Here is a 71,827-nt window from a genome sequence, read left to right on the forward strand (position 1 = left end):
TTGTCAGTACGCATGTCAGCCATAGTGACTCCAACTGAACATAATGCAAAAAGGACAATTGTAAATAGAAACATACGTCGAATACAGATATTTGGACAGTGGAATTAGCAGGTTGAAAGTTACTGGTTTGTTTAGAAATATGTGAAGTGGCACTTCATTAGCTTCACTCCACTGGCCACTACTGAGGGCCACCACCTCTTACCTGTTCAAAAGTTAGACTTTTCACCGAGCTCGATAGCTGCAGTCGCTTAAGTGCGGCCAGTGTCCAGTATTTGGGAGATAGTAGGTTCGAACCCCACTGTCGGCAACCCTGAAAATGGTTTTCTGTGGTTTCCCATTTTCACACCAGGCAAATGCTGGGGCTGTACCTTAATTAAGGCCACAGCTGCTTCCTTCCCACTCCTAGCCCTTTCCAGTCCCATAGTCGCCATAAGAACTATCTGTGTCAGTGTGACGTAAAGCAACTAGCAAAAAAAAAAAAGTTAGACTTTTCGATCTTTGATTTTGAACAAGATGGATAATAAGCTCACCAGATCAGCGCTCGAGAAATCATTACAAGCATCATTTAATACCGTGTAAGTCCACCTCTGGATTTGGTTAGGAAGGGAGTGCACAAGGTTTTGCACCCAGGTTGAGCCACTCACTGAGGATTTGATTGTGCAATTGCGGGGACGCTGATGTTGGCATTTTACCCGCTGTTCCAACAGGTCCCACAGATTTTCAATGGGGTTCAAGTCAGGTGATTTTGCAGGCCAATCAAGATGTAATGGGGTGAGGGAGTGTTCATAAAGCCAGTTACATTTGTGTCCACCCTGATGAACCTTGCTGCTGTCATCTTGAAAAAAAAGGGGGTATGAATGACATACTCATCGTCCAGATGTTGACTGATCATCCAGAATGCAGATTCATGTTGGTGGTCACCTCACCTTGCACACATCCAGGATGAAATGCTTCATTTGGCCTTTAGTGCGCTCAGTGACATGTGTGATTCATTTACAGTCAACTACTATTGTCTCGCGAGGTGACTGACTCCAAATGTTCATTGGGATACACCTTGATTCACTGACTGTCGGGTTTGGAAGCGACGTCGACTCACATATCCGGTCCCTCTCAGTCAGAGTCTTTTTCCGACCAAAATTCTGACGCTGTGTTTCATGGCCGTCTACTGCTCGTAGACATGTTGAACAGTCTGCTGCAAAACACCAACAAATCCAGCAACTTCATGCCCCTTTCTGTCATACCCATGTTGACGTACACTGTCCGCTACTGCCTTGTGCGCTTGAGCACGGCACTCATTTGATGCTCCATCTGTGCATGCGAATGTCCGGTGAGCTTATCATATGGAAGAAGAAATAATCAGATAAGTCTTATGGCGACGATAGGATAGGAAAGGGCTAGGAGTGGGAAGGAATTGGCCCAGGCCTTAAATTACAGCCCAACATTTACCGGTGTAAAAATGGGAAACCACAGAAAACCATCTTCAGGGCTGCCGTCAGTGGGGTTCGAACCCACTATCTCCCGGATGTAAACTCACAGCTTTGCGCCCCCAACCGCACAGCCAACTCACTCGGTACATACCCGATCTAAATTAATCGCTGAGTCAGACAATGGTGAAAATTATGAGAAAGAGATACAGTTCAAACAGGATAGCAGGAAGTGGTGGTGGTGATTATTGTTTTAAGAGGAAGTACAACTTGGCAACCATCCTCTACATAACACTAATCAGAGGGAAAAATGGAAGGCATCCGACACTTCGAAAAATGAAGATATCGGTCAAAGAAAGACAAGGGCCATGAAGGGCGTGAAAATGAAAGACTCCCTAGCCCTCGCAAACCTAATAGCGTCGGGGTCGGAAAAGAACAAGAGTTGACCAAGGTAGGTCGGATAGGATAGATGAAAGTGAGGAGACTGGCACAAGTAAGTGGAAGCAATGCCAGGACTCAGCTAAGGGCCCCGTGGTCGCCAACCCATGCTCCAAAGTTTAGAGCCCCTGGGGCCCCTTTTAGTCACCTCTTACGACAGGCAGGGGATACCGTGGGTGTTATTCTACTGCCCCCACCCACAGGGGGTGGATAGCAGGAGTTATATCCTTCCATAGCAAGCTCAAGTAAAATCCCACAGGAAGCCATGGAGACAGCCACCTAATTTCTGATACAAAAAGTATATTCTTTTCAAGATAGTGGCTGTTTGAAATTTCAAAACTTGGAATACTAGTGCCCTCTTTATATATATTACAATTTATTTGACTTTTAACCCTAAAAATTTTAATGAAATTACCACTGGTCAAAAAAGACATATCATGCTGGTCCTTCTAGTGTTACAGAAGTATGGTATTAAAATAATCAGTAATGTCATACCACCGGTAGGAAATGACAACAGATTAAGCACTGGCAACAGAGCTGATTGTGAAATGACTGCTGGAGGCCCGGCTCCTCCCCTAGTAGTTCACAGACTATGAAACAGTCACATCTACAATCTTTATATGAGAAGTTCATGTCATAACAATAAAATAATACCAGAATCAATCTTATACTACCTGAGAGATTCCTGCTATTACAGAGAAATGGAACACTCAAACCTCGCCATTACTTTCGGACTCTATTATTAATTTGTTGTTTGCTGTGCATGAAAAAGAGGTACGAGATTTAGACCAAGGAAGAGATGATATCTTTCTGCAAAAGAGAACACTATTAGGTAATTCAAGATCATCGAGACCAAGGAAGGGTCAATGAGTTGACAGTGACTGAGCAGTCACCCCAAGACAGATAGAGAAACAGTCAGAACATAACTCAGGACCTAACTTAACCTAACTTGAGCATGAACAAATGTAATCACTGCCCATACACCAGAGGTCAGCACAGTGCAAACAACATCAACAGCCATCCTTGGCCACTAAAACAACAGACCTGTTAGTAGAAGTGTGCTAGGACCCACCTCTCAACAGCATACTAAAAGAGTAATGTTAACAACAATATAGTGGTATCCATTTCTTCATGGCTGGATGGACCATGGGCAGACCTACGGAGAGCATCAGGAATGTGGGTTCGGTCACCCTATAGGGAGAGCCACTTCTCCCAGAAGAAACAAAGCAGAAATGTTCAATACCCCTCCCCAAACAACGATCGGTGCCACCTGTGTGGAGTGGACACATGCGCGGGTTTATGGGTACGCGGTCTTTAAAGGTGCTTTTTCTCTAGACTTACAGCTATGACTTACATTCATCCAGGACTGGAACCCGCTCGTCCCTCGTTGGCACAGGCTACCAATAACGTCACTGCTATTGCTACCCCTCCACCAATCAGTGACGCCATCTTCGCCTGCACTTGTTGCTAGAATAAAACAACAGAGCACAGTACAGCACACACCCAACAGAGAACAGGCTACTTGGAAAACATTGCATTTAGAATTTAGTGATAATGTTATTGGCGTGACATCCCATTAAAGCATTTAGTGAAGCGTGTGCTGTGCTTCAAAACAAAATATGACAAAACCCACTACAGCATGCTTAACACAGAGCTTGTAGGGACTGGTAGTAAACATCTTTACCAGCACCCACAAACAGTGCCCAGTAACACAAGTCCTCCTGCAAACTAGTCTAGCATATAACAGTTTCTGAATTGAACTGTTACTCTTTACAACATAGCTCCTGAGAATACTGTTACATCCTATCTGACAGTTCCTGAGGGGAACCATTACATTTCATCAGACAGTTCCTGAGGGGAATTGTCACACCCTGTAAGACAGCTCTTGAGGAGAAATGTTACACTCTATCTGACAGTTCCTAAGGGGAACTGTTACATCTCATCTGATTGTTCTTGAGAGGAATTGTCACACCCTGTGAGACAGCTCGTGAGGTGAACTGTTACATCTCATCAGTTCCTGAGGGGAATTGTCACACCCTGTGAGACAGCTCTGGAGAGGAACTGTTACATCTCATCTGACAGTTCCTGAGGAGAACTGTTATATCTCATGAGACAGTTCCTGAGATGAACTGTTACATCAGATCTGACAGTTCCTGAAGGTTCCTGAGGTGAACTGTTACATCTCATCTGATAGTTCCTGAGGTGAACTGTTACACTCTATCTGACAGTTCCTGAGGTGAACTGTTACATCTCATCTAACAGTTCCTGAGGTGAACTGTTACATCTCATCTTACAGTTTCTGAGATGAACTATCACATCTCATCAGATAGTTCCTGATGTGAACTGTTACATCTCATCTGACAGTTCCTGAGGTGAACTGTTACATCTCATCTGACAGTTTCTGAGATGAACAGTCCCACCTCATCAGACAGTTCCTAAGGTGAACTGTCACATCTGATCTTACAGTTCCTGAGGTGAACTGTTACATCTGATCAGACAGTTCCTAATGCAAACTGTTACACCTCATCTCTGTTACATCTCATCTGACAGTTCCTGAGGTGAGCTGTTAAATCTCATCTTACAGTTCCTAAGGTGAACTGTCACATCTGATCTTACAGTTCCTGAGGTGAACTGTTACATCTCATCTGACAGTTCCTGAGGGAAATCATTACACCCTGTGAGACAGCTCTTGAGGGGAACTGCTACATCTTATCTGACAGCTCCTGAGGTGAACTGCTACATCTCATCTTACAGTTCCTGAGGTGAACTGTTACATCCCATCTGATAGTTCCTGAGGTGAACTGTTACATCCCAGCTGACAGTTCCTGAGATGAACTGTTACATCAGATCTGACAGTTCCTGAAGGTTCCTGAGGTGAACTGTTACATCTCATCTGACAGTTCCTGAGGGGAATTGTCACACTCTGTGAGACAGCTCTTAAAGGGAAACATTACACCCTATCTGACAGTTCCTGAGGGGGACTGTTACATCTCATCTGACAGTTCCTGAGGTGAACTGTTACATATCATCTGACAGTTCCTGAGGTGAATTGTTACACTCTATCTGACATTTGCCAAGGGGAACTGTTACATCCTATCTGACAGTTCCTGAGGGGGATTGTCATACCCTGTGATACAGCTATTGAGGGGAACTCTTGCATCTCATATGACAGTTCTTGAGGGGAACTGTTACATCTCATCTGACAGTTCCTGAGGGTGATTGTGACATGCTATGAGACAGCTCTTGAGAGGAACTGTTACATCTTATCTGACAGTTCCTGAGGGGGACTGTTATATCTCATTTGACAGTTCCTGAGGGAACTGTTACATCTCATCTGACATTTCCTGATGGGGAATGTCACACCCCGTGAGATAGCTCTTGAGGGGAACTGTTACATCTCATCTGACAGTTCCTGAGGTGAACTGTTACATCTCATCTGACAGTTCCTGAGGGGGATTGTGACATGCTATGAGACAGCTCTTGAGAGGAACTGTTATATCTCATCTGACAGTTCATGAAGAGAACCATTCTGGAGGACAAGTGCAATACGATAACGTTCACTCACTACTTGAGGTCCACCGACGAGAAGTAATGTGAAGAATCTTCTCTCTTGATGTTAGTGTAGGGTGTAAACAAAGTAGTTCTCTAGACAGCCTTGCTTCGTTGGCACCGTTAGGATCCACTCGGTTGTCAGAACTACAGTGTTTACTTGTGTGTGTCCGTATGTGTATAACTGTCCTAACATTAGCACTAGCCCTAAATATTACTGCCTGAGAGGGAAGACTCTGCAGTCTCCGCACATCTTACATGAATTCTATCACCCTGATGTCTATCTGTACAGCTATCTGTTTACTCTGCCATCCTAACAGCTCTAACTAGGCCGTGACACTACCAGGAGAGATGTACATATTACTTCCCTAGCATTCTTACCATTAAACCTAACAGCTATATAAACTATGTCCTGCTCTATCGGAAGGATGAAGTTCTCTTGATGCAGAAGCAAATGTACAGCCTGAGGCGCTGGGTTTCTGACCCCAACTTGGCAGGTTCAAAGGTGCTTAAATATGTCAGCCTCATATTGGTAGATTTACTGGCATGTAAAAGAACTCCTGCGAGACTAAATTCCAGCGCCTCGGTATCTTAAAAAACTGTAAAAGTAGTTAGTGGGACATAAAGCCAACAGGTATCCTAGCAATAGTACCATTAACCTTAATAGCTACTGTAAAAAAACTAGGTTCTGACTCTATCAGGACAATTACAGCTATTTGGATTGGGCCCTAGCACTTTCGCATGAATGACTATCTCTCATGCAGGTACTCTACAAATCTCGCTACTTTCTATTAAACTTATCCTTCCTTGCTAGGTCCTACAAAGTTAAAATGAGGGGACACATCTTGAAGTGGACAACTGCTAACTGTTCCTAACATCTAGGGGAGGACATTGAAGGCTTCATGCGGGTTCTTCGTGTGCTCTTCACAGTAACACACAAGCTGCAAAGAGAAAAATTACACATCAGATTACCTTCAACAAATAATGCTCATTGGTCTGCAATCACTCAGATAATTAAATTAAATGTGGAATATTAGAAATTAAGGGAAGAGATGCACAGCAGTATCCAATCAGGAGTGAATAATATTGTCATTGGTTTTACAGTACATCCCACTGACTGCTTCTATGGTTTTCGAAAAAAAAAAAAAGGAGCTGGGATTTTGTACCAATACAAGGCTGATGTAGGCTACTTGAATATCACCAGACTGAGCCACAATGGAACACTCCATACTCTTGTGCTCAGTCAGGTTTTATCAGTATTTACTTTTGTATTTTATCCTGATGAAATTAAAGAATTTCATAAGAGATGATGCTTGTTGTTTAAAGGGCCTAACATCTAGGTAATCTGCCCCTAATGGTACAAAATGTAATGATAATTTAAAATTCCAAAATTCATCCACTATAATAACAGCGTGTGGCCTCCAGAGAGGTCTGATGCAGGTGTTTTGATTTGACGCCCATAGGCGATCTACACGTCTGGATGATGATGAAGATGGCACAGGAATTAACCAACCCCTGTCAACAATGGCCATGAAACCAGGCAATTTATCAACTGACAAGAATTCATAACATGGTGATGAATATGAATGTAAAATAATCAACAGATCCAAATTGCAATATTAAAAAAAATAAAGTAATTCCAAAATCAGTTCACTGACTAGAATTCAAAAAGACAATGACAAACAATGACATATACTGAGCAAGGGGCTGCTTCCAGAGCACAATCCTGAATTGATGATGTTTGTCTAAAGGGGTCCAAAATCCACGTCAATGGTACTTATCTCTAATAAAGTAGACTCACGGTGTACCAGACATTATGGTGCTACTCACAGGCAATGTAGACCCATGGTGTTGGTCATACAGTGGTACTAATCAGAGGCAATGCCCAGACCTGGTGTGCTCCTCAAAATGCAGACCCAAGATGCCACAACCAGATGCTGGAACACCCCAGCGAGTGTAGCCTCTTTTCTTTTTTCTCCTTGGGATGTTCCACCTGAACATGGACAGATAGTGGGAGATATTATACACAAGTCTTGTAAACCCACAGACCCACGGTATTCCTCACATAGGGGTACTAATTGCAAGAAAAGTTGACTTATGGTGTTTCTCATAATCACAGGTAATCTCAAGGTTCAAACCTCAATGTCCCTTTTAGTCACAGCTTATAACAGGCAGGGGGTGTAATTAGGAGAATGGGTCTCAGCAAGCCACCGGGTGCACCAAGTTAGAGAGGGTCTATCATTCCTCTAAAAGTACCTACACCTCCAAGTACCTCTCCAAGAACGTAAAACTCATTAGTAAGACTCTCTGTACTCTACGCCTCTGAGTGCCTCTTGACGAATCGAAAGAGCCCACTCAAGAGGATACTAGGACCCATAAGAGCAAGGATGGCACTTCCAGGACAAGGCACAACAAAGAGCTGTACGAACAACAGGAAGACATAGTCACAAATATGAGAAAAAGGCGACTGACCTCCTGCAGGCTCACGGTGACAAGTAGGTTTTTTTTGCTTTACGTTGCACCGACATAGATAGGTCTAATGGTGACGATGGGACAGGAAAGGGATAGGAGTGAGAAGGAAGCGGCCATGGCCTTAATTAAGGTACAGCCCCAGCATTTGCCTGGTGTGAAAATGGGAAACCACGGAAAACCATCTTCAGGGCTGCCGACAGTGGAGTTCAAACCCATTATCTCCCGAATACTGGATAGTGGCCGCACTTAAGTGACTGCAGCTGTCAAGCTTGGTGACAAGTAGGTGAAAGGCTAAATCAGAACTAGAGGAACTGCAGACCACAGAGAACCGATCTCAGTACCGACAGTCTTCCCACTGTCCCTCACAAGCAAAAAGAGTACAGTGACCACCAGACCTTAGTGGACGGACGGAAGGAAGCAGGCAAACCCCCAGAAAATGAAAGCGTACTGAGCCAAGAAAAAACAGAAAACCACAGCTAAGAGTTAAGACGAGTCCCGTGGTCCATAGTAGATAATAATAATAATAATAATAATAATAATAATAATAATAATAATAATAATAATAATAATAATAATAATAACAACAACAACAACAACAACAATAATAACTGAATCCATCATGCTAGCAAGTTGAAAATAATGGGGAAATCAATATGTGTCAATCTCACTGTTTCAGCTAAGGCAGTCAGCCTTAGACATTGCCTCAAGACTCTCCAGCTGTGCCTGTTTTTGGTCCTTGAGAGATATTTTTTTTCCCTCAAACCCTTCGGAGAAGTCTGGCAAATGTCCGCATCAGCCACCTGGAATGCAATTGATAGGCAAGAGGCAAAAACAAGTTTACATACCTAGGAGAAGTCATTTAACCGCATGAGTTAAACTGTGAGGCAAATAAAGAGATAGACTGTAAATTACACAAAACCTACAAATCATCTGGAATAGATAGCATTATATGTGTTGGAAGGCTTAATCATGGATGATAGATCATTCAATCAATCAATCAATCAATCAATCAATCAATCAATCAATCAATCAATCAATACTGATCTGCATTTAGGACAGTCACCCAGGTGGCAGATTCTCTATCTATTGCTTTCCTAGCCTTTTCCTAAATGATTTCAAAGAAATTGGAAATTTATTGAACATCTCCCTTGGTAAGTTATTCCAATCCCTAACTCCCCTTCCTATAAATGAATATTTGCCCCAGTTTGTCCTCTGGAATTCCAACTTTATCTTCATATTGTGATCTTTCCTACTTTTATAAACGCCATTCAAACTTATTCGTCTACTAATGTCATTCCACGCCACCTTTCCGCTGACAGCTCGGAACATACCACTTAGTCGAGCAGCTCTTCTTCTTTCTCTCAATTCTTCCCAGCCCAAACATTGCAACATTTTTGTAACGCTACTCTTTTGTCGGAAATCACCCAGAACAAATCGAGCTGCTTTTCTTTGGATTTTTCCCAGTTCTTGAATCAGGTAATCCTGGTGAGGGTCCCATACACTGGAACCATACTCTAGTTGGGGTCTTACCAGAGACTTATATGCACTCTCCTTTACATCCTTACTACAACCCCTAAACACCCTCATAACCATGTGCATTGACCAAAGACATAGAAAAGCAAGAACGGAAAATCTTCGATCCAGTTTACAGAGATCGAATCTTGATGTATAGAAACTTTTAGGAAATATACTGTAATTACATGTAACCAATCTCATGATTAGACCCGTATTGAATTTGCTATACTATGCTTACAATATTGGGATTTTTTATATCCCACCTTTTCAATACAATTGGTTTTATGTTGTTAGATCGTAATGCTACAACACTGTTTTATAGGGACATGTTTCGCTTGAATTTCAAGCATCCTCAGCCTATATAATCATCTCAAGGTTAAGACTTTTATTTGATTAGTTTTGACAAATTTGTGCGTAATTATAATTCTAACAATAAAGTAATAAAATATATAAACATAGGAATTTATGAACACATTAATAGTTTAAATATGAATGACTATACTAAAATTGGAATAACCGTTAATTCTAAAGATATTGACATCCAAAACACAGTGTCTTCACGAATGTTGAAAATTTGGCTAAAATTGTTTTCTCAAAGTTCTAGTTTATTAAAAACAATTGTAATTTGACTTCTATTTTAAAACTTGAGTCATAATTATAGTTAAAACTTATTGGTGTCTTAACATTAAAATCTTAGATCCATTTGGAATTCAGCTTCTTGTTTTAATTTTGGGGCTTGCTACTGTAATTTGATAGTTCTGGACAGTAAAATGTTGAATTAGTTAGTTTCATCGAACTAGTCTTGTTTTTACGATCAGATTTTCCGTTGGTAGTAGTTTGTATTTATGAGGTATTTAGTGAAAAGGGACTCGGAGTAGAACCACAACAGATAACAGTCACTGTAATGTAACAAAATCCATAAGGTTTCGTAGTAGAAGTCAAAGGGACGCACCATCATTCAAATATTATGAAAGTAACAAATCAACTCTTCAAGATTTTGGATTGAAGAAGAAGAAAGCTAAAACATTGGCTAAATGAGTTTAACCACACTCCTTAGTCAGACATAACAGTGTAAAGAGAATAATAGAACACATTTTAAATGGATGTTGTTCTTGTTTAATAAATGTACCAGTATCTGATTATAATAATTAGTACAAGTGCCTCATGCAGGGAGGGGGGTATATATCCTACAACTTACACCACTGCTGTCATGGACAATGTGTTCTACTATCAACACAAATAATCTATCTACTGAGTCCACTTTCTAGTTTTATGCCACACATTATTTTTTTTCCAGTCTTCTGCATTCACCAAAACCGGTGCTGGTATTAACCGCACTCTAAGCGACAATTTTGTTTTCTAAAGCAAAATTATCTATTACTTCCTTCACCAGTCAAGTCAGATGTTTCATCAGGTAGCAATAGGAAGTAAATACTTTTGTCTTGAATATTACAATCAGGCACAAAGTAAGGAAAATTTCTTAGAAATACCTTAGCCAATCCTCTCGCAGCCCCTTTAAAGACGAACAATGTTTTTATTCTGCTGGTTTCAGACCAGTTTGGAGAGAGGAAGATAGTACGAGTGTGATATGTGCATTTACTTTGAACTGTGACCTTGCATCCGGGAAATAGTGGGTTCGAGTCCTACAGTCGGTAGCCCTGAAGATGGTTTTCCGTGGTTTCCCATTTTCACACCAGGCATATTCTGAGGCTGTACCTTAATTAAGGCCACAGCCGCTTCCTTCCCACTCCTAGCCCTTTCCTGTCCCATCATCGCCGTAAGACCCATCTGTGTCGGTGCGACGTAAAACAACTAGCAAAAAAAAAAAAAAGTTCTCTTAACTCTTGTAACCCACCTAGGGCCATTTACGAAGCTTCTGCTGGCTGGAGCTGCCTTATGGCCACCAATCTTCCCTGATTTTACCCTTAGGAAAATAATAATCAGAACAATGAGTGGCTTGTTAGTGACAGAGGTTCAGAGAACCATTGAACCTAATACTTTCTAGTGTTCATGCAAGTATTTTTAATTTTATTCAGTGGTGTAGCTTGAGATGGGATCTAACGAAAACTAGATTTTTTTTTTTCAATCTGCTTTACGTTGCACCGACACAGATAGGTCTTACGGCGACAATGGGATAGGAAAGGGTTAGGAGTGGGAAGGAAGGAGTCGTGCCCTTAATTAAGGTACAGCTGCAGCATTTGCCCGAAGTGAAAATGGGAAACCATGACAAACCATTTTGAGGGCTGCCGACAGTGGGATTCGAACCGACTATCTCCAGAATTCAAGCTGATAGCTACACAGCCACTTGCTAACTGCAGGGAAAGCAGTTGACGTCATCTCAACATCCGATAATCTTTGCATTGAATAAAACAAGTATGTTTACCCACCGATTCAACAAAATCTTAAAAATTAGGACTTGTCCTTGTCAAATTGTCAACATAACAAATGCCTACAATGAGAGGACCATCTAATTTAATAATTTGTTATGTTAACAATTTGACAAGGACAAGTCCTAATTTTTAAGATTGTACTGTATTGAATAGACGGGTAAACAATAAAAAAAGATACTAGTTTTATTTAATACAAGTACTTTCAATACGGATCCAAGAATGATTTTTATCACGTGATAACTTAAGCATGACACTAAAATTGGGACATGTTTTGCCCTTGTTGTGGGCATCGTCAGTCTCAAAATCAATTGTCATCGGGATCTCGATACACTCATATTAAACTATCATATAACTAAAATAGTAGTATGAGTTAAAAATACAATATGACAGTCCTTTACTGACAGGTAAACAAGATTTAGTGGAGTTCTTGAAAGAGTCTTTGAAATAATTGGTAAGATATCTGATGTTGGCACCTATTATATATATATATATATATTACTGTTTTACTATTTGTTTTACGTTGCACTGACACAGATAGGTCTTATGGCGACGATGGGATAGAAAAGGCCTAGGGGTGATTAGGAAGCAGCCGTGGCCTTAATTAAGGTACAGCCCCGGCATTTGCCTGGTGTGAAAATGTGAAACCACATAAAACCATCTTCAGGGCTACCGACAGTAGGACTCGAACCCACTATTTCCCGGATGCTAGGTCACAGCTACATGCCCCTAACCATATGGCCAACTCGCCCGGTGTTCAATGTTTTAAATTTTACTGACTGTTGCTACATTTCATCAGTACCTGCAACAGCCCCGAAGGGCCATGGCCTACCGAGTGACCGCTGCAGACTACAAGGTGTCATGTGATCCGCACGACAAATCCTCTCAGCCGTTATAGGGGCCACTCACTGTCAGACAGCGCCTCTAAGTGTAATCACATAGGCTTTAACCAGCCCTCAGATCCCAGAACCACCCAGGATTCAAACCCAGCGCCTATGGGTGAGGGGCAGGCACTGCAGGGCCGGCCCACATTTTATTAATTTATCATAAACGCTAATATAAATGCTTGTTGAGCAGGGGTTTGCAACGGTACTGTAGTGGAAGCTCCGGTAGCGGCCAAGTTCTTCTGGGAACATAGTCCCATGGGGTATAACATGGGCCCCATGCACAGGGATACGTGTGAAGACCTTAATGACAGTAAAGGAGTAATACAGGTGAACTGGCGGAGGAGGCAACCCATCCATCCGGAGATAGTACAGAAGGAACCCACTGCCCTAGGCTTAGCAGGTCAGCACCAGAATGAGCTCCATGGCTAACATGCTGCCTTTGATCGAAGTGAACCTCAGTCTGCCTGTGCCATCTTCAACATCCTGACTATGAAGGGCCATATTCTCACATAGGCATCAACTTGAAACACCTGCACCAGGCCTCTTAAAACCTAAGTTAAGTTGATTTTAATCAAATTATGACAGCAAATAATAATAATAATAATAATAATAATAATAATAATAATAATAATAATAATAATAATAATAATAATAGTTTGCTAGAAAAGAAGTCATATCAAATTTCAGATACTTAAATTATTTCACTGAACATTAAACTATCGATATAAAATTTTCCCATGTGCCTACGTACCGGTACGTAGCCTACAAAATATAAATTTGCCTCGATTTTTTTTTTAGTCCAACGTATCCGGACTATGCCATCACGCTACGCTATTGATTTTATCTGTTGTCTAAAAATTACGAACAGAGACAGAGAAAGAACGCACAAAAAAGCTGTGGAGTGTACCATGTTTAGGTACGGTACGTATAGCACAATTTCCAACAGCGAGGTGTTCAAATATCATGTAAAAGGCGTTAGCAACTTACAGCAACTAAAGTGCTGGGTTCCGCGGTGGATACAAGTTTAATACGTCAGATAACGGGACAAGATATTACAGTTGCTGCAGTCTATTGCTCATAACAACACACCAGAGACAGTTGATGCGTTACTACTGCTACATGGGCAGATTGTGTAAGACATGAAGAACGATAATTCAACTAGGATACCTGTAGGAACTTTGTTGTCCGGCGGCTTTGATTTAAAGCACGTAAGTACAGTAGGTGGGGTTTACAACTGTGCCGTAGTATAAGTATTCTTTTGAATGTCTAAACCGTAACCCATCTCCCGTCTTAATTTAACCGGGAAGGTCGCATCTCCGAGTTCTCAGAGAACAACACCACACCGACAGTTTAACATGCCGCCCATTTTAAAAGCCTCGTTTCAGGGAGATCACTGTACCATCGATACTGCGATGTAATATCGATAGCATGAAGTCATCCAAGACTGACTACTCGTTTATTTTCTGTCTATAGAACCTTTACACTTGTCACGACAACGTAAAGGGATACTAGAACATAATATTGTTTAGGCGTCTTAATTTCGATAGCCTCACGGATTTCCCTTTCGAGATTGCAATGGATGGCTGTTGGGATCTTCCAAATTATATTTCACGTATTGTTTCGTAGGAATGCTTGGCTACAGTTCGAATATCTGTGTCTAGGTTCCTGTTCAGCCGGATATATTCTTTAAGACGGGTAGAGATCAGACGTTTAGTTTCATCAACGTAAGACGTTCCGCAGCTACATTCAATGTGGTACTTAATTGGTAATATTCTAATTTGTTTAAAAGTAAGAACACTCGCTCTAATTTACAGTTCTTTTTTAGAATACAGTCACTTGTTAATTAAGTGGTGTTTATGACTTTCGGAACTTTTTACCACTCAGATTTTTTATATCCTTAGGCAGTTTGTTATAGAGCAGCATACATTCCACATAATATTATGGTCCATCTATGTACGGTGGAAACTCCTATTTCTTGTGTTATATTTGCTAATCTCACTGTTGCAGTCAATGTTTCGTTGTGTTCAATTAAGAGAGTAGACTATACAGGATGTATCCGCGATGATGGTACAAATGTTCAGGGATGATGGAGGACTGAGATAAGGGAACGTTCGAGTCAAAAGTTATTAACGTCCGTCCGTTCCGCGGTGTCGGAATTTCGTCCCACAGTAGTTCTTTTAACGTGCCGGAAGCCATCGACATGGGGTTGTCACATGTAAACACCCTTAAAAGCTACCGACCTCCATTAACTTAGGCTTAGTAGACCAACGCCGTATCCACTACAACACTGCGGCCGGCAGTCAAAAGCTGAAGCAAAAACCGGTCTGATACATCCGACTGTACTGAACACTACATGTGAAAAGCCTTGTTTATGAGACACCCGTCGAGATGAAGAGGATCTCGCTGCCTGCAACGCTGTTCAAACGACACCGAGGATATTCGAACGAGTACGATGATGCCATGCATGCATTGGCCCAGGGGGGCGCCATTTGGAACATTTGTTGAAAATGGAGCAACTTGTGCAGGCAATAGACTTAAATGAGTTGAATTTTGCTTAACGTTTGATTCCATCGTTTCCGGAACATGGTTCTTTATCTCAAACTGATCCATCATCGCTGAAAGTTTGAAACATCATCGCGGATACGCCCCGTGTATGGAGGAACGTGTCACAATATTATGATTACAAGTAATAAACTTCATTCCGGTTCCGTATTGACTTCGAAGGTATCTAAGACGAAATTCTAAAAGAATTCAATTATATTAGGTCCACTTATTCAATACATTTCTGCCATTTATTGAATGGTCTGTTTAAAAGTTACATAGTTGTTTAAAATACCTTCGACATGTTTCGACCTGGCTTAGAGGTCATTATCAGCAAAATAACAAAGAAAGACATACGACAAAAACAGTGATACATAAAAATCTGAGATCAAACACAATCAACAAATGCAATGGGAGTTCACGTTAAAATGTACATAGCTTCAATATTAAAAATATATTCAACAACTACAATGGAAATTTTTTAAAAATATTCATGGATACAAACTTGGACAAAATAAGTTGATAGTGTGGGTTCAAGCGTATTTAGTACAATATTAACTTCGCTGCAGGAAATACTTTAAAAAACTAGTGAAGACAAGTTAGTTGTTCTAATCTGTCATTTTTAAGTATTCCTCCAGCCAAGTTAATATTGTACTAAATACGCCTGAACCCACACTATCAACTTTTGTCTGAATCCATGTATATGTTTAAGAGTTTTCCGTTGTACTTGTTGAATATATTTTTTTTTACCGAGCTCGATAGCTGCAGTCGCTTAAGTGCGGCCAGTATCCAGTATTCGGGAGATAGTAGGTTCGAACCCCACTGTCGGCAGCCCTGAAGATGGTTTTCCGTGGTTTCCCATTTTCACACCAGGCAAATGCTGGGGCTGTACCTTAAGTAAGGCCACGGCCGCTTCCTTCCCACTCCTAGCCCTTCCCTGTCCTATCGTCGCCATAAGACATATCTGTGTCGGTGCGACGTAAAGCAAATAGCAAAAATATATATATATTTTAAATATTGAAGCTATGAACATTTTAACGTTAACCCCCATTACATTTGTTGACTGTGTTTTATCTGGGATTTTTATGTACTGTATCACTGTTTTCGTCGTATGTCTTTCTTTGTTATTTTGCTGATGATGACCTCTAAGCCAGGTCGAAACATGTCCATTGTATTATACCAGGAACGCTGGTCCAAGATAGTCTCCGCACTTTGAACTTGAATTACGCGCTGCGCGCCAACTCAACAGCTGGCTGCAGCATGCAGACCGTATGCGACGTGGAGCTTATGACGTCGCAGCCTACCTCACCTTGCGACAGAAAGATTGCATCAGCCAGAGAACATTCGAAATGTTCTATGCCTGATAACCTTCCTTAGGATAATAGTTAAATTATGAAAATAACATCATCGTGTTGACAATTTTTTGTCTCCATTTCCACCAAGTTTGGTGTAAATCCGACGAAAGCTAAATAAGATATTCAATAAAATACAATTACTGCTATCTTCACGATTTGCGGATATAAGGAGGGCTAATTCCCAAGGCAGATCAGTGTGGCAAGTACCACTGTCGAACCCGGTCGGTCGGCGCTTGGCAGTCGCGAAGGAGTGTTGAGTGACGGTTTAATTTCTGCACGTTTAGGAACCTTAACTCTACGGTGTTGAAATTGGACTTAAAAATTTTCTTCGGCATTCCAGTTCGTGAGTGATAGATTTTTACTCAAACTGAGAGCTATATAATACTGTAGAACTTGTGCTTCGCCAACATTAACATTCATAAGTGATTATTTAGGAAGTGTGTTTTAAGACTTGTGTTTATTTTCCAAGTGCTCATATTTCAAAGTGAATGAGACGTCTGATCAGTGACAGACTTTTGAACGGTGCTTCTATTTCGTCAAGTGATTGAAATATTTCGACAGTTTTCATTGATGTAATAGTGCTATAAGACTTAGGATTTCTCAAGTGTCGAACACTGACAGGTGATTAAATATAAAGTTAACTTAAACGCTGCAACTATGTCACCGGACTTACAATTTTCTCGTGTGTAAATAATTCTCAAACACTTGGAAATATTTTCATAGGTGATAGACTGTGAACTACATATTTGAACTTGTATATACCAACCTTACGAGTCATCGAACCAAGGACTCTTAACGAACAGAGTCAGTTTCAATTTATTTTTCAAGTAACACATGTGAACAGGACTAATTTCACAAGTAAAATATTTTCGTTTCCATCCGATCAAAGTTATTGCCTTCAAAACTGTGTAAAAACTTGGGAATATTTGTCAAGTGAGAAAACATCAGCTTATGCCAAGTGTCACATTCTTCGAACTTACTAGGCTAGGTCGATTTCATTGACATTCGACTCCGCTTACTTACCTTTCAAGTGCTAAGACTGAATAGCGTGATCGATTTTATTGACATTCGGCCGCATAGAATTCACTTTAAATGATTCATCTCAGAACACGGCGTAGATTCTACTGACATTCTGCCGTGTGATAGTTATTGATTCATTCCTCGAGTAAACGATTTCTGCGTGCTATAAACCTTGTTTAAGATCATTACTTTATCTCTTTCTCATCTGTGCAGAAGCCGCTTTCAAAATTAATACGTCCAGGGCACAAGCGCGTATTCACATTCATCCTATACGTGACCAATCTTCGACGCCCATACTACTAGAACTTCTAGACCGTCTAGACCTTCTAGAAATTCCACACCTTCCAGAACGTCTAGAATCTCCATCAAGGGAGGAATCGTGGTTCCGTGGTGCAGAGAGGGGTAGTGATGGGCAACGCTCTCGCTCGAGACTCTCGAGACTGACGTCGCAGATCTCGATACTCTCGCGAGAATCTCGAGACCGATGCTCCTGTAATGCAAGCTGTGCGACGTACCAGTAACTATATCATATAATTGGTCATTATTCTGCCCATATGAAAACGTGTGGGGCAATACATTTTGTCAAAAGCCTGGAAAAGTACTGCATGTTCAACTATGAACCCCTTAATACCATTAACGAAAGTAAAAACAGAATGTTAGTATCTTAATCTGTTCACGACTTATTTGGGGTGGACATCTTAGCTGAATAACCATGCATAATTTGTGAATAACTGTAGATAGGATGTACACCTATATGGACACTAGAGGCGTGCCTTATTCGAACCTGAGACGGGGAAGATGTGCTTTGCTACATATGCAACCCCCATTACACATGAGTGGAACGTGAAATCTAAAATGCCCGACTTTGCTCCAATTCTTTCAGCAGGGGTGATGGGTAACGCTCTCGAGACCGATTCTCGTGTGCTGCGAGCTGTGCGACACGACGTTCCAGTAACTACGAGTATAAGCTTGATAGTTATCATCAGCAGTTCTCCTATGGAAGCGTGTGTGACGATAAATTTTGTCAAAAGCCTAGGAAAGCACTGCACGTTGAACTACGAGCTCCTTAATACCATTAACGAAAGTGAAGACAGAATGCAAGTATCTTAAACTGTTCACGAGTTATTTCAGGTGGACTTCTTAGATGAACAACCCGTAAAATTGTTAATAACTGTTATTAGGATGTACACCTACCCGGATGCCTCACAATCGTTGTCGGCAGGGTAGCTTCTTGTGATTCAGACCGGGCCGGATGTGTTCTGTGACTATTTTTCTTCATTTTTATTATGTGTTTGTAAGTGCCGGATCATCCCAGAAGCATTTCTACCGACGTATTTTACTTCTTTTGAATAAGCAACACAGCGGGCTGAGCTATGTGACATCTGTTCAAAATAACCGACATCCACGACTTACGTTGCGTTTCGGACATCGTCTTCAAGTTGTCGCGTACAGCTAGACACAATGTCACATTACACCGTCATATATCGAAGTACCTAATTATGACGCGAATACTCTATAACATTGTAAGGAATTATTTCCTTCGTCACCAAAATATCGGTAAACACAAGCAGTGGTCATATGTTATTGAATGTGGGGTCTCATAACGATGTACACCTACCTGTCGAAAGAACTGGAGCAAACTGAAGCATTTTAGATTACACATTCCACTCATGCGTAATGGTGGTTGAATACGCAGCAAGGCGCTTTTTGTCTCGTCTCGAGTTCGAACAATGCACGCCTCTAGTATCCAGGTACGTGCACCTACAGAAGCCGTTAGGTTCGGTACTTAAACCACTCATTCGTGTACCTACGAGTGCATACAATGCCAGAATGCGTATCCTTTATAATTATGTTGCACTGCGTCAAAATATATCTCGGTAGAAATTAACGCCCTAGTCGCTTGTTGACACGTATTTACGAAATTGAGAAGGCCCGTGGTTGGCTATTCGCATACTCGGCACATATAACATTCAGCTCCGACGACCTGTAGGCCTACGACGCGTTGCTCGCCGCACAATGCGGCGACAACGCTCTCGAGATCTCTCAAAATTTCTCGCGACAAATAGTACCTGCGCTAGTCTCGAGAAATCTTGAGACCTCGTCTCAGTCTGCCCATCACTAGAGAGGGGACCCATGGTAGAACGAGAGTAGCAGCCGGATTTCAAGGAACGTCGCCAGCCGTAGGACAAGTAGGGACACTTCCAAGTATTTCTTCTCTACAGAGGTGATATGAAATTTGAACTTTCGTTAATAAACTCAGTGTTATTTGAATCAGACATTATTTCAACAAACCTCTCTCCCTCTGTAGTAGTCCATTCATGTGCCGTACACGCGCTGCGTTGGATCTTAGGCTCTTCTGGCTCAAGTACGGCATTTACGGTTACAGTATTTTAAACAACTATGTAACTTTTAAACAGACTATTTAATAAATGACATAACTGTATTGAACAGGTAAACCTAATATAATTTAATTCTTTTAGAATTTCGTCTTAGATAATATTAAGAGTTATGAAAGAATGCTTGCAGTACTTTGACTCGGAATCGCTTAAAATATTCATTTGCCACATAACCCAGACAACTCTCCCATAGCTCACATGAGGGTACTGTACATTACTCCATAATATAATTTTAATAACACATTTGTATATCCAATTTTTGACAGCCTGCATAATTAAAATATTCCGTATGTTAATTTTTTACAGAAATAATAATAATGTTATTGGTTTTATGTCCCACTAACTGATTTTTACGGTTATCGGAGACGCCAATGTGTTAGAAGTTTGTCCCACAGGAGTTCTTTCACGTGCCAGTAAATCTACCGACACGAGGCTGCGTATTTGAGCACCTGCAAATACCAGCGAATTGAGTCCCAGACCAGTGGCGGCGCGTGACTTTCATCACTGGGGGTTCAAAAGAAGAAAAAATTGCCTCCCCCCCCCCCCAACCTCTCCTCTCCCCATCTCCGCCAGATTCTCTTCCTTCGTGGGCCGTAACCTCCTAAACTAAGATGGCATACGTTCTAGAAATGTGATCAAATACGAGAGGAGCAGAAAATACGGTAGGCCTACATGCCGAGTTTTACCACATGCAAAATAAGAAATAACTGCTTCATTGAAGTCCGCAGAGTCTCGAACAAAGTTCCTTTCAATTGACAACATAGCAAGAGCAATAAGTCTATCCTCGGTCATTGTGCTGCGCTAGAAAGTCTTTATTCTCTTCAGGGTAGAGAAACACCTTTCTGCTTCCGATGTCATGGGAATAGTAACAACTATATTTAAAAGTTTTCATTGGTATTGCCTTGCCGCTATTCTTTGCCTCAATGATTTTTCTCTCCAAAAGGTAATTATTCCAAAGAAGGCAAATTAATAGGTGTTTAGTAAGTAATGATATATTTGGGACAATATATTAATTGGAATTTGACAGTTTAATGTGACTTTTGGTAGTAACGATGCTTTTCAACACTAGCGCTAGTTACGTGCACTATTCTCTGTTGCCTAGTCAAATTCCCGTGAGGCCAACAGATGGCAGGCACATACCCCAACCCCAACAACACGACTAGCTAGTCATGAGACAGTGACCTATTGCGCATGCGTAAAGAACAGAGATCCGTTTCTGCGATATCCTGGTCTTGCCTTAGTGCTGGCTTTCGTCCCCTCGCACCTCGCCACTCCCTTCGCCATTGTACGGACGGAGAGATCGCCTTTGTAAGGGGGTTCATTCCAGACAAGTATCCAGCCACAGACCTTGCGCAGCTCACATGAATTGAAAGCCAGTACGAGTATATTACGAATAGAGGGATTTAGCAAGAGCTTCGAGATTGACAAGGGAGTTGTGAAAATTACGTACTTGAGTACAATTTGATATAAACTGGAGGTTCATTGCTCCATTGCGCTATACCAGAAACCGCCACTGTCCCAGACATAATTAACATGACTCTTCCAAAACATATCTCTATCTAGAATAATCCCTAACAGCTTAATGTAGTCTGTTTTTGAAGATACCGGCGTGTGCCATTTAGCCAAATACTTATACGGTATCATAACTGCAATCCTGTTTTAAAATCACCATATTATTGTTTCTCGAGGATTCACCATAAGGAAAATGGAAGTTAAAACTCGGTTGATATGCTTTAAGGATATGTTAAGATTTTGTATCACTGATTCCCTACCTTTTCCCACAGTAATCCTAGTGTCTTCACTCCAGCTTATAACACACTACTGCGCGAAGAAATATGTATGAATCATACCGTAAAATCTTTGTAGAAGAGACATGTGTTCATTATCAATGCCAGGAACCCACCAACCCGCTCAAAAGGGCATATTTACTTTTATAACCTAATTAAAGATTTCACCCGCCATAGACTATTAGCCGGCCAACCAAAGAGAATGAGCGAGCACAGCCATTGGCCGACATGGCGTCATTCGCAGAATTCCTAACTCGCTGCTTCCGTCACCAATCCGCGCAAAATAAAAACGCGGCAAAATAGTAGCTGTAACGACACTCCCTTCGACAGGCTCTTAAGTATCGCCCGGCACATACTGCCCGCACGGCAAGAAAAAAGTTAATTTAGTGGTTGTAACCTATCGTCGCATTTCGTTGGACATTTCCTTAACAGTTGGTGGCAGTTCGGAGATCGCTGGCAGATCGTAAAGACGCTGGTATAGGCAATACCGTGAACTAAAAATAAAAGATCACCCGCCGCCGAGCCTATAATAATTACTATAGATTAAGTGCAGCATTAAGCTTATTTGCTGAATGGGAAGTGAAAAACTGTGGAGTTACTTTTCAGAACAATGAACCTTTCAAACATGTGGTTTACTATCCTCACAGTCTGTTCCTTTATATGAGCTCATCATTTCTGTAGAATTCTGTGATAATGATAAAATACTGAAGTGGAAGTGTTGTGTGATATTGTGTGGATGAATTTTGTAAAGAAGTCTTAGTTTTGGTTAAGAATCCATTTCTACCAAAGGAGGTTTCACTGAAAATTTTGTATTTTGGAAACAATTTCTCATCAGAACACAGGAAATATGTTGTGTTATACCGGGCGAGTTGCCCGTGCGCGTAGAGGCGCGCGGCTGTGAGCTTGCATCCGGGAGATAGTAGGTTCGAATCCCACTATCGGCAGCCCTGAAGATGGTTTTCCGTGGTTTCCCATTTTTTTGCTATTGGCTTTACGTCGCACCGACACAGATAGGTCTTATGGACGACGATGGGAAAGGAAAGGTTAGGACTGGGAAGGAAGCGCCCGTAGCCTTAATTAAGGTACAGCCCCAGCATTTACCTGGTGTGAAAATGGGAAACCACGGAAAACTATCTTCAGGGCTGCCGACAGTGGGGTTCGAACCACCTATCTCCCGAATACTGGATACTGGCCGCACTTAAACGACTGCAGCTATCGAGTTCGGTGGTTTCCCATTTTCACACCAGGCAAATGCTGGGGCTGTACCTTAATTAAGGCCACGGCCGCTTCCTTCCAACTCCTAGGCCTTTCCTATCCCATCGTCGCCATAAGACCTATCTGTGTCGGTGCGACGTAAAGCCCCTAGCAAAATAATATGTTGTGTTATCTCCTCTCTTTGTGCTCGATCGGCTGCCATATTGTTGTACGTAGATCCTGATGCTACATATTTCTTTCAATTTATTGGAATTCCTCCCCTGCGGATGGACTGAATGGAAGCATTATTTATACCTCCTGCATGTTGTAAGAGGGAACAATCACAGAATCTGTAATCGCTATCTCTTGTCTTTTAAGCTCATAAACATATTCATGATTCTATCTTTTTCCAGCCAACGGCCGTAGCCGTGTTGAAACACCGGATCCCGTGAGATCTCCGAAGTTAAGCAACATTGGGCGTGGTCAGGAGTTGGATGGGTTGCCACGCGCTGTTGGTGGGGGGTAAGGGAATGGAGGAGCGGAAAGGAACTGGCCACCCTACCGCACGTACACTCCGGCTCAGGAACACCTCTGCGGAGGTTCGGACCTGCCTTCGGGCAGAATAACCCTTACCTACCTATCTTTTTCCGTGTAGCAGAGACATTTAGATATATGTCACATGAAATAGAACATTTTAAGTACTGTAAATACAAGGAATGCATACAATTTTGTAGCTTGACATTGTTTATCTTCAAAATGCAGATGATTGATTGAATGATATATGTTTTGGTGCAATATGTAGGAACAGAGTACGTGCTATCATGTCTTGGTTTCTTCAAATACTAGGCTACTCTGCCAGAGACTTGCCCTCTCCTAGCAGATACAAAAGAAGTACAAATCTCAATATTTCTCCGTGTGTGGCCTTACGTGCCTCATTTGACAGACTGAAAGATATATCATATAGTAAGTTCCTTGAGAAAATACAAATGGTGTTGCCAAAAACTTTTGACATGTCAGTACAACGTTAGACTGCGAAAAAAGAGAAAAGTATTTATTATGTTCCAGTCTTTCTTTCATAAATGAATGAATTTGTGTTGTATTGTATTGTTTTCTGGCTGTTGAATATTAATTGATAATTAACACTACTGAATGTAATTTAATGAAATTATTATATACTATGATCACAAAATCTTTTGTGGAAATTTACACAATTTTTATACCTGTAATACTGTGGATAGTAGGTAGAACATAGCTCCATAAATCAAAATATCATGTTTAATTTCAATTTACCTTTGAATCCTACAAACTCCCTCCTTAGCATATGAGTTTCCTTTAATCATTGTGGTTCGTGTGTATGGCTTTCTTTCTTACATTGTATTTATATTTCATTTCCTGCATAAGTGGCATCTCTTGACATTATTGACTGTCGAGGTTGGCTTAGATAGTGTTAACGTACGAGGTGATGTTAGTGTCTATTTCTGTCGTATTTCTTAATCCGAGATAAGGATTGCCAATCCCACTCACCTTCTGGTCACTTCCTTCCTTCCTTCCTTCCTCTGTGGATCAGTGGTAGAGTGTCGGCCTCCGGATCCCAAGATAGCGGGTTCAAACCCGGCAGAGGTAGTCGGATTTTTGAAGGGCGGAAAAAAAGTCCATTCGACACTCCATGTCGTACGATGTCGGCATGTAAAAGATCTCTGGTGACACATTTGGTGTTTGCCCGACAAAATTAATTAAATCTCAGCCATAGACGCCCAAGAGAGTTTCGGTTTACTCAGTCTGCCATCTAGTGGGGGCCTAGAGTAAAACGGAACGTCGAAATTGACGAGCAGACAGCCAGATGGCGTCAAATTGAAATGTCTGCATGCCATAGACGCCCAAGAGAGTTTCGGTTTACTCAGTCTGCCATCTAGTGGGGGCTAGAGTAAAACGGAACGTCGAAATTGACGAGCAGACAGCCAGATGGCGTCAAATTGAAATGTCTGCATACGGTAGCTGAGGCCATACGATTATTAATATTATTATTATTATTATTATTATTATTATTATTATTATTATTATTATTATTATTATTATTATCCTACCTTTGTGAGTTAGCTTCTTTTTCCTCAGCAGAGAAAAGCAGCATAGGCCAGGTCAGTCACTTCCTTCCTTCATGGCCTTGTGAATTAGTAAAAATAAAATTATAATAAGCAGCACATGCCAACCTCCAAGTGTATCATTCTTCAGAGATAGGTAAGAAAAAGAAAGAAAGAAACAAAGAAAGAAAGAAAGAAAGAAAGAAAGAAAGAAAAGAAATGAATATATTTAAAAGTGGAGGGAGGTTGAGAACCTGGGCACCCGACGTGCTAAACGACTTAAATCGCCCGCCCGGTAATTTTAGTTTACCCTACGACGGCCAGAAGCGCTAATATACAATTCCCGGCAGTCTTTGCGGCAACCGTTGCGTATAGAAGTGAAAAATAACGTTGAGAGTCTCCTCTTACCCATTCTCTCTGGTGTACAGCGAGCGGAGGGCTCTGCCGCTCCTAGAGTTAGTAAATGATTTCATTTTCATTTACTAACTCTATGCTGCCGCCGGTCTGTAACGTGTGAGGTCGAGTGATCAATCGAAGGTCAAAGCTCTGGGTTGTTCAGTTTGAAAGATGCTTTCATTACAGCAGCGCATCTTCGTGTGTAAAACTTATTTTAAATACGAATCAGCTAGTCGGGTGCGTGATGAATTTGTTCGGAACTTTCCTGGTGAAGTGCCACCTTCTAGAACAGCAATTCACAATATTGTAAATAAATTTGACAGTACTGGCTCAGTGGAAAACAAGAAACGCAAGCGGAAACGAACAGTTTTAACAGAAGAAAAGCTAGACAAAATCCGTGAAAATCTTGAACAGTGGCCGAATACATCTCTCCGGAAATTAGCACAACAAGTAGGGGTTTCGATATTTTCTGTACACAAAGCAACAAAGCTGCTAAAACTCAAACCCAGGAAGGACGACGCTTCCAGCATTTGTTATAAGGTAAGATTTTATTGCATTGTATACACAGTAGGTATTTGAAGCAGGGAGTGGGAGAGTGCGAGCTCGGTGGTGGCTTGGTGGCGAACGCATCGGTCAAGTGTTAAAAATAAAGTCCTGTATTTACTATTATGTGTTTCTATGATGGTTTGTGATGCGATGTGTTGTGTTGTGTTGTGTGCAGATGAAAATGTGTACTGAGTCCCCGAATCAGAGGAATTAACCATCGCCCTCTACTATGCGCTAATACGCCTTCTCATTCGCCCGGTATTGGGAAGGCGTATTGGCGCAGCCATAGTAGACGGCGATGAATTAACTATACACAGTTCAAATTACCGACCCAACCGGAAATCGAACCCAAGGCTCTCTGAACCGAAGGCCAGTACGCCGATCATTCACGTAGCGAGCCGGACAGTTCACGTGTCGTTAAGAGTAAGTAGGTGCGAGTATTTGGTGTTGAAATGTACGATCTGTGGTGGACGTGGGCGCGAAACATTTTCCCTGATAGGTTTTGAATTTACGTATTTCGATGATAATAATAAGATGATGATTGTTATTTAAAGGGGCGAAACATCTAGATCATCGGCACCTATCGACAATTCGCAAAACTTTGTGAAAACCCTTAGTGCGGGTATTATGTATGATTTTGAACATCGTCCTCTACTATGACTGCGCTAATACGCCTTTCATTCGCCCAGTCACACATGTAAACGAGCGAACACTGCGTAGTTACCAGTTCAGGCGCTTGGAGCGCTGAGAAGCTGGCATTAGCAAAGAGGAGAGAATACAGATGAAACTCAATGATAAATTTCGGTACCACCAAGCCACTCGACGCTAGTAGTTTCAGTCTCTCATCAGAGATAGCGCCACAGCGCGCATTTTGTGCACAATCTTACCGCTATTATCAACAGATAGCGCAGAGAAGCGATATCCGGCTCAGTGACGCACATCCGGTTATGTTTACAGCTCCTCCCCCTCCTTTCCCCTGCCCCTCGTCCCCCCCCCCCACAATGCAGTTCTACTACTTCCATGTCCGTCCGACTCGTTGGCTGAACGGTCAGCGTACTGACCTTCGGTTCAGAGGGTCCCGGGTTCGATTCCCGGCCGGCTCGGGGATTTTAACCTTAATTGGTTAATTCCAATGGCACGGGGCCTGGGTGTATGTGTTGTCTTCATCATCATTTTATCCTCATCACGACGCGCAGGTCGCCTACGGGAGTCAAGTACAAGACCTGCACCTGGCGAGCCGAACCCGTCCTGGGATATCCCGGCACTAAAAGCCATATGACATTTCATTTCATTTTCACTTCCATGTCCAATACATTGTAATTCATATATCTTTATTTGCAAGTACTTACTATGTTGTAAATAATGATCTGATACCCCTAGTTCGTATGGCATACTATGTTACTGAGAACATAACCACACACCTCAAAGCAGCTGTAACTTCAAATGAATGATTGACACATTAACACAAAGCTGATATTATAACAAATAAGTAACCCTTCGAAAGCAAGACAGCGGACACATTAACACAAAGCTGATATTATAACAAATAAGTAACCCTTCGAAAGCAAGACAGCGGAGCACACCATGTGCAAGAGGATGGGGTATCACATCAATATCCAATTACCACATGAAAATAAAAATAACAGAATTAAATGCACTGAGACAGGAAATATATAGAACTACATTAATAGAACCATTCAGCTTTCAGCCCCTGAGGTGTACTCAAACAGGAAATACTTTTTTTTTTTTTTTTGCTAGGGGCTTTACGTCGCACCGACACAGATAGGTCTTATGGCGACGATGGGATAGGAAAGGCCTAGGAGTTGGAAGGAAGCGGCCGTGGCCTTAATTAAGGTACAGCCCCAGCATTTGCCTGGTGTGAAAATGGGAAACCACGGAAAACCATCTTCAGGGCTGCCGATAGTGGGGTTCGAACCTACTATCTCCCGGATGCAAGCTCACAGCCGCGCGCCTCTACGCGCACGGCCAACTCGCCCGGTAACAGGAAATACAGGACTGGCGAAGATATATTTCAAATAAACAAGCACATGAGCACTTGGAATTCAAATAACACAAATACTGTAGCATCATGGGAACTATCGATTAAAATCGATATAAGTTCGAACAAGGTTAATCGATTGGGTAAAGTCGAATTCGATGCAATCCAGCAATATTATCTCCACAATGCTTGAACATGTGGGATCATTTTGCAGAGTACTTAGCGAGGTATCGGAATTACAAAGTCTATTGCATGGGTGATATTAATATCTTAGTTGAATCATCCATGAAAAAACAATTTTGTGATATTCCCAGGTCTCATGATTTCTATCTTGCCAATGATTAACCCACCTGGAAAAATTCTTGTTTGGACAACATAATCACTAATATTCAAAACAGTTACTTCACATGTGGTGTTACAGAGCATATATTGTCTGATCACAGTGGTCTCTGGCTAAAATTAAAAACTGAATTGGAAAAGCAACATGACAATAGGCAATTTAAATATTTCAGGAGGGGGGCGGAGAAAATAACATTTTTAAGCTAAGAAATGAATTTATTCACATCAATTTTGAAAACATTATACTAAACACTAATAATGCCTTGGAAGCAACTGAAAATTTTATACAGTTACTAGGTTACTGTGTGGAAGAGTGCTGCCCTAGAACTACAAAGGTAATTAACGGATCAGGTAAAATCAAAGGGAAGCATAAAGGGAAATGGTACACTCCTCGCCTTGCAACTATCAGGAACTTACTTATGATCTATTACGATAAAGCAAAACAAGGAAAACAAACAAAAAAAACAAAAAGAAAATTATACCCTCATTAAAAATACCATAAGGAAATTCAACTGGCAAAACAACAAGCTAATGATATTTTTATTATTAGTAACTCTAAAAATAAATGTAAGGCGGCCTGGTCCATCATAAATGATGAAATTGGGACGGCAAAGAGGGAGAATTCTGTGCCAGTAGAACCGAATGTACTTAATGAATACTTTCTAAACAGTGTCAAACATATGAATATTAGTAACACTTCGGGGGACAATGAATCTGCATACAACAATCTAGTAAAGAATAGTGTAACTCCTGAAAATAACAGGACCCCCCCCATTAAATGGCAAGTTATAAACCCTAAGAAAGTCTGCAAAATAGCCTCAGAACTAAATTCTTCAAACTGTGAAGACTACTAGGCCTATGGCATAAGTAATTTTATTCTAAAACAAATTATTGACGTAATGATAATTCCTTTAACTCGCCTCATCAATTGGATACTGGCTGAGGGGACTTTCCCAGACTGTCTAAAAATTACAGTTACAATTCCTGTGTTTAAGAAAGGAGATGTTATGGATCCTGGCAGTTATATACCCATTTCAATTGTTCCAATCATATCTAAGATAATAGAACATTTTATAAAGGAACAGCTATCTGTATATTTTGAAAAGTATAATTTATTAAATGCTGCAGAGTTTGGGTTCAGAACATATAAATCCACCATTAAATTCTTAGAAGCTGTTGTGACTGAAGTTATTCAAGGCTTTGAGTTTCACTACATTACAAGTGTTATACTGTTAGACCTCAGCAAAGCTTTTGAAGTACCGCACAATATACTAGTAAGTAAGCTTAGCTACTATGGCATGAAAGGTTTAGAGTTATTATTAATTACATCCTACCTCAATGACAGGTATCAAATTGTACTAGTAAAAAATCAACGATCTAGGGCTCTCAAAGTAAAAACAGGGGTGGCTCAGGGTTCAGTTAATAGGAACAATCCTCTTCCTTGTTTGTATAAATGATATTGTTAGTAATTTACCCTGCAGGTTAGTGCTCTATGCAGATGATATTGCTATCATAACAAGCAATAGAGACTTAATTTATGTTGATGAGGAAAGGATAGAAATGCTACACAAATCATCCTCTTGGTTTCAGGCAAATAAACTTATCCTAAATAATAACAAGACAGAAGTGATTTACTTCCATTTAATTAATTTAGGTCTGGGTAATAATGATCAAAGTTCTGTCAGATTATTGGGATTGTATCTGGATTGTAAATTAACCTAGAGCATACACACACAAAAGTTATGTACAAAACTGGCTGGAGTTATATTTTTGCTTCGCAGACTCAAAGGATCAGTTAGTAGTAGTCAGATGATGAATGCATACTATGCCTTCTTCCACTCACACTTATCATATGGTACCATGTTATGGGGTAACTCAACAGGGGCTCAAGATGTGTTCAAGTGGCAAAAGAAGGCAACAAGATGTATTAAAGGTAAGGCCAGAAGGGAGTCATGTAGACCTATGTTCCAAGACCTTGCAATTATGACTCTTCCCTCATTATACATTAATCATAGTATACTCAATACTAAAGAAAATCTGATCGACCGAACAACTCGCAGAAATGTACACTCATATGGCACAAGATATAGGAACGATTTAGATTTACCACATGTTAGGCTGAGGAAAACACAAGAAAACTATAGATATAATGGCATTAAATTATTCACAAACTACCTGCCCATGTAAAGGATATGCCCTTATGTAACTTCAAAGGAACCCTTAAAAATTGGTTGACATCCAATAGCTTCTACTCAGCATCTGGATTTGAAGAAAAATTAACAGTTTCAAGGGGGGTATTAAAGGCCAACGCCATCCTAACACTTTGGTAAATTAGTAGTTACTTATCACTCTTTTGGACGAATAGTGTTATGTTTATTTTTACTCTTGTGTATATAGTTGTATTTATTTACTGTACTTAATGAGATACTTGTAATATTGTGTAACTATGTACCTATGACTCTGTCCATTGCAACTGCTAGTTGTCTAACGACAATAAAGTTCTATTCTATTCTATACTTTAACACTCAAAACAATAAACAAAGTCGAAGCTTGCAGTTTTTTTGTTTTGCTCATTGTGAAAGATAATCATAAGACCAATGTTAGCAGGATAAGAATAATTTCTTCAAAACACATTAAACCGAAGATGTCATCCTGTTGATATTGAAATGCTTCTTCTTGCTTTCAACAAATGGCACATTCTGAAAAATAAGGATTTCTTTACTTAAAAAATGTATGTCTCATGGTTCCCAGGATATAAATGGTTATTGTATCAAGAAACTGTATCAGATGCAATCAAATGAAACTGTGAAACCGGTTCATTTTTCTTACATACAAAAACATCGGGCCATCTAAGTTTAAGAAAATGAATGTGCGGCGCGAGAAAGATATTTTCGCGACTGAAGTAATAACAGCCTAGAATATTTAAAAGACCATTCGTATACAGATACGCATGATTTCTTAATGCGAGTACCACTGTCAAATACATGTTATCGATAAAAAGTTGATTTGACATACGTGTCAGTGGCACAAATGTAGCAACATTGCAGCTGGACAAGATGCTTGATTCTTTTGACAAGACTAAGGTGTTCAACAGTGCTAAAGGACTTGATTTATAAAATAGATTAAAACAACAGGCTTCAGTGCCCATCTGATTTGCCAGTGTGGATTTTGAAAGTTATTCATGATTTTGTATTGAAAGCACAACCATTTGTGCATAAAAATCCTGTTCAGTCTATGAGTCACTATTTAGTACCTGTGTTGCACGATTTTCCTCACTTCAGTTGTCCTGAAATCGAACATTCATAGTTATTGAGTCAAGTTATTTGCAAGTGTGCTGTTCCTGTATTCTTAAATAACATAGTCACATAAATAGCATAAATAGATTTGAACGCGGGAATGTGAAACACTTAAACAGAAAAGTGTGTGAAATTGTTTATTTTCTACAGTATTTACTACCTACCGTTAACATTATTTTGTACGTTTTTTTCCGCTGCAGAGGGGTACGTTCTTCACTGAATTTCTTTAATAAGGTGTAAGGTGTGATTCAAATATGTTTATTCAGTAATTGACTATATATTTGAACAGAAATATACAAAACACTTAACGTGTGCTGTAATGAACAATCGTGTTTCAATGTCAGCGAAGTAGTGCTCGGTGGTAAAAATGGAAACTAGGCCCACATCACTCATATTGCTGTATTGGGAAGGCGTATTAGCTCAGTCATAGTAGAGGGCAATGCTTTGACCTGCTTTCGTTAGGCTCCAGGAGGCAATATTTTGAAATTTGGTGGGGAATATATAGGGTGTTTAAAAGAGAACTCCCTAGTTTTAATTTGTCCTAGAATCTGTACAAAGTGACATACACTATTCTAGTTTGTGGTGTGTGATTCATCAACTCTCCAAGTTTGGCTCCCCTGCAGTTGGCAGGTCTACTTGACCTTGAGACGGCACCAGTGCTCTTTGTTTCCTGTAATGTTTTTATGTTTGGTACTTTACTGTTATTGTAGAACATTTTTTCTGTCAGAAGTTTTTTTGTGTGTTCCTGTTCCGTGAAGTCACTTGCAACACTGGTTAGATGTTTCTTGTTGAAAATATAGGTATATGTTATTAGAAAAAGCTGGGCTGAGTGGCTCTGACAGTTGAGGCGCCGACCTTCTGACCCCAACTTGCCGGTTCAATCCTGGCTCAATCCGGTAGTATTTGAAAGTGCTGAGATGCATCGGCCTCGTATCGGCAGATTTACTGGCACTTAAAAGAACTCCTGCGGGACTAAATTCCAGCACCTTGGTGTCTTGAAAAACTGTAAAAGAAGTTAGTGGGGCATAAAGCCAATAACATTATTATTTTACTTAGATAGCAACGAAGAGGGAAGCTTGAAGGATAATTGGTTTTATTGTGCCCTGTATTTTGGGCGTTTAATGGAAATCTAAGGCATAATGGGATACTTTCAAATGAACTAAGAATTTTTACTTTGTCCAATACAGGATATGGAAGTCGCACCAGCCTCGGACATCAAAATCGAACCGCATGTAGAGGAGAGTGAAGATTGTCCATCTGAGGTAAGCTGAATTCCTAGATGATAAATAGACAGAAATGAACAGCCAAATAATGTCCTACATTTTTATTCTTTCATGCCCTGTTTTTTGTATGGCTTTCCTTACACCCTACACCCACATCAAGACTGAAGAGCTGTCAAGGTGACTTCTCAGTGAGTGTTGAAGCCCACTCTCTTGATGGAGCCGCAAAGGAGAAACTAGCTCGTCAGGGGCTGGCGACAGATTGATTGCCTTCTGTTTGAAGATCTGAAGATTGTTCTTGTCCTTGTCTTTTTTTGTGTTTTCCTGTTCCTCTTCTCTGACCTGTCATCATAGGTGTTCCTATCTTTCTATTTATGACTTGTCACTTGTTTTCTCCTTTCCATCAATGATACTACTATAGCTTGAGTGTACTGCTACACTCTTAACCGTACAGCTGGCAGTGTTAAATTTTGTGGTGGCCATTTTCAGTTTTTGAAATAAAATACTAAATATATTCTAAATATCCACAAGATACGTAATAAATCTACATTGTTTTGTGTATCTATACACTGATGATTTTTGTGATGACGCTAAATTATATAAATGTTTTGACTAGAAAAAATTTACTCTCTGTATAAAAAGTGTAATTCCTAAATTCAAAATAATGATTATTTTGATCATATGTACACAAAACTGGAACATGTCACAAACAAACTGAGATATCTAGATTGTCAACAATGTACAGTATGCAAAACTTTTAGTGATACCTGGTTTTATGGGGGGTGAGAAGTACTGCCAACTGAATGGAAATGAAATCTGAATTGAATCGATAGTATTATCGATCGATATAAAGTTTCTAAACCTTTATTATCTTAAACCAACAACTGTGTCACACACACACTATATAACATTTCTCAATGCAAATCTTGTTCTAGCATGAATTCTATATTTTGGCTTTGCTGTGTAAACAACCGTAGTACTAGTACGTAAAGTGTACGCCAGATGTCACGCGGTGATGCATAATCGTTTCATAGTTTGTGTTTCAAAGGTTGCCAATACGAATCTCGAAAATAACCAAGGTCTACCAATTCAGCACTAGGGAGCTCAGGTATCACTAAAAGTTTTGCGTACTGTATCTGTTAATGCTTCATCACTCTGAGACGTATATTATTGAAAATATTAGGGAAAATGTACTGGTACGCAATCATTTAGAGGCGTGACCTTAGACCACGTTGGGAGGTTCGTAACCACTTTCCAATATTGGATGCGAAAACATAGCTGATAAACATTCCAAATCTGAATCTGTTAGTTCATTCTCAAAAACTTTAAAGTCAGATCTGTCACTTTCATCTTCCAACAAATTTTGCACCACTTCATTTATTTTTGCAGTGAAGTGAAGATGCTATATTTAGACATACACTGTACTAAAATGGATATAATCTATCAAATAATTGTATATGCACAGAAGTAAATAACTTTCTCTGAACAGAAAACTACAAAATAAAATGAAGTAGAGTAGCAGAGCAGAGCTCATGAAACACTACAGAAATGGCGCCCAGCAGATCTTCTGAAATCTGAACTAACTTATTTCTGTGTAATTGTGCTCAAAGAGGTTATAAATTTGAGTGAAACTGAACTCACGGCTGCAGGGTACATTGAGAAAGACAAGAAGTAGACTGTTATGACATCTGTTGAAGAAATGAGGCAGTTACACAAAAATAAACATGAACATGTCGAATATTCGACAGTTGCCAGTTCTAGTGTTAAATCCACTATAAACCTGAATTGCTTTGTGCTGGGGTTGGTGATTTTGTGACAAATCTCATCAGATGTAGACAGAGCACAGTCTCTTCGGGCACTCCACGGCATAGTAACAGCCGCAGAACTCTTCACACCATTGGCACACACAATTATGCTTCGGGTTGTGGAACCTAAGTACAACCTGTGTCTTATGATGGAAACCATGGTTTGCTGCACGGGTCACTGTATGTCTAAGGTCAAAGCGACTTTGGCACCATTTGTCTGTTGTCATTGTATACATTACGTAAAAGTCCCTCCAAATTTCTGCCTTCTTTGATTTTGATTCACATAACAGTTCTTGATATTCTTTTGTAGATTGTTGTTCACAGTATATCGTAGGTCTTCAGTGAAGAAATATTCTTGACTATGTTCATGTATAAGTCTTGAAGGTGTGTGTTTAGATATGCATAGTGCTCTTTTAAGGAAAATTGCTCTCACTTTTTCTATCTCTTGTAGGTCTTTGTTTTTCAGAAAGGTCCATATGATTTCAAAGCCATTGGTGTAATTTTGATAGAGAAAAGTTTCCAGGCTGTTTTGATCAATAGTTGACTAAGATGTTCTATGTTTTTTATTACTGTTATTGATGCCAGAGTCCTTTCTTTTATGCGACCTGTAAATGTAGTCCCAGTTGTCTTTTAACTCTTTCCGGTCTAACTGCGAGCATTATGTTCAGGCTGCGCTGCGAGCATAGCCCGTAATAAGGTTTGACAATTCACTAAAAATCGAGAACGAGCTATGCACGCATTGTGGTGTTTACATAGTGTTTCTTCAAGTATTAGTTACGAGAGTATTTAAGCAGATGGCAGTATTATATGTCTAAGTCAGAGAATCTATGATATTTTCGATCAGCATGCATCAGTAGAGGTTGTCACTCAGTGAGCTCTAAGACATGGCTTCTCGCGGCAAACATGTGCTTGACGAAAGTGATATTTTCGATATATTACGATATATTATAAGTTTATGCGCAAATGAACATATTATCGACATATGAATTCGAAATAACTTCTTACATTTCATTATGATTGGAGTTCGTTTTACGGCCTAGCGCATGTTCCCGCGTATTTCATACTTGCGTGAATACGTAAGATAAATATGTTGGAAGATAGTCCGCCTAGTCAATACAATTCATTTATTTACCTTTCACCTTAACATCTAGTACATGTTTCGAGAATATTATGCATTCTCTTCCTCAGCTAGTGGATTAAAATTCAGTATACAATAAGACCTGACTAAAATACGGGGGCCCCCATTAAAATTCAAAACAATGAGTATGACAATGTGACACTTAAAAATTTTGGATAGTACAAACATAGAATTAAAATCCCATTTTGTCAAGTACAAATTAAAAACACAATATCGTCTAATTAATGTCTAATTAAATACGTCTTGTGATGATATGAATTCACAGTGTCCTTGAAGTTGCCTTGTGTAGTTCAAAAATGTTGAGTTAAGGATGAATGAAATTGCATTAAAACTTGAAGTCCTGCCGATATCCACCGTTAATGGGTGTTAAAATGATGTCTATTTAAATTAAAATATTGGGCACAGCGTCGTATAATGATGTGAAATTACGGTGTCCTAGGAATTATAATACTATCTTGCATAGTTCAATTGGATTTGTTCAAGAATAAATGAAGTTGTGTTAAAACTTGGAGTCCTGCCATTATCTTCGGTTGATAGATGTATTATGCAGCCAGGTTGAAAATAGGTTAAAATGGTCTATAAAAAGGAAATGAATTAAAAATTAACAAAAGGCTCCGACATGAACAAATGAGAATACAACGGGGTAAAAATATTAAACCTTACCAGTGTGATGATGTAAATATTACGTGTGGCATGCATGTGTTAGATAGATGTTGAGGCACCTGATGTTGTATGGCAACTGGTTACAGAATTACATTGGGTTGCGTGTTGACATCATTTGGCCTCTTACTAGGGTATTGGGTTACCAATTTAAACAACTGATTGTCTTCTGCAATGTGTTCATTTAGGTTGTTCTCATTATCAAATTTTTGCAATTTGTATATTTCTAATTTCTCTAAGGCATTCATTTGTTTGCCTTTGCTTAATGAATGTAATAAAGTCATATCACGTTCAATATTTGTGAAATGATGGTTGCTTTCATGCATGTGTTCACACATTGCAGAGTATCTAGAATGTTTTCGTGCATTGACATGCTCTTTATACCGTACCACCACACTTCTACCTGACTGTCCGACATATTTTTTTCCGCAATCTTGGCATGACAGTTTGTATACTCCTGATTTACTGAACCTACTGTTGGTGTTTACGCTATTCGAATTGCACAATAAATTATTATTATTATTGTCTGTCCTAAAGGATACATGGATATTGTGTTTTCTAAATAGTTTAGCCAAACTGTATGATTGTTTATTAATGTAAGTGAATGTAGCGAATTTCTTTTTTTTGTTACCCCAAAAGCTATGTCAATAGGATAAAGAGTAAGGTCGTGAATAGACCTAACACCCTACTTGTAAATAAGGAAGAAAAAAAGAAATTCGCTACATTCACTTACATTAATAAACAATCATACAGTTTGGCTAAACTATTTAGAAAACACAATATCCATGTATCCTTTAGGACAGACAATAATAATAATAATTTATTGTTCAATTCGAATAGCGTAAACACCAACAGTAGGTTCAGTAAATCAGGAGTATACAAACTGTCATGCCAAGATTGCGGAAAAAAATATGTCGGACAGTCAGTTAGAAGTGTGGTGGTACGGTATAAAGAGCATGTCAATGCACGAAAACATTCTAGATACTCTGCAATGTGTGAACACATGCATGAAAGCAACCATCATTTCACAAATATTGAACGTGATATGACTATTACATTCATTAAGCAAAGGCAAACAAATGAATGCCTTAGAGAAATTAGAAATATACAAATTGCAAAAATTTGATAATGAGAACAACCTAAATGAACACATTGCAGAAGACAATCGGTTGTTTAAATTGGTAACCCAATACCCTAGTAAGAGGCCAAATGATGTCAAGCGTGTAAGGGGGGAAGTATGACTGTAATATCAGGGGCGGTTCCTTCCACCCCTCCTTCCATCCAACACGCAACCCAATGTAATTCTGTAACCAGTTGCCATATACCATCAGGTGCCTCAACACATATCTAACACATGCATGCCACACGTAATATTTACATCATCACACTGGTAAGGTTTAATATTTTTACCCCGTTGTATTCTCATTTGTTCATGTCGGAGCCTTTTATTAATTTTTAATTCATTTCCTTTTTATAGACCATTTTAACCTATTTTCAACCTGGCTGCATAATACATCTATCAACCGAAGATAATGGCAGGACTCCAAGTTTTAACGCAACTTCATTTATTCTTGTACAAATCCAATTGAACTACGCAAGATAGTATTATAATTCCTAGGACACCGTAATTTCACATCATTATACGACGCTGTGTCCAATATTTTAATTTAAATAGACATCATTTTAACACCCATTAACGGTGGATATCGGCAGGACTTCAAGTTTTAATGCAATTTCATTCATCCTTAACTCAACATTTTTGAACTACGCAAGGCAACTTCAAGGACACTGTGAATTCATATCATCACAAGACGTTGTATTTAATTAGACATTAATTAGACGATATTGTGTTTTTAATTTGTACTTGACAAAATGGGATTTTAATTCTATGTTTGTACTATCCAAAATTTTTAAGTGTCACATTGTCATACTCATTGTTTTGAATTTTAATGGGGGGCCCCCGTATTTTAGTCAGGTCTTATTGTATACTGAATTTTAATCCACTAGCTGAGGAAGAGAATGCATAATATTCTCGAAACATGTACTAGATGTTAAGGTGAAAGGTAAATAAATGAATTGTATTGACTAGGCGGACTATCTTCCAACATATTTACTAAGTCAATACGGATCCAATCCCGACCATCATGGTCAAGATTATTAATAATACGTAAGATTGTCTACATATTACTAAAGTTGTCTCTTTAGAAGATATTGTCTCTTTCTCAGAAGTCTTTTGTAGTAAATGGAACAATAATATTACATTTGCGTAACTTTTGACAAAATTTATTAATTAAAATAAAATTTCATAAGAGCTCTCATTTTCATTATTGAAATTATTACTATTATTATTATTATTATTATTGAAAAATTATTATTTTTATATCGTACTCATTATTGTTGTTGTTTTGTAATTGCAATGCACATTTTATATAAGCAAAATTGGGTAAATATAGCAGTATTTCAGAAAACTGTACTTGCTTAGTTATCCGTCAGACCTTTCCTCCATTCGCAAAACATGGTATAATATATAAACAATTTTAAAATATCATGTGATAGTTGACATGATACAAACAGTGTTTTTCAAAATTAGATGCTCAAACAAGCACAAAGATAAAATAATCATGCAATATCTCCTATAGGTACAGAGATATAATGTTTTAAAAATCCTTAAAAATGCCCAGTCCAGATCGTTTGTTAGGGATATTAAGGCCCAGGCTGGAATGGGTTAAGTCATTCTGAGATATTGGAATGTATTTACAACTCTTAAAAGGTGAGTAACTGAGTGTACCTGTTGCTACTCATCTTTTTGAAGTTCATCTTGATGTAGTTAGATAATTACCATATCATCCTTGTATAGGTAAATTCTAGCATGATTCCCAGCAATCGCTTCTTTTACATCGTGTGTTATTACATTGAAAAGGATCCCCGTGAAGGACGCCTACAGTCTGAAGAATTGGTTTTGACTTTGCTAATTCGTAGTATATTCTCACATAATTTTCTGATAATATACTTTTTATCAGTTTTGTAAAACAGTTTTTCCTAGTTATCTCTTCCAGTTTCTGAATGATCTGTCTCCTGCTTGTGGAGTCAAAGGCTTTGTGAATGTCGACAAACTGCATATTTTTTCTTTTTTGTGGTTTGACTGCATCTTCAATCAAACAATTAATTGCTTGAGTTGTTGGGAAAATTGTAAACCAATAATGCAGATTCTGAAAGTTGCCCACCCTGTCAGAATTTATCAACGGGTTTTGTGCCTGTTGCAGCATGTCGAATTTTATATTTGTTTATGTTTGGATATTATTTCTTGGAATGTTGTCAACCCTGCCTAATTAACATACCAGTATGTAACTTTGTTTTATTTCTTCCAGGAACCCAGTGAAAGTACCTCCCCTGTACGATGTGAGCCAGAAGAAGTCTTCCTGGTCACGCCAAAGACAGAGCCGGATTATCCTGTGGTAAGATGACTCCTTATTTTGGAATAAGGTGGTCTTAATAAATAACCACCAAGGCCTTCAGGCAACTTAGTTGGAATATGGTAAATGTGCTCTCAGTATTTAACATAGACATTTTGAATTCCAAAGTTGCCTCTTATCAATGGAAAAAATATCATTGCAAAGCAGTGATTAATCTCTTCTTGCTGGATTCTCAGATGATGCCTTGCACTTCTAATGTTGGATGTTGAGTCTTACTGTCAACTCTCTGATGATAAAATCTGTCAGTTTCATCCTCATTATTTGTCTAACTTTTCTTGTTTGCAAAAGCTTTGAAATATTCTATTTCTGGGGATTCTAGAGTTAAATTGGTATTTGACCCACTGAGCGAGTTAGCCACATGGTTTCGGTCACGTACTTGTCATCTTGCATTCAAGATATAGTTGGTTCAGACTCCATTGTCAGGAACTCCTAAGATGGTTTTCCATGGATTCTGATTCTTACACCAGCCAAATGCTGGGTCTGTACCATTGTCAGCTGCTTCCTTCTCTGTCCTAGCACTTCTCTATCCCATCATCCCCATAAGACCTGTCTTGGTGCATAAATAGCAAGAAAACTCAAGTATTTCACATATCTGAGTTCAGCTCCTGAAAGTCTTGTACTGTTGGCAAACACTCGCTTTCAGTCCATGTAAGGAACATCATCTTCATGGCTACTTGTCTCCCTACCCTATGGGACTTCATCACTGTCATCACCAATCAATATTTCCTCTAAATTCCCTACACCAATTTTGACACTATTGAATCTCAAATTCCAAATTAATCGCTTCCAAATTTCCTTAGTGCACATAGTACAGTCCCATTTGGAAGCCATGATGCACAGTAGGCTGTTGTGTTTTCATCCGGGTAACGGGAAGAAAAGTATTATTCTGCTGCCACCTGTGCATAAACAAAGGAAGTACATACAGTAGAACTTAGCTGTAATGAGATCCCAACAGAGCTGGGCTGAGACGGTTAAGGCACTGGCCTTCTGATCCTTACTTGCCAGGTTCAATCCTGGCTCAGTTCAGCGGTATTTGAAGATGCTCGAATAAGTCGGCCTCGTGTCGGTAGATTTACTGACACATAAAAGAATGGTACCAACTGATGAGCCCAACCTAGCACACGAGGGCAAAACGCTGGCAACCAGGAATGAGTTAACTGGAAAATTTATAATGTCCAGTAACGGACCATTTATATTGGTATTATCATGAAAAATCCACACACACACAAGTAATCATGCACATACTAAGTGACGGAGAACAGCTAGTTTATCCGTAGAAGAACCTTGTCTTGTATTATTTTAAGACTGTTTCATGTTTTAAAATTTTCCCCAGCCACCTTCTTGGATACTACCACACAACATCTCAAACCAGTTGAAAAACACAGCCTGTGTGCCTCTACATGCAGTTAGTTCTGCGGACATATTTAGTTCCACACCAAGATTTTTTTGTCAAATTTGTTAATAACCACGGCTAACCAACAATGATCATGAACATTTTGTTAGTACTAATAAATAAAATATCGTGTTCATAAGCTTTTCAGCCAGGTTTATATACAAAATATCTTAAACATTTGTGAAGGATACTTTTCATTATCTTTTCCTGTTTGTGATTATATTTAGGTTTCCACATGCACAAAGACGCAATTAGAGCATGCAAATTCATAGCTCAGTATATCATGCATAATTGTCAAATATGAAGAAGCACTTGACAATATTTGTTCATATGGAGTGACCTAATGAGAAGGTTTAGGCACCAATTGATTCATACCAAAATTACCCCCATTTTATGGGACAGCTCACATTTTCATGGTAATTACAGGAATGCTGAAAAGGATGCTTACTCAGAACTAGCCTCTGAGTTTAATTGCATTCAACATGATATTGAATATAAAATAAACAAACTCAAATATCATTTCCATAGAGAATTCTGGAATGTCAGGAAAAGAAATAAAAATGGAAGCAGCGCAAATTGTATGTACACATCAAAATGGTTTGTTTATAGAGTGAGACCACGGTAAGGAATTTACAGGCAGAGGACAGTAAACATGTAGCCTATTGTTTCTTTATACAGATGTAATTCTTAACATTGAGATTATCCAATATTTATTTGTTTATTTATTTATTTATTTATTTATTTATTTATTTATTTATTTATTTATTTGAGTTTGTTATTGTGTGATTCACGTGCTGTTAACATTGTTTCTGAACATAGTTCGTTGGAGTTGTAGGCCACGTGGTTTTTCTTGAGTTTCTTTGCTTTCCCCCGTCGCTGTCAAAGTTGTATGTTAATGTATGAGACATATTGAATTGTTTTCTATGTGGTAGTTTTACATATTTCAGTGCTTAATTTTAATGAGTTAAATGTATTTTAGGGAGTTGTTTCAGTGACAGTTTCTGGTATTTTCTCTTCATGTTATGGCCAAAAGATATGACAAACATTATCTCCAAGTGTTCAGAGATACCTATAAATTTCAGTTCATTTTACTGTCTAATAAAGGAAACTGTTATACATTTTGTTGCATGTGTTGGTGTGACATAAATATTATTTGTATGTATGTCATAAATGAGAACGATTAGGTACATTTTTTGTAATCATTTTCATGATGTTTTCTTAGTGTAAGATTTTAAATTTAATGGTTAATTCATATTGTAACTGTAGATATGTATGCCTTTTATCTTGTCCTCTTTTCACCTAAACCAAGAATTTAAAAATCTTCCTATTTTTGATTTCTAAAAGTTGGCAGGTATGAAAGTTTGATTACGACGGAAAATCCTTGCCATTATATTGGTTGTTTGTGACTTGTGGAATTGTGAATTGGAGATTTGTCAGTGCTGTATGTAATTCAAATTGGTGTTTCAGTTGAAAGCGTAGATGTTCCCTCAGGTCTTTGTGGGCTTGTTTGCAGCCCAATTGAAGAGGTATTAAGAGAAAGTAGATTATTACCGGTATTTACCAATTCAATGTGCTTTCTGTATTTGTCTTTTCTTCTCATATTATTCCTGTTACTTTTAGCCAGAAGAAAGCATCAAAGAAGAATACTCAGAATATCATAGTATCAGCCCAGTACTTTGCATCGACAAAGAAAGTAGGTGAGTTGATTAGCTGGATGTTAGCCATTGAATTGATTGGAAATATACTACATTGCAGTCAATCATCAGACATCCGTAGTAAGTTCCTTCAATTTCTCCTTACTTCCACAATTATTCCTAACTCTTATTTTGTAACATGCACCTCTTTAATGTCTTTATTTCTTAGTTATGATATAGTGGGTCATTACCATTCCATATCACCCTTCAAGGCATATACCTGTGTTCACTCTCGTAAAATTTGCTTTAAACTCACCCCATACACTGTTTATATTTATTTATCATTTTCCACTGATCATAATTATTTTAAACTACCCCATGCCTCTCTTATCAGCCACATGGAATTGCCTATTGTCTTACTTTCACATCCTTCCTTTCTATTACTTTAACTTTGAACTACAACAAAAATATTTGACAGTCACTTACACAATCTGTCTCATTAGTTTCCCTATAGAGCTCATCTGGTTTTATCAGCACCATGTCCCTTTTAATCTCTCAGAGCTTAGATAGACACACATATATATTTTGTTTAAACCAGAAATTCATCTTTTGACTACATTTGTTCTGCGTATTCTCAATTCGGATCGTCATTAGTTCATCCATCTCTCGTAAACATCTTTTCTATAGTACGAGATAAAATGAAATGAAAAAGGAAGTTCCAAAAAGCCTTTCCCACCTGTTTGTACCAGCAATCATACTCGCTACCTTCATGACTGTTACTTCTAATTTATGAATAAGATATCCTGAGTGCACCCAGCTTTCACTCCCTTAAAGCAAAGCTGGTCTGGGAACAGACCGATGCAAAGATAGTTTTGTCTGGGAACTGACTTCCTTCTTACAGAATACTGTTGATCGCAACTGTGAGCTCACTGCATTAGCTTTATTACACCTTGATTCAATCTCACTATATTACCATCATAGGAGAACACACAACCTAAATACTTGAAATTATCTACCCGTTCCAGCTTCGTATCACCAATCTGACATTCAATTCTGTTGAATTTCTTACCTACCGACATCAATTTAGTCTTCAAAAGGCTAATTTTCATACCATACTCATTGCACCTATTTTCAAGTTCCAAGATATTAGACTGCAGGCTTTCGGCACAATCTGCCAATAAGACCAAGTTATCAGCATAGGCCAGACTGCTTACTACATTTCCACCTAACTGAATCCCTCCCTTCCACTTTATACCTTTCAGTAGATGATCCATGTAAACTACAAACAGCAAAGGTGAAAGGTTTTTTTTTTTTCTATTTGCTTTATGTCGCACAGACGCAGAGAGGTCTTATGGTGACAAAAGGTGAAATATTACAGCCTTGTCCAACCCCTGTCAGTACCCTGAACCAAGAACTCATTTTGCCATCAATTCTCACTGCAGCCCAATTATCAACATAAATGCCTTTGATTGAGTTTAATAAAGCATACTACACAAGGATTTTGGCAATAGTAAAACAAGCCAGATATTAACTGTTAAAACAACTGCACTACAATACTACTTACGCATTTCCTAGTTATACAATCACATGAATAACAGAAATAGACATGCGTAGTTACGTTATACATGTAAGTTCATACTGTAGGCATATTAATATTACATGCAAACCGAAATGAAGACTGCCAATAACACGTTGAGTGCCAAGCGACCCTATTTGGGTACGTGAGAGTAGTCAAGTTTTTGAACTTCATGTCCCCATATGGGGTCGTACGTTCGTTCTAAATTGAGAACTGTGCAAACCCATTTGGGTGCACAGCAAGTATGTGTTTTGAAGCTGTATAAAGCCTCTTCTTGCCATCTGCTGGTTGTCTATTTACGTATGTGCATAGTCCACCTTCCATTCTTCAATTCCTGTTTTGGCGTGACCCCATATGTGTACATCAAGAGTGCTTTGTAGGGTGACAAAGCCATTGTCTATCTTGCGCACGGATTGTTTATGTAAGTGCAGTGCTGTGAGTTTCCTTTTTTAAGTCGTTATGAGTAAATCGAGCAGTAGAAGACTTAGTGCAGATAGTCTGGACAATATATCGAACAAGTTGTACAATGATGATGTAGACAAAGTATATAGTTAGTGATTTTGCACCCAGTACAGAACAAATAGCGATCTCGCACATTCATCCACATTGATGAATTACAGTCTTCAGCATACATTTCCCCACCGTACTCTGGGTTTCCAAGCCAGCTGTTGCAACAATTATGACCGTTTTCAACGATATAGTCACTGGTTTCCCATGTCGCACAATCATCACTGCTAGGTTCTCTTATTCAAATTAAAAGTTATGCATATAAAATTATAAACTTATTCAGTATTCTGTAACTATTAATTCTTCTTATAATATTATTCTCTTACATCCTAATTTACCAAATTCACATGATTTTCATTACTTTATATACCTACAGAGGTGGCCAAATTATTATGGTAAAGCTGAAACATCATAAACTTTTTTAAAATTCTTTGTTTCATGGTCATTTTCATGCGAGTAAAGAACATAAAATTGTTCTGAGGGGAATGTGCAGTGTCTGAAGGTAAGTTTGAGCAGTGTTAAATTGTTTGGATTGGCTGCAATGACTGCAAGAATATGACAGTTGACAATCGGTTGTGTTTCTATGGTTTTACGTAAGTTACCTTCATTAGAATTTCTTTAGTGCTGTGTTGATTTGTGTGCTTGTTAGTCATCCTCAGTTGTTAAAAGTGTGATCAAGACCTTCATATAACAGATTAGCTACCAAGTGAGCGGTTTCGCCCCACACATTCATAGAATAAAATTTTTAGAATATGGGTAAGAAAAAGGACATTTCACCCCAGACAGATGCCATTGTGAGGACACTTCTAGAAGAAGGGCACTACACACAGCAACAAATTGCTACCAGACTCAGGATCTCGCAACAGGCAGTGAGTAACATTAAAAAATCCGAGATGAAAAATGTTGTTTATCATCAGCAACACACTGGTAAATGTGGGAGAAAACGGAAATTGAACCCTAGAGTCCAGAGAAAGTTAAGAAATATTGTTGTTTCCAATCGGAAAGCTACCAGTAAGCAGCTCTCTGTGCAGCTGGAGGATTATGGTGTGAAGGTGTCACCCAGAACTGTAAGGAGAGAGCTGTGCTTCGCAGGCCTGCGAGCACGTCGACCCCGACCCAAGTCCAAGATCACCCCCTGTGATGGCTATGAAACGATTATGTTGGAGAAAATCCTTGCAGAATTGGACTGTCAAACTGACACAGTAGTACACATTTCCATAAAATAAACTCATTTCAAAAGTATGGTTGGAAAATTTGTGAGTTTTGTCCACAAGGCTGCCAAATTTTTTTTGTGAATTTTTGCAATGTTGTGTGTGGTAGTGGTGAAAGGCTTTGTATTTTCTTCCAGGTGTGCTTCAGTGATGTATCAATGTTCTGTGTCACCGAGGAAAGCAGCCAGTATGTGAGGAGGAGGGAATCGGAGGAGTTTCATCTAGACTGCGTACGTCAAACAGTGAAACATCCGTTATGGTCTGGAGTGTTTTTTCATGGAAGGGTACAGGAAGTCTACATTGTTGAAGGTTCTGTGTACCAAAGACAGTATGTAAAGGTACTGCAAGAGAGACTTCTGCCTCAGATGAGAGAGTGGTTTAATGGTGATGATTGTTTCTTCATGCATGATGGAGGACCGTGCCATAAGGCCAAGAGCGTTTATGGAGGAAAATGGTGTTTCTGTGCTCCCATGGCCTGGGAATAGCCCAGATATGAATCCTATAGAAAATCTCTGGGCAATAGTTAAAAAGAATGGAGAAGGTCTCAACAAAGGATGGTTTAATAGAATTACTGACCCAAATGTGGTCACATGATCCAGACATTCAAAACAGTTGTCAGAAACTAGTAGAAAGCATGCCTAATAGAATAAAACTATTAATTAAGGCTAAAGGAATGCAAATTAAATACTACGAGAATAGTTAAAGTTCCACTGGAATGCATTTGGCCTAATTTGCAATAAAGAATTTGTTTCTTTCAGCTTTACCATAATAATTTAGCCACCTCTGTACTTTTTATATGAACATTTCCTAACCTGCAATGGAAAGATCGTTATTTTCAAACATTTCCTGACCTAAAATCTGGGATTGTACCTTTTTACAGCTCCAGTATGAACAAGCTAACACATCTCTCATAATCAATGGCATAAAACTTGTCCCTGCAAAGGAAAAGGTAAGTATGACTGAGCCTCGGAACAATAACTACTGTATAAGTGCGAAGTGTACCATTCGTAATGACCAATACGACCCCATATGGGGTCGCAATATTTTACCTAATATACATTAAAAGTTAACCCAATATATCATAAATATATCCTCATTTCAGCAATCATTTGCTTGGTTAAGACTCTGAACGTTTTGGCACCAGGGAGTAACTCTATCTTATTAGCTCACGGCACTACACCGCAGTTCTATGAATTTTGGTCTGGCACTCAACATGTTAAGTGTTAAAATATCGCAGGTATGACACAAGAAATTAAGTAAGGTAGTATCTAATAAAAACAAGTAGACTACTATTTAAAACTCCACCAGGCGTCCTCTTTTATCTGGACATGTCCTCCTTTTTAAACCATTGTCAGGGATCCTCCATTTTTAGTGATCTGCTTGTTAGGGGTAGTCTGTTTTACTGCTTTGTTTTTACAAGCATTCCTTATTACAAGACGGCATCATCGATGTATAGAAATTTGATTATGGATATACAGTACACAGGATTATTCTCTGCATGCCCTGTATTATGATCATAGACGGTATACTACATGCTCCTCTCTCTGCAATACTCCGTCACAACTCTTACTATATTAATGTGCAACAGATGACAACATGACAAGCAACAGCAGATTGTCTGGATTTGAAGGAAGTCTGTTTCGAATGGATGGCACTGAAAGTACATTGATTATTGTCATGTTGAAAAATATATTCTGTATTTGGCTTTCAAACTGATTATGTGGAATCTTTTCATCAGTTCTACAATTCCAAACGATTCCTAAATGAGAGTAGCAGTGACTCTGAATCTAACAAGTTACCTTGTACTCAAAACGAACAAAGTTGATTGTAGTTCAGAGTTATTCAAACTTGCAGAATAGTTCTTTCTTTATCAAGGCAAAATGCAGATGTAGACAGAGTATTTTCATTGATCTCAGCACAATGGACTGATAATAGGAATCATTTCAAAGTAGAGTAAGTGAAAATCCTCTTAATGGTTCAGTATAATCGAAAGGAATTTAAATGTCAATATGTTAGATGGGCTAAAACTCGTATAGGCAACTGATTCTTCAGAAAAGTATGAGAAAGGCAAGTAAATTAGTTTCATTGTTTAATCTTTGTAAGAATTTTTATTTATTTATTTATTTATTTATTTATTTATTTATTATTTATTTATTTATTTATTTGGCGTATGATGAATAATGACAACCTATAAACTATTTACACAACCAGTGAAAGAAGACTACAAAGTAAATACAAATTATCATATCGATACAGTCAAATAAAGCAATTTACAAAGTTTGAAAGAACAAGAAAACACAATATATTTACATCACTATCCGCCTATCAACTCTGACAGCTCCTATTTACACATTGAGTGTGAGTGGTGAATGTCTAAACCCGCCACCCACTTCACTGCTTCGGGTATTGCTGAGTTGAGGTCTTCCATGGTGCCAGTGAAAGCACGGAGTGGACATTCCTGCACTACACGTTTCATTGTTTGTCGAACCTCCCCACAGTATGGAGAAACTGACCAGCCCCAGATGTGTAAAGTAGATGCTGTTCTACCTACTCCATATCTCATGCGATTTAGTCTACTCCAGGTGCAGCGTGGCAGATCGAACCATGCCAGTTTTGTGGATGGGTTATTAATATCCACTATTGCCCGAGGTGGGGATAAAGACCACTTTGTTAACCACTTAGAGGTGGGGTTGAAGTCGCTGGATGTTATCTTCACGGCAGTCGTCCAAACAGGCTGGCAAGACTTCAAGAATTTACAGTATAATATGGAAATGGATAACTTTTGTTTTTATGTATGTGAAAATTAGAATATAGATGTCTTATACTTAGACTCTTAATGGAGGATGTCTCTCTTTTTCTTTTTTGGGCATTGCCCTCCTTTTAAAATAGTTTAATTCTATTTTTTATCTATTTGAATCTGGTCACCTAACAGTGTAATTCAAACCATCGACATGTAGTCAAAACTTAAATCCTACAGAAACTTCCCCCTCCTACCCAACGGTTACACAACAAAAAACAAGCAAGCTATTTTCTAATAAAATAATTGCACTACCATTCTAAACGGTGCTAGAAGTATCTTAGTTACAATATACTAAATGAAACAACAGAAATATACTTAAAACTAAATACTTATTAGACATATATTTTCCCTACAAACTAACAGCAATTAAAACTGCCTAATTATTTTTGTTTCCTCAAATCATATGCCAACATTCTTGTATTTTAATACAAAGAGCAGCAATAATCGCCAACAGTGCGAAGATTGTTAAGTACGTAGCCAGTGGAATACCAGTGAACTTTTTAAAACAAAATTTACAATCATATCTTATTTATTTTAAGAAATTGCTGCAATCATGATAGCTGGAATGAATCTTCAAGTACTATATGAAAAACTGTCTATTACCTGCACAAATGAAAAAGCTGCGCAAGGTAAAATTCCATATAATAACCTGTCATGAATATTCTATCTAAAGCTACAGGTATTCAAATAATAAAGGGAATATTGTTTTGTGTTTCCCCAGCCCAAAATCTGGACGAACTAAATCTAACCAACATAACCTAAAGCATGTAATCTACCAAACACCAAGGGAATACTTGATAAAAAAAACTTTATCACTAATCTTGATTACTGCCAACAAATGTTAAGAACAGCACTGTCACATTTGGGCATGGATTCCACCAATTTTTCAAAGATGGATTTTATTTCTTCATTGTAAAACCAGACTTTGATAAGGTACCATACCAGGCTCACTTTCATTGAACTATTGACTTTTTTACAGACAGCCCTTTTATTGTCAGTTGCATTGATACAGCAGGAGTTGCCTGCTGTCATCAATGGATTTCTCCACCTTCTATCATGTGCAACAGTGTGCAATATCGTGAGGAAAGATGCCGTCACCATTGGAGAGGATTTTCATAAACTTGTCACTGCTCAGCACCTTGTCCCTTGTAGATGAAACACCCCCTGAACATCACATTAGCTGTGAGCTAGTCATATTTTCTCTGACTGCTCATTACGCACAAGCTTTCATCAGAAAATACAACTTTCTTCAAATTTTGCAAAAGCTAGTCTGTATGGAATTTAGCACATATCAGTAGCTGCTCGTCCCCTTGCTCTTGGGTGGTCTGTGCCAAACTCATTCTGGTGTAGTCAGGAGCTTCCAATCAATTTCCTTCCTTCAGCAAAGGAGACTCTGTTTCTCAAAATTGCTTCAATGTAAATTTGCTATTCCCACACCAAACAACTTGATGCAATGGTTTTTTTTTTGCATCAAACAGGTATACTCTGTTAATGTAATGATTTTTTAATGTATGCTTTCCCTAGAGTACAGCAATACAACACAATATTCCAAACAAATGGCGGTGTTGTAAAAAATATCTAACAATGTCCTGTAATTAAAATCCCATAGCAGCACGGCCATGGTGTACCTTGGCGTACTAAGTGATTACTTCTTAACCCAAAGCTGTGCATATTACAAAGTGGTGTGTCAAATCCTCATGGATGTTAATTTTTGGTCTTTTAGACTACAGCTGCCGTCTCTTTGGCTTCTTTTTTTAATAAAGTGAGTGGCCCTCAAACCAGCCCTTAAGTTCAGGTAAAAATTCCTCACCTGACCAGTAATTGAACCAAGAACTAAGTGGCAGGCTCAAGCACCTCTAGACTGCAAATGTCCAATAATAATAATAATAATAATAATAATAATAATAATAATAATATATATCAACAATGCAAAAATTGCTTTAAAATGTGACAGTATACTATTCTGGCAACTCCTGTGTTTGGATTAATTTGGTCACTGCTGTACATACCACAGTCTTTCTTGAAATTTAAGTGTTGATCTTATATTCTCTTCTATTTAATTCCAGTGAAGATGGTGACATCCTTTCCAGATATGCTGATTTGGCAGAACCCGACAATGTAATCGCACCTGGAACCCGGCAGTTTCGTTGTTTTGTGTGTAATAAAGGGTTCTTAAGGAAAGCTCATCTTCGTAGACATATGCCTATACATAATGAAAAGAAGGATTTCAAATGTGACATTTGTCTAAAGGAATTTAGTGAAAAGTGTTCCTTAAAAGGTCATTTACTCACACATTCTAACGAGAAACCCTTCCAATGTACATTGTGTTCCAGAGGATATTCTCAAAAGAAATCTCTGAAGAAGCATTTGCGAGTGCGGCACATGGAGACGGAGATGAATCACTCGTGTTCTGTGTGTGGTAGACGCTTTGCAGATGATGAATCGCTTCAAGATCACCTCCATAGTCACATTCAGTTGAAAAAGTATACCTGTAATATTTGTTCCCGTGATTTCTGCGACAAATCGGGCCTAAGTAAACATTCGGTTGTTCATTCTAAAGAGAAGCGTTTTGAATGTCCCGACTGCAAAAAGAAGTTTGGTCGGAGCGATCACTTAAAAAATCACATTCGTTTGCACACTGGAGAACGTGTACATGCCTGTCCGACATGTGAAAAAACATTTAGTGTAATGGATGCACTTGTGAAACATTTGTTGGTTCATAACAAGGTGAACAACTGATAGTGCCCACTTTGTTTCATTGTGTGTATTATTTCAATGTTCGTCTGGTGAGGAAAAGCCATCAATAATTACGTCATCAGCAGAGTGCTGCCGTAAGTTCTGTCATTACTTTCAGTGCATAAACGTAATAAATAAAACTCTGCAACCCACTAATATAAATATATTCTGAAACCCTCAAAAAATGCCACAGAATGAAGAAACTCTTAATCGAAATGATCACCCTGTGTACAGTGAAAAGATTTTGACTGCTGACATGATTGATTTTTTTATCATCTCAATATTGCAGTTCCGTTTTTGATATGCTCTTCTGCCACAGAGAATAATCCATTCGATTGAAGTATGGTCTTCCAGTAGGTCAGTCAGCAGCAGCGATGAACCGGAACTGGCTCTCCCCATGCATCATTAACAAAGCCTGGGATCGAACCTGGCATATCTCCTTTAATTTTTCAGTTAGTAAATGCCATGTGTATCGTTTACATGGACCAACACGTAAATCATTCTTCAAAATATGTCCAGAGATATAGCCATTTTACGAGAAGAATTGTTTACGCAAAGGATTGCATTGAACCCTTGCATGAACAGCATTCATAACTTTGTGTACACACACCTAGGAAGGGCTGATTTGACGTGATCAACAGTTGCACCCATTTGTTTAACCCTCTTAGTACCGAGCCGTTTTCTGGCTAAGAATGCCAAGCTATTTTTAGTAGTTCTGCAGACTTTCAGAAAAATATTCATTAAAAATTTATTTTGAAAAATATATGCATTATCCTTTCAGTATTACGTAAAATATACTTCTGAATTTACCAAGAAATGCTTATCAGTTTGAAAAACTTCTCCAATTTATTTTTAAATTGGCAACAATTTAACAATTGTTAATTTTTATTTTCAAGTTTAAGTCTAATTTTGGAAATACAGTTTGTGACATTGCCTAAATCAAGAACATAGGTAAAATACACACACAATTCTAAACAAAACAATGTCATTAAAAGTTTGATTAACTACAATCACCCCAAAAAGTATATTTTTTAAAATCTGCAGTCACCATTTTCCTCACTGAAATTTTTGTTCCACTGTCAATTTTATCGTACCTGTCATTGAACAATAATTTAATGCACAACCCTTTTGGAGTACACAATAATTATTAGTGAAAACTGTAACAATGATCATATTTCAACAATATACATCCTTTAAAATTACAATCAGAAATGCTTTCATTTCCAATACAGAAGTAGCCCACCAAACTTTAACCCTTGATTGTGGTGAAAAGGCATATGTTGACGTGAATTGTTGGGCATACCTATTTCTTTCATTTACCATCAAATTTAGCAATGAAGCAGTGAAGAACAACTGAAAATAATAATATTAGAGGAGCATTACATGGAGGCGCATGTTTAGGCCCAGCGAGTTCCATGTAAATGATGGGAGTGGTAGGCCTATCGGACTGGTTCAGAAAAATTTCTCGGAAACAAACATTAGCATTCACATTGCCTTCATTATTATTGTCATTATCACACATCTTTCAAGGCTCCGTCATTATTACTGTCACTTCCTGAATCACTCAGAACTGGCAGTGGCTGCCGAGAATGGGTTCGAACCCCACTGTCGGCAGCCCTGAAGATGGTTTTCCGTGGTTTCCCATTTTCACACCAGGCAAATGCTAGGGCTGTACCTTAATTAAGGCCATGGCTGCTTCCTTCCCACTCCTAGCCCTTTCCTGAACCATTGTCACTGTAAGACCTATCTGTGTCGGTGTGACGTAAAGCCAATAGCATTAATTGTCATAATATGCATTACTGGAATGTGGATATTCCCTACTAGGTACGACAGACAGCTTTTCAGGTACAGTGGGGCGTGAATGTATGGTGTGGAATTATGGGTGGTCACCTCATCGGTCCCCATTCATTTGAGGGCCATCTGACCAGCCAACGCTATCTGCGGTTTCTCCAAGGTGAACTACCACCATTTTTGGAACATGTGCCACTCCTTGATCGCTGCAGGATATGGTTTCAACATGAAGGAGCTCCAATGCACACGGCGGTGGTCGCCCAGATCCATCTCCATCTAATGTATCCAGATAAATAGACAGGAAGGGAAGGACCTGTCTCCTGTTCCGCCCGATCTTGCACCCCGGAATTTTTCTGTGGGGCCATGTAAAACAACTAGTGTATGCACAGGAGCTGGCCCGTCCTTGTCACCTTAGACAGCTCATCACCAAGGCATGCCAATCCGTTTTGCCAGAGATGTTGTAACGGGTCAAATGGTCCTTACAACATCACGTGTAGCTCTGTATCATCAGTTCAAGCAGGTGCTGCGTTAAGCAATATGGATAACTGAAATCCTGTCACATGTTCGCTAGCCGTTATCAACCCAGCTCCATACCAACAGCCCATTTCAGGGCCAAATAAACAAATCGGTCTGTGAGAAATACCAGTACTAAGTATACAACTTCTCCACATCCCACGCAACTGGGTTAAAAAAGTATTTGTATGGGACTTGAACCTTCTAAGCCTCGAGCACTGTCAACTATCACACATTGTACTGTGTGCTAGTCATGTGAGCTACTGTGACACTTGATGTACGGCGCCCACTTCCCAGCCTATACTGGCCACATACCACCATATCCACATCCTCGTCCAATGCAGCACCATACCCAATTCAACGATACATAGGGGGTCATATCAGTCCTTGGAAGCTATCAAGTATGCAACGTTACCACATTCCAGACAACTGGCTGTTAAAACAGATTCTTATGTGGGATTCGAACCTCCTACCTCGAGCACTGTCCACTATCATACATCGCCCTGCCCGCTTGCCATGTGAGCTACTGCGATACTTGTCGTACGGCGCCCACTTCCCTGCCTATACAGTACCTAGCTCCTGGTCTGTATGTCCACCTCCTGTTTTGAAGTACATGTTCTGTGTATCTGTACTCGTTTTACAGGTTCATTTGAGGTCCCATAAGGAATAATGGCGCTCACAATTCCTGCCACCTTCTAGCCCATAAACGCACATTTCGTTATCTTGCCCCGGTTTAGGGAGAGGGGTGGATGTCTTTCAGAATTGTAGTAAATGTGAAGGGATGCACGAAACTGGATCGCAAGGGGCCGGTGGACCGCCGAGTATATAGAGGGGGAAACTTCGCTGGACATCTACAGAAAGCAATGCAGCACATCTTGTTAGCAGCTGTAAAGGGATTTTCTTCAAATTTAATTCGAATTTGCATTAGGAAATCCATCAACGTTCTCCCAAACACTCAAACTTCTTCCAAACTCTGAATCACATCAGGTAAATACTTGTAGCGATGCATTGCAAAATCTTTCAACTCTAGGTGTTTGTTGTTGAGTAACTGTTGACTAATGTGTCCACAAATGAAGCATTGAATTTTATGAAAGTTTTTGCCCAAAAAATGTGTTGAAGAAGAGAAAACAGATTCTGTGTAATGTGTTAAAAACACAGATAAATGTGGGTGAGGGGGAAAATGTTGCAACAAGCTGTAATCTCACAAATAAGGTATAACAAATTGTGTTTATTTCACTTCATTTCATGTCGTCAAATATACATTGACCTATGAAACATGCTGCTCAAGCATGGTTTCCAAAATATCTTACCAATGTTTCACTTAATAGGTATCAAACTGTTACTATGTGTGTTTCCGGCTTTTATCAGGAGAGGGCAGCCCCCTATGTCAAGAACATTGACGATCTTGTCTCGACTAGGTCTTTTAACTATCTTCTCCTTGATTTTTATTTTGTTCTGCTGATGGGGAAGAAGAATATTATGGAGCCCTTACACACAGGAACGATGTTATTACCTTTCAAATGGATGTATTTTAGATTTAAAAGTGTGCTAAATCACTGCACGATTAATGTGTTCTGAAGATTGATATTGTGGGTAATGTACCATTTTGTATTAGTATCTCTTGTGTATGGTCATTCCCTTTTCCTTTTATTATGGCCGACCGAAAATCCGTCTTGTTACTCGGGGTGAGGAAGGCGTGTGTGTGTGTGTGTGTGTGTGTGCGTGTTGATATAATTGTGGTGCATCTAAATCTGAGTCTGTGTCTATTATACTGAACTTCTCTACGAAACGTCTTTGTCCTCGTTTGGAATTATGGTCTGTGTGTCGACCGGAGACTTATTCTGGCCATACACAGCGATGTTTGTGGCCTTGAAGCCACGACATGTGCCGCTGACATTCAACCACTCATTGATGTTAGGTAATACTGCACTCTACGAGATGACCGGATTTATCTATTTGCACCAGTGGTCACTGTTATCTACCTTTAAGGCGATTTGTTCGTATGGCTGAATGAATGAATAGATGAATGGGCCGAGTATTTAGATGAAGAAGTGTCGGTCTCTTGAATTTATGTTTAACTGTTCGTTATCGCCCCTTTTATTTTCTGTTCCTTTCCCCTGTATCTTTTCTCTTTGCCCGCTGGGGTTATCTTTTCCTGGGTTGACCCCTTTTTGTGCGTTCCTTGGTGTGGGGAACCCTAATGACATGAGATCGTGGTATTGTTTAAAAAAAGAAGGGTATAGAGAAGATTATTTTAAATGAAAAGAGAAAAAAGGTGAAATGAATAAGGTACTCCCGACTTCTAATTAAGTATTGACCCTCAATAAATGGGAGCAATCGATTTAAGGCCTAGCCTAAAACCATTCTCTTCGCAAAAGTGGTATGTGAAGTTGCCAAGAGTAAAAAAAATGCTCTGATCCCTTGCGTAATTATGGAACTGTGCATGTGTGTATTGATGAGTTCAGGATATCATAATTGATTGTCATTTGGGCTATCCCATATACGTATGTATTACCCGATTATGATCTTATATTTTCCTTTTCCAATTAATTCCCTAATTAACGTTGAATTTTAATAAACTATCATTTATCACTTACTTGAATTTTGACTCAAAGTAGTATTAGTTTAAGCTTGTACTGATTTAGGTGAATAACATTTCCAGTTCAGAGCAGAGTTATTCGCTCTTCCTGATCGCGGTTCACGTGTAATTTCCCCTTCTGTCCTCGTCGTAGTCTATATATTTATGTTAGATAGAGGGGGGTGTGGCTCACCTATCTGTATGAAAGGTGCTGCACCTTGCAATCCTGTCACCAGTTATTACAGATGTTAATGTGTCGAGTAAGGACTTGGGATTATAATGATGTACCAACAGCATGTTTGGTCGCTGAAGAAGAGAACAGTTCAAGTTTCTCAAAACATGTACAGCTTTTATAACAACAACAAACTGTTCATACTATTGACAAGGCAGAATGAATGTATGATTAATTTGCTTTATGTCGCACTGACACAGAAAAGTCTTATGGTGATGACGGCTAGGAGTGGGAAGAAAGCGGCCATGGCCTTAATTAAGGTACAGCCTGGTGTGAAAATGGGAAACACGTCATTTCATTTTAATTATGTTTATAAATGTATTGATCAAAATTAGTTTCAGCAGACTGAAGAACCTGACAGAAATGGGAAATCAAAGAAAACAATCTTCAGGGCCGACCATGGAGTTCAGACCCCACTTTCTCCCGAATACTGGATACTGGCCGCACTTAAGCAACTGCAGCTACCGAGCTCGGTGGCGATTATCGGTTCCATCGTTGTAGAATCTTGCTTCGTCCGTAAATAAGAGAGTTGCTAGTAAAGCAGGATCAGTGTCCACATGCTGTAAGATCCATTGAAAGAACGCCACCCGGGCATCGAAAACATGACCATGGAACTCCTGGTGTAAGTGCAGATGGTAACTAGTGAAACTGGCGAGTATGCAATATCCGCATAACAGATGCTTGGCTGATGTTCGTCTCCCGTGCAATGGCCCATGTGCTAGTATGAGGGTTATGCCAGATAGCGTCAAGCAGGACCTCTTCATTGTCAGCAGTCATCATCGGTTGATCTCGAACAGCCCGTGTCGTTCCCAGGCATGTAGTGTCCCGCAGGTGTCTTTTCACACTCCGAAATGTGATGCCCATCGGTTGTCGTCTATCCAGATAGCATTCTTCATTCAGGCATTGTACCTGGTATTCATTCTGTCTGGCTTCTCCATAGATAAGTAACATCCACATACTTGTCGCAGGAATACATCTCGAGGCAGTGAATAAACTTTGTGTTATGAATTGTTTCGAGGGGGAGGAGGGGAGTTCCTGCAGCTGCATACTTACCTGATCCAGTGCTCTTGTTCGAGAGTACAACAAGATCTGCAAGAATCCTCTGCTACCTGTTCTAAATGACATACCAGATCTTAGTCTTCAAAGATTGAAATCACAACTTCCACCTCTTTGTGATGCTGCTCTGAAGACGTCCACCAACTTCATTGCTTTGGAGGAGTGGAAAGGCCACTGGAATAACTCTCCTGACTTGCCCCTGCATAACATCTTCAGAGGGCAAAATTTGCAAATGGATCCCAATTGCTGCGTGCAACTTGGTCCAGACTGAACAGGATCAGGACAGGTCATGGGATTCTCTCTACAAGTGGAACTTTGTACCATCTCCAGAATGTGACTGTGGAGTCCCTCGCCAGACTATTCCCCACATTGTAAGCAAGTGTCAACTACGGGCTTATCCAGGTAGATTGGGAGACTTCCCATCTCCAAGAGCAGAAGCACTACAGTGGATTGAAAAATTGGACATTAATTTTAGATGCTAAACAAATTGTATTGTACAATTCCTGTATATGAGCCTTTGGCTCGTTGGAATTAATTAATAAAGTAAATTTTAAAAAATATATATAACAGATTACAATAATTCCTTGAAGTGAATTAATGCTTTTTATTGTATATATATTGTATATCATTTTCTTGCCACACACTAATAATAATTATAATTGTTGAAGTGTTTTGGTTAAATGATTTTAAAAACATTAAATGTATCATCATCATTTCCCAACTTCGGTTTCCCGGGTGTGGTGTACAAGCGCTCGCCATCTCCTCTGTCTTCACACATCTTCTGTTCCAGTACATCCTCCCATTTGTGTCCTCTCTCTTCCACATCTTATCTTACAGTCTCTACCCAGTGTTTTCTTGGTCTTCCCTGTAGTCTTCTTCCTATGAGATTAAGGTTAAAAATATTTTCTGGCAGGTCTTTCCCTGTTCATTCTCATTATGTGCCCATACCACGGAAGTCTGAGTTTCTTTATGACACTGGTAATAGGAACCTTGATACCAGCTACTTTCCTATTCACTTCATTTCTGATCTTGTCCTTTCTGGTAGTTTGGTTCATGGTTCTGATGAATCTCATTCCAGTTGCTTGGATTCTATAGAGGTCTTTGTTTAGTAGCGTACATGCCTCTAAACCGTAGGTGAGGATTGGTACGAAGCAAGTGTGGAACATGATTGTTTTTGCTTTTTGTGGTATTTTGCAGTCCCAGAGAAGATTTCTCACTTGACTGTAGAAGTTTGATGCTTTCTGTGTCCTGCCGGGTATTTCCTGCCTAACAGTGTTGTCTTTCGCAATTGTGCTTTCAAGGTACTTGAAGTGGACAGCTGATTCGATTTTTGCTCTTTCCAGCAATATATTTGAGCTTGTTCCATCTCTGTTGATGGTCACTTTAACAAATATAAACATCAATTCAAATCTTAGATTATACTAGCCTGCGAGTTTAAACTATTTGTTTGTTGCCTAATGTATAAAATGTGATATTATATAACGTTGATGTCCTGAACCTGAATTTTCAATCCGTTTTCTTCTATCATGTAAGGTTTTCTTGCAAAATCACTTCACATGTATTGTATACTTTACGCGAATTTCATCACAAACGTTTACATAATACTTTTTATTTGAAAGAAAAAACTATATTTAATATACATAGCTTGCTGAAATTAATGTGTATGGTGGTTAGTACATGTCACTAAAGTGTTTTTGTTTTATTTTGTCTTGTTAACTTTACTATTGAAAAGTCTCACAAAAATTTTACACTCTTTGCTTCTTACTTGAGAAAGTCCCTCTGTTCCTTTTTCTTTATCTCTAGATATTTCACACTTCAACATCCAAGAATAGTCTGCAAGGATACTGATTTTCCAGCATCCCTGGTACCTCCTCTCGAACTCCAGCCCATCCTTGTGAATTTGTTCGCCTTGTTCTTCGCTCAAAGATCCTAGATTTTCAGGGAAATAATCTAGATGAGAAAACAGGAAGTGAATTTTCATACTCATGTTACAACCAAGTTCCTTGTATGCTTCAAGCATGTTAGCCACAAAGTTTCGGTAATTGGGATCCTTGTTGTTACCTAGAAACTTTGAAGCATCTTCACAGAAAGATATCCATGATGCTTTCTCCTTTTCATCCATAGTGCTTTTGAATGCTGTATCTGATATCAATTTTCTTATATCAGGACCATCGAATATACCTTCTTTTAATTTCACTTCAGATAGTATTGGAAATTTCTCACACATGTACTTGAAACAGTCCCTTTCCTTATTTAAAGCCTTTACGTATTGTTTCATTAAGCCAAGCTTAAGGTGGAGAGGTGACACCAAAACTTTAGAAGGACTTACAAGGCTTTGGTGCACAACATTCTTAGAACCGACTTCCACACTTTCTCGAGGTGGCCAGTCTTCCTTAGTCCAGTGATCAACTCATGCCCTGCTATCCCACAGGCAAAGATAGCATAGAAATTTGGTAAAACAGATAGTTGACCCAGCAGCATAGTAAGAACTTTAAAGTCACCAATTGTGTTCACTGTAGTTTACTCACAATAACATCAGTTGCAGAATTGCGTACGATTCTTTGAGGATCACTGAATAGGCAACAGGCACTGAACTAAAAATGTTTCCATTATGAAGGAGAACACCCTTTAATCTTCGCTTGAAAGCATCAATGAACAGTCTCTATTGGATCATAATTTGGAAGTCCAAGTTTTAGATTAAGTTCTCTCACATTATTGCAATATACAAGGTAGCCATCTTTGAAGAAAAAGGATTTAAATACCATTTTGCGTTGTCTGTACCAATAGAATGATGTTTTAGGACAGAGTGAATATTTTTCTTGGAGTCTAGAACCCAACAACTTAGCTAGCTCTTTAGAGCGGGCAAGATCACTCGCCAAGTCATTTAATTCACTCTGCCTAAAACACCCACGTTCTGCAGCAGACGATCCTGGTAGGTAGTCACTGTCACTCGTCTCATTTTCCATCACTTCTACATCAGACTCGGATGAAAACTATTCAAGATTTTCTGGTCGCACAGGGATTGGTACATGAGGGACAGGTAAAATGGCTGACCAAATAACTGGATACACAATTTGCTTTTTATTTTTTAATTCAATCCCTTCACATCACACGAACAGAAGTAGCAGTCATTACTGTGGTTTGACTGCTCTCTCCGAACCGTCGGTATTCCAAAAGATAACAACGGTCGTTTGCCATTGGCCCATTGATGAAGATCTTCAGTGCATACTCTATACACTTTCTGGGGTGCCCAAGGTTTACTTTGGTCTTCAAGTTTGATTCCAAAATAGAAAAAATACGAATTTTTACAAAATCTGTAATAGTATGCCTTTGCTTAGGCAATGTATATTTCCCACATATATAACAAAAGTGGTCTGGATCTATTATAACTGAGCGATGCGACATGGTAAATGTACAGCTTGTAAATCTCATATTTTGTCCCGTATTGGCTCAACACAACTAAGGTTATGTTACAAGGAGATTACCACCTTCCAATACTTGTACAATTTCTTATAGCTAGTTTATTGTTTACATGACATAATCCAGCTTAATCTCTAAGTGTGATAATAAATAGAACATGTTTCGTTCCAATTATGGAACATCTTCAGCTAAAAGATTTAACAAAAAATGACAGGACAATTAAAATATATATGGTGATTATGATGATGAGCTAAAATGTTCATTCATGTTGGGTTAAAATTTCCAGCAAGTCAATGTCCAAGTTAATGAATAAAATCAGCGTAAGGCTGGAGAAGTATATACACGGACATAGCAAATGTCATGGGATAGTCACCTAATAGCATGTGGGGCCTCCTCTGGCCCTGCGAACTGCAGTGAGACACAGTGGAAGTGAGTCGACAAGTCCCTGGTAGTCCTCTGGACGCAGCCAACACCAAATCGTTTGCAGCGTGGCTACCAATGCTGGTCTGTTCGTGGGTGCAAGATCCATGGCACGGAGCCTGCGTTCCAGGACATCCCAGATATGCTCGATAGGGTTCATATCGATGTTCCTGGGTGGCCATGGCAGTCCTTGGACCTCCGCTGCAATGTCCTGGAACCGTTCCCGGGTGACGTGGGAGCGACGTGGCGGCGCGTTATCATCTTGAAACACCGCAGAACCATCTGGGCGCTGGAAGGACAAAAATGGGTGGAGATGGTCTCCGAGCAGCTCAACATATCCCTACCATTCGAAGTCTCTTCCAGAACAACTAGGGGGCCCATTCCATACCAGGAAAATGCACCCCAGACCATAACAGAGACACCAGCGCCCTGGACCACACCTTCGAGGCAGGCGGGATCCATCGCTTCATGTGGTCTGCGCCATACACGGTGCCTCCCATTGGCATGGTGCAGTTGAAATTGTGATTTGTCTGACCATATCACGTTACGCCATTGTTCCATTGTCCATCCCTGGTGAGTGGCGACAAATGCGTGTCATTGTGCCCGATGACGTTGGGTTAACAGTGGCACCCGTGTGCGGCGCCGGCTCCCATACCCCATAGAACCCATGTTCCTACGGATTGTCCACTGGGAGACGTGTCTGGCATGGCCTGTGTTGAATTGAGCTGTGATTTGTTGCATGTTTGCCTGTCTGTCACTATTGACAATCCGTCTGAGATGTCGCTGGTCACTGTCATCGAGGGTGGCTGGACGGCCGGTCATTCGTCTGTTCTGGACGGTGACACCTGCATTCAACCATTCACGATACACCCTGGACACGGTTGAAAGCGTGAATCCGAATTCCCGCACCACTTCTGAAATCGCACTTCCCATCCGTCGGGCACCGACCACCATACCCCCATTCGAACAGTGTCAGCTCACGACGACGTTCCATGTTACACCTGTCACATGCACAGTCACTGTTCACAAGGTCTCCTATACAACTGCCGCTGGTACAGAGGGCATGTGGTGCGCAGACAACACACCTGCGCATCAATGCTCTGCTATCCCATGACATTTGCTCAGTCAGTGTACTTGTTGAGCCTTGAAGATAAACTTAAGAATATAAAAGATTTTCTAACATATGATTGTTGGTGGAGCTCTTGAGAACAACCGTAGTTGAAGTTGAATCTGAAGTTAGAATGTTGTGATATGTCTGAAACATGAAGATATCAAGTAAGAAGGGAGATATTTTAAAGGAGAAAACCTTGTAAGAATGTATGTTGGTGAGGTGTATAAGGATATATGAAATGGTTACCTAATAATCGGTCGTGGTGTCTTTAGCATCATCTCTTACGCCATGTCGTCAACTGACTAAGTTCTGTATGTGTGTGTGGAGCTTGTGGTAGGCGAGGGTAAGCAGAAGGAGAAGTGGGGGAAGTAGGCGAAGCAAGGGGAATGTTGTGTGGGGTGGAGCTAACTGAAAGAAGACGTGTTGGATGTTTTTCGGGATCCTTTTTGATGGCTTTTCTAGATAAATCCAATTTGGTAGCCTCTTCTAACAATATACTGAAATTTTCTGTTATATCGTTAATATTCTGGCTAGGGTTTTATTTCTGATCATCTCATTAAAAATATTTTCCAAAATATACATTAATTTACCTTTGTTTAATGTTAGCAGTACTTCTCCTTCCGCTTCCCCTCGCCTACCACAAGTTCCACACACACATACAGAACTTAATCAGTTGATGACACAGCGTAAGGGAGGACACTAAACACAACATGACCGATTATGAGGTAACAATTTCATATATCCTTATACACCTCACCAACATACATTCTTACAAGATTTTCTCCTTTAAAATATCTCCCTTCTTACTTAATTTCTTCATGTTTCAGACTTATCACAATATTTTAACTTCAGATTCAACTTCAACTACAGTTGTTCTCAAGAGTTCCCCCGACAATCATATGTTAGAAAATATTTTATATTCTTAAGTTTATCTTCAAGGCTCAACAAGTATATACTTCTCCAGCATTGCACCGATTTTATTCATTAACTTGCACACTGACTTGCTAGAAATTTTAACCCAACATGAATGAACATTTTAGCTCATCATCATAATCACCATCTATATTTTAATTGTCCTGTCAATTTTTGTTAAATCTTTTAGCTGAAGATGTTCCATAATTGGAACGAAACATGTTCTATTTATTATCACACTTAGAGATTAGGCTGGATTATGTCATGTAAACAATAAACTAGCTATAAGAAACTGTACAAGTATTAGAAGGTGGGAATCTCCTTGTAATATAACCTTAGTTGGTAAATATACTTTCGTGCTGAACTACAAACTCACAACATTCTACTCCACAACACAGCTTGAAACACACACTAATGCAATGTGAGAGAAACTAAAACAGGATGTGTAAGTTTTCACAAAGATAAGAATGTGTCCGTTAAAGAATTACAGTTTACATAATTACTCTGTGGGCATGCGAAAATTACACTGTAAGGAAAATAAAGTGAAATTTTACAAAATTAAATAGTACATGATAGGAACTTTCTGGCTTTGAATTAAATTAAATTAATTAAAGGAATTTATTCAGGAAAATAAAAGTTGGAAAATTTTATTATTCCTATTACCACATGCTTACAATTAAAGTAAAAATGAACACTGGAGGGCACACGTACATAATGCAAGAACTAAGAAATGCACTTTGTTCAAAATATATCTGCACGGGTGTGAAAAATCAGAAATTCTAAATTCTAAGATATTGAAAAAATACACCAACAATGAGCATCGCACAAGTAACCAAAATTAAATGATGACAGTGAAAATAAACCGCAATATAGCTAATCATTTGAGAGTCAAGCAGTGACCTCTCAGACTTTGTGGACTCGGCTTCAACACGAACAGTAAATCCAATCTAATGAGCAACAACATTTTTCTACCAGTGATTAAACATTAGAGGAAATGCAATACAATTTACAAGCATAGGACTCTCACAAGTTAATCTTGTCAGTTGAACTTTCTCATGTTTATAAAGTTTATAAGTGACACGTTGAAACCCTGACCGAGTGCTTATTTTGTCATATCAACCTGCTATCATTTCGACAATAACCCCAGTGGGTGCGCAACATTGTCAAGTCAATCGAGTACCAGCATCTGTAGCTCATTTAAATTTAATTATGCACCTTTCAGTGGTGCATTCCATTTCATTTTAGTTTGTTTTATTGTATTTAACCTTCCCATTTTAATTTGCCTGTTTGTAAATATGTGTGCTGTTAATGCCGCAGTTCCAGGGCCATTGGATCTCCGGTAAGGAGTTGTGCATGGCCATTTATCAGTATCTGTTGTTCATATCATTGTAGTTTAAATCTGGCTGTAGGCTGGACATTGTTATTTTTCTCATTTATCAGATCAAATGGGTATTTGTATACTGTAGGTATGGAGAAAAATAATAAATAGGAAATATGTGCCTCTCTATCATTTCGACTACGTGGGAGTTGGAACGTGGTGAGTTCATGGATTTGGAATGTGGTTACTATGCAGGAATCAAACGTGGTACCATGCGGATGGCATCACACCACCAGCTGCCAAGGAATTCATATGCTGTTCGCTGAACCACATTTCTCTACATTTCCAGTCTGGATATCCAGATAATTCAGGTGATATGAGTGCCTCTCTAAATAAACTTGAGATTTAAACAGACTAACTTTATTACAAGTTGAACTTTAGAATCACTGATTTTATTCATAATTCAACTAACTATTTCACACATTGGAATTCACATTACATTTTGTAAGTTTTGAATGACAATTCTAATATAGATTATAGCACAGAACTTTAGAAGAAGATAAAATTTATTATATTTGAAGTGTTAAAATATTAAAAAGACTAGGGAAATTAATTTTTCAAGTGAAAAGATGTTATTTTGAATTTCATTTTTGTCCTTTAAACAAATACTTTAAGAACTTTATGAACTTTAACAGGAAAGAACTTATTGATTTTCCACAAAAGATAAATATTTTGTCATATCAACCTGCTATCATTTTGACTACGTGGGAGTTGGAACATAGTGAGTGCATGGATTTGGAACGTGGTTACCATGCGGGTATCAAACGTGGTACCATTAGAAAGATAATAATTTAATGTTAAAAGATAAACAATCATAAAAATTGATTTTATTTCAATTAGCCAGGCGACATTAACTTGTTCAGAAAATATTTTAATTTGATGTAATGCTCTGCGACATATATAATACGGAACTTATTCATCAAATTCTCAAAGCTGAATCAGTTAAGTTTCAAAATCTATCTATTATTTCGCTCTGTATCTACCTCTCTCTGTACCTGCTCTGTAAAGACCGTACCCCCTTTGCAAGATTCTCATGCCCATATCCTTAATTTTTCCTGGTACAATATATTGTGACCATATCGGTCATGCACACATTTATTTATTTATTTATTTATTTATTTATTATTTTAGGCGTGAGAAACTTTTGTTAAGCTCCCTTATACGTATTACAGAGAGTTGCATTAGGTTGCACCTGCTTACACAACGCTTCTAACTTGGTAAGCACGACTCTGTCGTAACTGAAGGAATCCCCAGATATAGAGAGAGAGAGAGAGATGAAAAATGACAAGGAAAGAAAATCAATACTAATACCTCCACCCCGTAAAAAATGGCTGAAACACGGTAATGCCAACGTGCAAGTTTGATTTGTATGGTATGATTTCGAGATATGCATAACAATTAATAAGGGAAACCTCGGCATGTCATATGTTTTCATAATAGACCTCTGCCAAAATTCGAGTTGTTTATAAAATATTAACGTGTGGAAAAAAACGCGATCATCTGATTATATAACTACTATAGCATCCCCACGCTAAATAAGTACGCAGAATCCTCATGGGGGATTCTGTAAAGGCATCATTTTGATAATAAATTTTAAAGACGTGGCCGATCGATGAAAGTTCCGCACAGAACAAGTGTACTTAAGAATCTGAGTCACACATTTGAGCGCATTACCAATGTCATATAACATGTAGAACTACTAATTTTAAAAAAAAGTGGTGGGGACTAACCGCCGTCTATTGTGTGTGTGTGTAGAGGTAAGGTTATAAAAGGGGCGGCCATGATGACACAACATCCACTTGATGCGAAAGATTCAAGGCAGACCCACGGTTCGCTGGTGTTCTGACCTTACCTGTATTTGAGAGTGAAAATATACATTTTGCAAATATGCAGTGTGAAAAACCTTGTCCAAGTTATAGTATTGAAAGTGTTTAAGTAACGTGACCGCAAGAACTGTGTTACAGTTTTTTTTTTAAATTGTGTTTGAGTTACACAACTTATTTCAACAACATTAGAGTTGTTACAGTGCAGAAGAGGAGCCTGGGATTATGAACGTGCTCGGCAGGAATAGCAGTGGATTCGAACCTGTGACCCACATCAGAGCCATGAGAGGCTAAGCGACGATAAAAAGGCTTTTTCCTGGGCCCGAGCCTTGGACTTCACGACATGACGATAAGTACAAAATATAAATGTTTATCTAAATAAATGCACGGTTATGTAATATGTAGATCACATAAATTAGGTTAGAAATGTAAACTGCATGTATTCTTAAATTAGAGAGAGAACTTGTGAGTGGTCTTCATATTGTTTTTATATTCATCTAGTTGGGAATTGAAATTCTATTATATTGCCATGAGATCTGTGTCGGTGCGACGTAAAGCCCGTAGCAAAAAAAAAAAATTTCTATTATATGGGCTAAAATTTCGGGCCTGAAAAATATTTTAGGTGATGCATGTACGTGATTTAATGGAAACATATCAGTAAGTCTGAGAGTGCTTTAGATTAGGTGGGAAAATGTAGATTGTATTATTGAAAATTTCAAACCGTGATATGTATATTTTATTTTATGGAATAATCAAGCCTATTTTGGTAATGCATGGTGACAGTGTCTTCAAAATGCACTATCGGCTTATATCATGGAGAGAGGAAGGCACTCTTGTTTTAATGTAATTTTGCATGATAAGAATATGTAGATAGTTGTATTAATTATATGCGCAACTTGTAACAAGCCTGGACAACGAACAAACACCCTCCCATTTAGATAAGTGTTTTCCTTTAATGTCAAGTACAAGTACTTCCCTTTCTGTATATGAGAATAACATTATGGATACGTTTAAATCCATCTTTGATTCTTTTTTTTGTCTGAGTTCTATTGTTGTCGGATGGATGCGAATCTGGACATTCTAACTCCATGGATGTGAAATTGAGAAGATGAAGATGAATAGTGGCTTGATATTGAATTAAAGAATTGAAACAGGGCAGTGAATTAATAAGCCAGTGGAGTTTTGGAATATGATATGAGGATATCAGTTGAAATGATATTATTTACCATGATGTATTTTAAGGGAAACGGATTGGTCTCGCCTTGAGTTGTTGACAAGACATATTCCCCGGTGGGCTATTATTTGGTGTGGTTAGACGTTGTATGATTTACAATTTAGAAGGGTTGACTGAGCACTTCCCTTTGAGAAGGGTCAACTGCCATGTGTATTGTTCAAGCCTGTCCACTAAAACGGAATGCAGGGAGGTTCGCATAAACAGGATTACATTTAAGGATTTATTTTAACGCTTTCATGTTTATTTTTATAAAGAAATTAAATAACTGGAACGCCAGTATTATTATTGATTTGTTGACCTTATGATTAATTGAAAAAGGGAGTTTTTAAAGACCCGTTTGTTGATGTCACCCGGGTGATCATCGGTTCGAACTCCAAGACAGACCATGGATTTTCTTTGTCACACAATATTTCTTTTATGTTATACAGCCAGATGCATGCGTATATTGTTTATAGTTTGTTTTAAAAGGTGTGTACATATTTTTTTGAATATGCTCCTTGAGTAGTGGTGGTTTTTTTTTTTTTTTCTGGGATTCCAAAACGAGTTCTGTCTCGTTATTTTGTAATCAGATTCATTGTGATATGGGTTCGATTTCCAGACCCGACATCAGTCAAATTTTATTTTGATGATTATGATTTTATCAACTAGTGTTCGCTCATTCTTTTGTTTACTTATTTTGTAATAATTATTTAGTTAGGCGACCACTCCAAGTTGTCTCCAATTTTATTTGCATAAATAATTGTTCTTCTAATAGTGAAGAAGGAATGTAATGAGAACTGTCACATTTATAAGGATATTTCTGTTCTTAAAAAGGTTTTTTTTTTTAGTATTTCATGTAATACTTATTGTCATGTCAAAAATTAAATGGAACAATTAATTTTTATATTTAATCGATAAATATTAACAAAATATGAATTCATTAATTTAATCAATGAAAGGAGTGACATCTCCAAATGTGTATTTTAGTCCATTGGACATTGTATATTTTATTTTCATTATATTATAATTATTCAGGGTTAATTTCAATTAATTGTGATTTTATCGAGGATTAATAAACAGGTTTCTAAAAAAAATTGTTTGCCTGTCATTTTGCCGGAAAAACATTTCATCCTAAATTTCACTCCGTTCATTTATGCCTTTAAGTTAGTTATGTGTTATATTTTGATCTTTTGTCACGAACGCACCATAGCCCTGGGAGGCCGTTGGTTTGATTCTTTGGAACGGAGGAGTGCAGTTGATCCTTGCACGGTCGAAAGAGCTTTTGCTTACCCATCATTTTTTTAAGTTTATTTTTCTGTTTTCCTAGATCAGGTGGCATTTGACTCTAGATTAAAAAGGTCCCATACTATCAAACACCTTGGCGTATGGTGCTATATGGCAGTAGCCCGATATTATGGGGACTATGATGCTGTCATGTGGTTCTATGGGGCAATGGCGTGGGTGCTAAGGTTGCAATATAAAACATTACAGTCTAATATACTGCCTTCTAGGAACACATACTCAATTATTACTGAATCAGATAATGCTTCACCTATTTAAACTAATTTCTACAAATTTAGCCTTGCAGGGAACTACTGTCTTGTGTAGTAAATAACCCTCATTTTTTCCAGAAGTGTTGCATGATCTACCCTGTCCAAATCCTTGGATAGGTCAATAGTGATACAGTCCATTTTACCTCTTGTATCTATATAATGTGCTATTTTACTGGAATTCTACATGTTTAGCCTTACTGAAATAACTTTTCTGAAACTTGAACTACTTTCTGTCTAACCAGTTAGTAATTTTCAGCTGCATTTAATATAACAAAATAAAGAATGCTTTCCCAGGGCTTATATGCAACGCATTAACAAGTTGACTGACCCGTAATTATCTGTACACTGAGGCTACTATAATAACTCTCCACTCATGCAAGAAGTAATCAAATAAATATCTTTGATATGACACTACACCTCAACCCATTGCCTTTAGTATATTTCCAGAGATCATTATTGGTCCCACCTACTTTTCTAGCTTTCAACTTTTGTATATTTTAGGGTCTTTATTATCACAGGTAAATTTCAGTACTTTGCCAATATTAGTCCTATCTTCTACCAGAACATTATAGTTGTATCTGGCTACCTTTAAATATTGCTGACCGAATACTTCTGCCTTCCATAAGTGCTTGCTCAATAATGATCCTTGGAATGTCCTTTCCGGAGAGTATTTTTGCCTTAAAGTAACTATACATACCCTTTAATTTTCCCCCAAAATTCCTATGAATGCCTATTATAATGACCATTATGTTATCCTTAGCTGACTTTTGTTTGGCTAAATTCAATTTTTAATCATCATAAAATATCAAAACTATTATGTTAAAAATAATGCTGATTTATTATTATTAAAATCAAATGGTCGTATCAGCACACAGTTGTTCAGTTCAAAATTGGTTCCTAGACACTAAGGTCCATCATCAGTGGAGAAAAATTATATAAAACATGCTAATCCCCATAGGTGTGTTGTCAAGGTAAAGTGGAGCCCAGATGAAATAAGCATTAGAAGGACTGTTAAAATAATACATTTAATTTTGCTACCAAGTTCCTTTGATCTATCCTTACTTTCATAACCATTCTTAATTTAATTGTTTTAATCTGAACAGCACCTCCTCCTTAATCTCTTAATTTTAGAGTGGGTCTTTCCCATTCCTTTTATCAACTTCAAAAGTTAAAAGAGCATTTTCACTGTAAAAATAATTTTTTACCAACAGAAATGGAAGCTGATGATATAGATGTTGATTCCCACAGGGAACCTGAAAATATTTGTCCCGAATGAGTAAATTAATAATACCAATATATAAATGGTCCGTTATTGGACATTATAAATTTTCCAGGGAACTCATTCCTGGTTGTCAGCATTTTGCCCCCGTGTGCTAAGTTGGGCTCATCAGTTGGTAAATAGTACACCCGCCAAGACACATGGCTAGTGCATACCATGGAGGCCACTGCATAGGCTACTTGGAGCCAACAGCAGTGTGAATGCACTATATCATCTGATGGCCAGGCAGGTATAAATTTTTGGTAATGAGACAAAATCTCTCATAGTGCATTGACTGCCAGTGGGTCTAAGTAGCCTATGCAGTGGCCTCCACAGTATGCACTAGCCATGCGTCTTGGTGGGTGTGCTATGTACCAGCTGATGAGCCCAACTTAGCACGCGGGGCAAAACACTGGCAAACAGGAATGAGTTAGATGGAAAATGTATAATGACAAATGAGGGGCCATTTATATTGGTATTAGAAACGGAAGCTCCATAAAATAAAAATCTTGGAATGCCCTTCCTTGTATTTTGTAACAGCATGCAATAAGGTGAGAAACCAACAACAAATCATTTATCTGATATTTCTTATGGCTTGTATATTTCCTATTTTCCATGTAAAACACTGGGAATGACAAGCGGAGGAAGAGATGATGGTAATGATTGTTGTTTACAGGTTATTAACAGCTAGGTCATCGGACCCAGGAAGAAGAGAAGGAAAAGGAATTGTTAGTATCACAGGACAAAATCTTGGGGTTGTTGAATATCTCAACTATTTGGGAAGTTAAAAATGCAAG

General features: G+C 38.8%; 1 protein-coding gene across 2 annotated transcripts; it reads left to right on the top strand.

Moving 5' to 3' along the window:
• Positions 1–25,506: 25,506 nt before the first annotated feature.
• On the top strand, positions 25,507–52,947 carry LOC136882463 (zinc finger protein 177). Of its 2 annotated transcripts, none has more exons than XM_067155122.2 (5): positions 25,507–25,979; positions 32,807–32,881; positions 39,811–39,897; positions 42,929–43,005; positions 51,103–52,947. In XM_067155122.2, the coding sequence occupies exons 1-5, from the start codon at positions 25,611–25,613 to the stop codon at positions 51,773–51,775; spliced, it is 1,281 nt and encodes a 426-aa protein (XP_067011223.2). In that variant the 5' UTR covers positions 25,507–25,610; the 3' UTR covers positions 51,776–52,947. The 2 variants fall into 2 exon arrangements, with proteins under 2 accessions (XP_067011223.2, XP_067011224.2); XM_067155123.2 differs by lacking the exon at positions 51,103–52,947 and adding an exon at positions 46,374–46,916.
• Positions 52,948–71,827: the final 18,880 nt, after the last annotated feature.

The sequence above is a fragment of the Anabrus simplex genome, chromosome 10, assembly GCF_040414725.1.
Source record: "Anabrus simplex isolate iqAnaSimp1 chromosome 10, ASM4041472v1, whole genome shotgun sequence".
Taxonomy (NCBI): Eukaryota; Metazoa; Arthropoda; class Insecta; order Orthoptera; family Tettigoniidae; genus Anabrus; species Anabrus simplex.

Coding starts and splice junctions, on each gene's coding strand:
- LOC136882463 (XM_067155122.2), top strand. CDS start 25,611: ATGCTTTCATTACAGCAGCGCATCTTCGTGTGTAAAACTTATTTTAAA. Junction 39,898..42,928: donor CAGAGCCGGATTATCCTGTG/GTAAGATGACTC, acceptor TGTTACTTTTAG/CCAGAAGAAAGCATCAAAGA. Junction 43,006..51,102: donor TGCATCGACAAAGAAAGTAG/GTGAGTTGATTA, acceptor ATTTAATTCCAG/TGAAGATGGTGACATCCTTT.